General features: G+C 38.4%; 4 protein-coding genes and 1 non-coding gene across 5 annotated transcripts; 4 read left to right on the top strand and 1 right to left on the bottom strand.

Annotated features, from left to right (window-relative positions):
• Positions 1-657: 657 nt before the first annotated feature.
• ldlra (low density lipoprotein receptor a) lies at positions 658-10,063 on the top strand. Its single transcript, XM_041999608.1, has 18 exons — positions 658-889; positions 3,018-3,143; positions 3,262-3,384; positions 3,481-3,861; positions 3,956-4,078; positions 4,179-4,301; positions 4,426-4,545; positions 4,758-4,883; positions 5,757-5,928; positions 6,022-6,249; positions 6,336-6,454; positions 6,592-6,731; positions 6,836-6,977; positions 7,893-8,036; positions 8,165-8,446; positions 8,595-8,675; positions 8,783-8,946; positions 9,073-10,063. The coding sequence occupies exons 1-18, from the start codon at positions 805-807 to the stop codon at positions 9,127-9,129; spliced, it is 2,736 nt and encodes a 911-aa protein (XP_041855542.1). The 5' UTR covers positions 658-804; the 3' UTR covers positions 9,130-10,063.
• Positions 10,064-17,048: 6,985 nt separating this feature from the next.
• On the top strand, positions 17,049-28,702 carry kri1 (KRI1 homolog). The gene is made up of 18 exons (XM_041972709.1): positions 17,049-17,243; positions 17,379-17,455; positions 17,548-17,650; positions 17,726-17,828; positions 18,516-18,573; positions 19,517-19,566; positions 19,641-19,734; positions 19,816-19,893; positions 19,976-20,085; positions 20,186-20,414; positions 20,510-20,680; positions 21,020-21,095; positions 25,471-25,589; positions 25,674-25,836; positions 25,924-26,054; positions 27,776-27,840; positions 27,918-28,013; positions 28,102-28,702. Exons 1-18 carry the CDS (start codon positions 17,159-17,161, stop codon positions 28,589-28,591), a joined length of 2,298 nt encoding a protein of 765 aa, XP_041828643.1. The 5' UTR covers positions 17,049-17,158; the 3' UTR covers positions 28,592-28,702.
• LOC121634800 lies at positions 27,596-27,694 on the top strand. Its single transcript, XR_006009299.1, has one exon. It is a non-coding gene; the product is annotated as a Z30 small nucleolar RNA (small nucleolar RNA).
• Positions 28,703-29,738: 1,036 nt separating the features above from the next.
• spc24 (SPC24 component of NDC80 kinetochore complex) lies at positions 29,739-33,515 on the top strand. The gene is made up of 6 exons (XM_041970296.1): positions 29,739-29,822; positions 30,258-30,432; positions 30,592-30,736; positions 30,835-30,939; positions 31,303-31,379; positions 33,050-33,515. Exons 2-6 carry the CDS (start codon positions 30,267-30,269, stop codon positions 33,154-33,156), a joined length of 600 nt encoding a protein of 199 aa, XP_041826230.1. The 5' UTR covers positions 29,739-29,822; positions 30,258-30,266; the 3' UTR covers positions 33,157-33,515.
• A 1,689-nt stretch (positions 33,516-35,204) lies between these two features.
• s1pr5a (sphingosine-1-phosphate receptor 5a) lies at positions 35,205-38,464 on the bottom strand. Its single transcript, XM_041976388.1, has 2 exons — positions 38,328-38,464; positions 35,205-37,609 (listed from the first exon to the last, which is right to left on the bottom strand). Exon 2 carries the CDS (start codon positions 37,370-37,372, stop codon positions 36,176-36,178), a length of 1,197 nt encoding a protein of 398 aa, XP_041832322.1. The 5' UTR covers positions 37,373-37,609; positions 38,328-38,464; the 3' UTR covers positions 35,205-36,175.
• Between the last annotated feature and the right edge of the window lie 32,567 nt (positions 38,465-71,031).

The raw sequence follows: 71,031 nt of genomic DNA, 5'->3' as shown, positions 1-71,031 counted from the left end.
TAATTTACTGGAAAGACTCAATCCTTTGAGAAAAAAGTTATGTTGGAAATAATAAACAAACAAATAAATAAACAAATAGATAGGAATATTAAAACAAAATATGATAGCTGATGGTAAAATAAATAAATTAAAATGTTAAAAAGAAATAACATTTCTATTGTATTAAAAATCTTTTAAGTCAATATTTGACTTGTTTTTGAGAAAAACTTTTCCAGTTTGGTTAATCTATTGTTATAAGTTTGTATATTTCTCATAGATATTTTAATAGACCTCTGTTTGGACTGGAGGGACAATAACTGGTTAGTTTTGGTCCTCCACATCTCACAGATAAAAGCTGTAATGTAAATGTAAATCAGGACTCTCATTCATTCAGACCAAATTCCTGCCTCCACCCCTGATTGCATTTCTTTGGCCCAGAGAGTTCACCTCCAAGCCTGAAACTGATTTACCAAAACATTTCATGTTAGGGTGTGTGCCGCTCCCTTAAGGGTTAAACTCATAGTAAAAATCATCTCCACAGAGCCCCGCCTCATGATTGTTGAGGGTGTGCACCTCAGGAATCACACCATCCCCAGACCCCGCCTTCCCCTCCTCGGGGCCCCCCGCAGCCCCACCCACTCCTGGACCACATTGAAATGGGTCTGATGTTGTCAAACACCACATTGTGCGGAGCTGCTTCATCAGATCCTCCAGCAGGAGCATCTTTAGTGCAAGAGCAGCAACTATTAGGCTAATCTAAGTGGTGAAGTCCCGGTCCAGACAGCGGTGTGAGAACTGATCAGGGACCTGCAGGCTCCAGGGAAGATGCATCTTCCAACGCGACCCAGAAACATGAGAATGCTGCGCTACGCCTCCGTGTATCTTCTCCTCTGCCTCCTTCATCAGACAAGTAAGTTAAAGAAAAACGTTTTATTAGAACAGTATGGTAATACACACTTCTTTATCCAATTATTTATTAGGCTTGGCATTTAAAGTTTCTTTGTATTAAAGTTTTTTTTTCTCAGGAGAATTAAAAAGTCAATTTCATATCAAGTTATAATCTATTCTTTTCTCTCTTTTAAAGTCGCGCTTTACTTTTTTTGGCTTTCATCTACCGGGCCTGACTCGTATCAGCCAATCAGCTTTGAGCACAGTTGATGCCGCCATGTAAAACAGGGTCAAGCAGGGTTTCTGAAAAAACCGGTTCTGAAAGCTCCAGCTATTTGAGGGGGGGAAAGGCGCTCTAAACCATAGGAACAAAAGTAATTTTTTAATGATTGATTTTTTAAAACAAGTTTTGCAGGTGCAAAAATTCTTCCAAGATGATGCAATGCCCATTATGCTTACAGGAGGCTGAGAGTGTGGGGAGGAATGAAAGCCCCCCCAATTTTGCCTCCAATGTTTTATTCATCACTTTTTTTTCCCTTTTGTTTGTCCTTTAGTTTACTGGTAAAGTCATTGTCAAACCTGTTCTTCACTAGCTGGTTGTTGGAAATGTTGTGTGTGTGTGTGTGTGGTGAAACAAGTTGGAACCTGTTGACACTTTTATACACATTTCAACCACAGTCTCAAAGATGTCACTTGGAGTCGTTACACCCCAACATAATGTCAAATGATCATTTCTCACTTAGATTTACTCAGAGAATCCTTCTATGTGTCACCCTAAGGAGGAATTTATTTTTTATGTCCTTATTTGTTGATCAGATAAACACATCAGAATGGCACATTTGTTATTTTCCCAGCGCTGATTTGCACTCAATCAATAATGCTGCCATTCAGTCCAGTTTGTCTTTCAAGATCTGAACTTTAAGCCCATTAAGTAAATAACCAGCATGAACTTGGGTTTGGCAACATGTCACTGGTTTCAGGGAAAGGGACAGTATGGAATAAAATACTCTCAGTATTTATACCAAATACTATTATTTACACAGTTTAGACATTTTGTTATGATCAAGTTTGTCAGTATCAAGCCGACTGTTATCTTTATTATAAGGATAATAATGTGCATGCCATGTGGAGTCATAAAGAAATAAATAGGTTCCTGTTTCGCAATAATGCAATAATAAAATACTATAAAACAACCTGCAGAAGCTTAAGAAAATTTAACTACTGTTAAAGCATTAACTATGATTGATGGCACCAGATGTTTGACTTCACTAAGAGGCCATTATGGTTTACTACAGTATGACGTGAGATGTGTAAGAATGCATAATTTATGATTAGTCTTTCATCCATCCATTCTCATGCGGCAAAAGCCCATGAAAAGCTAAATACTTATACATAAATATTTGATTTTAAAATGACCAAAAAGGCACAAAAAAGTCTCATTTCACTTGTAAAGATGCTGTATGTGGAGCTGATGCTGATATTACAGTTAAACACGCCCCTGTTCAGGTGGCGGTTCAGGGTTTGAAGCCTCTTGTGTCAATGAGAGCCCTCCGGTACCTTTTCATGAAGCACTGCTTCTTTTATGTACAGTCTAATTGATTCTTCCAGTTCAGTGGCCTCATTAGAGCCATTAAAAATGAGGTTTTGGGCGGCTGATTTTGTGTTTGCAAAACTTTTGCTGGCAGTGCCAAAAGTGCTGGAAAACTAGATTTTTATTGTGGTTATGAACGTAACACATCAACAGTTGTTGGAGAAAACCTGAGTATCGCAGGCTGGGCTACGTACAAGGGGAACAATACTATATATCTCTATCTGAGTTGTTGTTTAACCATTTATCTTCCCTTATCAGACAACATGGAGGTGTGTGTTTGTTCATATTATCTTGCTACAGTATACCTCCAACCCGCCTATGGAAATATACTGTAAATATCGTCAAGTTTACTTTACATTAAGTCAATGCCCATCTGTCATATGTCTAACCAAACATGGGATGGGAACCTTTTCCCAAACACTGAAGCATGAATCAACTGAGAATAGTTTTGTTTTTTTAGTATACCTGTGTTTTGTGATGTATAATCAACTACTATTGAATTGCAGTGTGTCTAATAATGTAAGTGCCCTAATAACTACAGCTTTACTGTCTGTTACAGATGCACTGATAACATGTGCAACCCACCAGTTCCAGTGTGGGAATGGAAAATGCATCACACTGAGATGGGTGTGTGATGGCACAGACGACTGTGGAGATGGCACAGATGAACTTCCCGGTACCTGCTGTGAGTATCGTGATGTATAAAAATCATAGTTTTAATTAATGTACAGTACATAAGTAGTAGTAAATATACTATCAATGACTATTTTATGTTTTTTTTTATTTATTTTTTTTATTTGCAGTGGCCAGAACGTGTAAACCGACAGAGTTCAGCTGCGCAGGCCGACTTAACCAGTGTATACCCAACACTTGGCGCTGTGATGGAAAAGCTGACTGTGAGAATGGAGCTGATGAGGAGACCTGTGGTAAGCATGTCATTTTAATCTCTCTAGACTTTTTTCTTTTCTCTCCTTGTTCTTATGTTTTCATCTGATCATCCTGCCTTATCTCCTGTCTACTAGCTGCAAAGCAGTGCACAGACTCTGAGTTTCGCTGCAGGAACGGCCAGTGTGTTTCATCCTCTTTCGTGTGTGACGATGAAGCGGACTGTGACGACGGCAGCGACGAGGTCTCCTGCCCACCCATCACCTGCAGCGCTGCATCTTTCCAGTGCAACAACACTGTTTGTGTTCCTCGCCTGTGGGCCTGCGATGGCGATCTTGATTGTCTCGATGGCTCAGACGAGTGGCCTGAGAGCTGTGGCTCGAAGAGCCCCGCCTCTCCTCCGGTTCACCAGTGCAGCTCCCTGGAGTTCCACTGTGGAAGCGGAGAGTGCATCCATGGTAGCTGGAAGTGTGATGGAGACCCTGATTGCCTTGATCAATCTGATGAAGCTGGCTGTTGTAAGCAGGACATTAAACAGTTCTTTAGCTTTTTTTTAATTCCATAATTCTTAGGTTCAAGTATTCATTTTGTAAACTCTCTTCATCCCTCTAGCTCGTTCCACCTGCCGTCCTGATGAGTTTGAATGTGGTGATGGCACCTGTATTCATGGCAGTCGCCAGTGCAACCATCAGTACGACTGCAGAGACATGAGTGATGAATCTGGCTGTGTCAATGGTACAAGTCTTCCCTTTTACACCTCATGCCCAAATACGCTGCAGAACCTGTAACCTGTTTTTGTATTATCCAATATTTTATTTTTATCTGTCATCCACAGCAACTCACTGCGAGGGCCCAAATAGGTTTAAGTGCCGCAGTGGGGAGTGTATAAGCATGGAAAAAGTGTGTGATAGGAGGCGTGATTGCAGGGATTGGTCGGATGAGCCTCTTCGGCACTGTGGTGTGTATGAAGGCCTGTCATTCATAACTGTTTAATTACTACTTTGTGTTGCTAATTAGGTCTCTGCAGCTTCAGAGTTCTGAATATATCCTCTGTAAAAGACATTTTCCTCTTCTCTCTGCAGGCTCCAATGAGTGCCTGTACAATAAAGGTGGCTGCTCACACATATGTAAGGACCTGAAGATTGGTTATGAGTGTTTGTGTCCAACTGGATTCAGGCTAATCGATGATAAACGCTGTGAAGGTAAGCCATGCAGCTATAAATCACCCATTTGTTTTAATTTGATGTCTTTTTATCAAAACTTTATTTAGATTAACAAATGATGCTAATAGTTTGTTTACTGTGATGCAAACTCGTTCCTGTCACTGGCTGCACTTTAACATAAAGCAGGAACTTCTATAGATACAGCATTCTTTCTTATTTTATAACCCCTTTGTTTTTTCTCTCTGAATCAGATATTGATGAATGTGCCAACCCAGATACCTGCAGTCAAATCTGTATTAATCAGATAGGCAGCTACAAATGTGAGTGTGAGGAGGGTTACCAGGTTGATCCAGCAACCAAGGCTTGCAAGGCCATCGGTAAGTCAGAGTTATTTTGCTTAATTTATGTTTTTGAAGGATAATTATAATTTTCCTGCCTTATCTGTAAAGGTGAACAGTTTAGCTTCTGTTTAAGTTTTTAAGTCTTTGTTAAAGTGGGACTGAAATGGGATGCTTCGTGCTTTTTCCTCTTTTTTAAGGGAGAAACGTAAACTGATCATATCAATAATTACATTTCTTTATGATAAAAAAGAAGGAACAAAATGCAGAATAGCCATACTATCAATCAAAAATCCATCCATTATTATTGAGCACCTCTGAAAGTCTAAGCTAATTAGCTTAGCTAACCAAAATTAGCTTATGACATTACCTTCATGAGCTAAATTTGATGCGCTCAATTCAGTAGGGACTGAAATTAGATGCTTCTTGCTTCTTTATCTTTTTTGGAGGGATGGGAGGTTGTTAATATTTTTTAAAAAGAATAAAGAAATGGATGAAAAAAATGCGGAATAGTCACAATATTACTCATAAAATCAGTCAAACTAAAGTCCTCTGAAAGTGGAAGCTGATTAGCTTAGCTATCTAAAATTAGCTAACCAAAATTAGCTCAAGAACATCATGTCTTGAGCTAATTTTCATTGTCTAATTTTCACTACCTACTAATTTAAAAGCACTTTTCACAGACCTTTCACTGTGTTTACCCCCTTTTGGATAAAACAAAGCATAAAGTTAACTTTTTGTCTTTTTTGGGGATAATTGTGGGGATAATACATTATCAAATTGAACTTAGGTGACACTCGTAACGCATATATTTTCCCATAACAATGTCTCTAACATGAGCTTGACTGTTATAAATGACACAACTTTGAGACTTCTAATAAGACAACTATTTTTCAACCATGATTTTGTTAGGTACAATTGCCTACCTTTTCTTCACCAACCGCCACGAAGTCAGAAAGATGACTTTGGACAAAAGTGAATACACAAGAGTAATCCCTCGTCTAAAGAACGTGGTGGCCCTCGACATGAACATGGCCGCCAAAGAGATCTACTGGTCTGACATTTCCCAGAAGAAAATATACAGGTGAACAACACCCAAATCAGAATTAAGGTGTTCTTTTTTGTTCTTATTGTTTCCCGTACTCCTGTTTAACACCTGTTTTGACTTTCAATCCAGAACTTCGATGGACTCGGCTGATGACAGCTCTCATCACCACATAGTGATCGGTAATGACGTTGATGCTCCTGAAGGAATTGCCTTCGACTGGATCCATGGCAATCTCTACTGGACTGACAGCATTCGCAGCACTATCTCTGTGGTAACCTCTGATGGCAGCCGACGTAAAACTCTCTTCCATCAAGATTTATTAAAACCCCGAGCAATTGTGGTCGACCCTCACAGCAAGTAAGCCGTTAATAATTTTTTTTCTTTATGTGAGTACTGCGTATGTGAGTTGATGTGTTTTCATTTACAATTTTTTCACTTTGTAGCTTCATCTACTGGACTGACTGGGGGAATCCGGCTAAGATTGAAAAAGCAGGTCTTAATGGAGGAGACCGAACTGCTCTGGTCACTGACAACATTGTGTGGCCTAATGGCATCACACTTGGTAAAGTAAAGCATTTGTGTCTCTTTGGTTTCAAGCTGTTTATTTATTCATATGTACATAATTACTAGTGGTGAATCTGGTCTGACCTGTTGCCCTCCCCCCTTTACTCTCCAAATCCCTACTTGCTTCCTTCCCAGACCTGCTGAACCAGCGGCTCTACTGGGTGGACTCTAAACTGCATACTCTCTCCAGTATCGATGTCCAGGGCGGTAGTCGTCGCACTCTCATCATTGATGAGCACAAATTGGCTCACCCACTGGGTCTCACTGTTTTTGAGGTATATAGCCCAAACTTTTCAAATAAAACACCCCATAAACTCTTTGCTGCATATGAAACTCGAGGTATTTCTGAAATCATTAAGCTCTGTTTATGTTTCTCTAGGAAAGAGTGTTCTGGACAGATGTCAGTAACAATGCCATCCTCAGTGCAAGCAGGCTAACTGGTGATGACATTGCACCGGTGGCAGAGCACCTATCATCACCAGAGGACATCATTCTCTACCACAACCTTAAGCAACCTGCTGGTAAGAGTCACACCACTACAACACGTGGTTAGAGTTATTTTCCATTTTCTAATTACTGTTTGCAAGCATTGTCAGAACAGGAGTGAAGAAGCTCAATTACTATTAAATAATATCATTATGAGCAGTTTTTATGCAAATTGCTTGATTTTAAACATCCACTGAGCCCATGTTTGTTTGTTTTTTCTGAGGAGTTGTTGTATATGTGCTCATAATGGTGTTTCTATAACCATATACTGTATCAGCTGCTCTATTCAGAGCACAAAAACAATTAGTAAAAAATGTCAATGCGCAACCATGAGCTTTGAAGTAGTAGAATTGCATTTAGAAAATACACTTAACACATGCTTCAAATTATTTGGGCCTATTTTGATATATTATCATTTAGCATGTAGTATAAACAAATACAACGCACGTGAGTAAACAGAATGCCGAAAAAAAAAAAACACACAAACAAAAAAATATAACCATCTGGACTCATGTCAGACACAACTTGTGATGGAGCTGAGTGAACCAAAATTCACACTAAAACTTGATAAGGTTGACTTAACCTGTCATGTTTGCAAAGCTTAAGCCACCAACTGGTTGGCTAAAGTTTGCACAAAAATGAAAAACAGATCAACCTGAGGTAAACTTGGCTGTTATTTTCTTATTTTTTTCTTATAATTAGTGAACTTGACAAAAACTGGTGGATTTTGTTAACATTGTTTGAGACACACTTGCAGTTTCCCCAATGTTTTGAGTCTGGCTAAGATAAATAGCCCCTAAATTAGTCTGTAAGCTTATATTTATTATCCCAATAGTGACGTGTACATGTTTTTTTCCAGCTCTTCATGAGAAAAAAACTATGGTCATTAATGATGGATCCCCAAACTGTAAAACAGCTAAGCTAAAACTGTATTTCCTTTTCTATTGCAGGAAGGGACTGGTGTCGGGTTGCTAACAGCAGCTGCGAATTCATGTGTCTTGGTGCTCCTCAAGTGGGCAGCCATCCCCCCAAATATACCTGCGTCTGTCCAGATAACATGATGCTAGCCAGGGATATGAGATCATGTGTACCAGGTGAGTAAACCATTTAAAAAAATCACTATAATGTAAAAAGAAAGTTACAAACTATTACTGAAATAGTTAGTTAAATAGCTAAAGCAGTAGCTTCACTGATTGTCCTTCTCTGTTTCGTCAATTCACAGTTGTGCCAACAACTCCAGCTCCTGCACAGACTCAAGCTCCAACCACCAGTCCTCCTCGTCTGCCACCAGTGCCACTCAGAACCACACCAAAGACCACAATGAAGCCTCAGGTCCGCACCACCACCAAGCCTATTATAATCACCAGCACCGTCACCAAGCCAGTACAACGGTCCACCAAACCTCCAATCAGGACCACCACACCTTTACCAAAGATGGCGTCACCTCAGCCAGAGATGCCTAAAATCCTTCACACCACTGCCGAGGCTCCGGTCACCTCTCCAGGCACGTTACCAACGTGGTCACTTAGCATGTTTTTGATCGTTTCTGTTGTGCTGATTGCAATTTGCTCTCAGCAACGTGACTGACCGCCCTTGTGCTAGTCCGCTTTATGTATCATTAACTTACACTGTTGTGTTAACCTTTCCCTCAGATGCTCCACATCAAGTTGATGCTGCTGTACCCAATACTGGCACCACCCCTGGAGTAGCTCTTTACTTTGTCCTACCTTTGGGTGAGTTGCTGTATCAGCTGCTGCCACTTAAATTCCAAATATTTGTTTAAAAAATAACAGCAGGTCATAATGTTTCATCTCACTCTGATTCTGTTTTTATTGAACAGCTATCATTTGTCTGGTGGCTGTTGGTGGATTGCTGCTATGGAGAAACTACAGGCGGAAGAACACCAACACGATTCACTTTGATAACCCTGTTTATCAGAAAACCACCGAGGACCAGGTGCACATTTGGAGAAGCCATAGCCCTGATGGTTACACCTACCCAAAGGTAAATATGAGAACCTGCTTCTATAGATTTAGTGTTACTTTATATATGAATGTGTTTTTTGTAATTAGCTCATATAGCCTTCAGTATTTTTGTGTCTTACAATCTTTTTATTGTCTATCCTACCAGAAACAAATCGTCCGTTTGGATGAAGAGGCAGACAATCCAGCCTTTAGTGAAAACTGAGGAATGTCGGGCAAAGTGGAGATAGGAGCCTACATTCAAAGTCCTCTAGCATTTTTACCTCAAGCAGTACAAAGATATGGATGTCCCAACCTTTAACCACTGTATCCTCACAGACAAACAAGTGCTCTACAATGGAAAAAAGAGCACAAACAGACTTTTTTCATTTCCAAAGCTAACAAATCCTTTAGTTAAAGGATTTTTCAGGTGGTTCAACTTTTGATTTTGATGGTACAACTGGAGAAACGTGTCATTGTTTAAGCTACATTTTGTCTTGCTTTCTGATGTAACAATACATTCATTGCAACTTCTGAATGGTCAAATTTGTGTCAGGCAAACTTCTGACATTTTGTAAATATCCTTTCAGGAGAAAGTGGTAAACTGTCAATGGAGCATTATTATCTTGCACTATTTATGCTTGAAAATAAGTAAGATAAACTTTAATTATCCAGCAAGGGGGTTTGTTACTTTAACTGCAGCTGTCAACTCTTTGTAGAGTTTTGTTAAGCAAATCAGCTGACTGTAGAATTACAGTAATTGATCCAACCAAAATGTCAAATTTTACCTTAACGTTCACCGTACCATAAGTCATGCATGAGGCGGTTTAATCACTGTGACCTCATTCTGTCCCATAATAATACGTAGTTTTACACCAGCTACTGTTTCAGTCCAAAAGGATTCAACCTTGCTGCTGCAGTTAACCTTAAAAAACAAACAACAAATAAACACAGCGTATGACTTATTTCCTGTTATTATACTTTGTGTGTAGTTTCTCTTGAGGGTTTCCGGATACTCCTCTAGTTCCAGATTGGTGATTTGTGATCAGCTTTCTGTGAACTGGACACCATCTTTAAATTTTCCACAGCCGCTTTTTAGGGGCACCACATTCCTGGAAGGCCAAAAACCTTCGATGCAGCCATGTGTGACCAGTAGGGCCGAGTCTAAAACCCTATATCGCAGCACGTGTATATTTATGTGTTCCCTTTGGAGTTTCTTAAAGAAAAACAACATGAGTCCTGTTGAGATTTTTGGCTGTTTGAAATGATTAATTTGTATTGAAGTGAAATCTGTGCCTTTTGAGGAAATATTTGGTTTATTTGTTCATCTTGGGTGCTGTTGGATATAAACATGAATGTGTGAACCTGTTAGCAGTGAGCTGTTTTAGGAATATGGCAGTGCTGCATGCAGATGACAAACAAAGACTTCATTGTGGTATCTGTTAATGACTTGTGAGGAAGAGGAGCAGATACATCACCACTATTGAAGTCAGTTTTCTATTTACTTAGTGACTGCATGTTAAGTATGTAAATATAATGTTCATAAATGTACATATTTGTTCTTAAATGTTTTTAGTAATGATGTCTTAGCCTTTAAACAAGTGCTGTACATAAATAAATACCTCTATTTATTACAGAATCAATCCTGTTATGTTTTTTTAAGCTTGTGTACCCACTTTTTTCAGCCAACATTGAGCATACGAATTTTTAAATCTTCTATAAAGTTTGTTTATCATTGGCTAGAACAGGTTGTGTGGAAACAAAGAAAAAGATATACATCATTAATCTGACTAAAACCAAACCTTTAAGATACATGTCAACATGTAAACTTGACAAACTAAATTGATTCTTTTCAAAGTAGAACCAAAAGTGTAGTTCATTTAAGCTCAGAAGTCAGAATTTCTGAGTTTCCAAAAGGAAAAATAAATTGCAAAGCCCTCCTAAGTTGGATTTCAGACTAAAAGTCAAGGTTTCTTCACCAGCCCCGACCTCCACATCTAACATGGCTGCCCTGCTCAAAAGTTACTTTAACACATCATTTATTTACACATCTACTGATTAGTCCATTGAATCAGTCACATATTATCATCCAGACTCTTAACAGTGAACAGTGGAGACATCTCTACTGTTTTTTTTTATTTAGTTATGTTTTGTTCCTTTGCACAAAGTGAATTGGGTGTTGCTATTAGCTTGTACTGCTAATAATAGCTAGCTCAGGCAATCGACAGCACTGAGTAAATCCTACTGTTTTGTTATAGTTCTCTCTCTCTCTCTCTCTCTCTCTCTCTCTCTCAAACCACACTCCGGTGTGACTTTATTCCTGAGTTTTGGACTCAGCATGACGCATCCAGATAATGTTTTTGGAGTTGAATTTCTCCAACATGGATACCTTTAATTGGACTCAAACTAGCTGAACAGCACTTCACATCCTCCACAGTTCCTGTCTTAGACTTTGACCCAGAAGTAACAACAGAAGTTAAAACTCAAAGAAAAAGATGCCTGTGATATTGTATACTAGGTAACACACATATTCAAGTGCTTATTGCATACTGTGTCCATCACTAGCATGTAGTGTGTCTTATAAGGGGTTCATTTATGGCATCATAGAGCTGTCACCCAAACCTAAAAAAATATTGGGAACAAAACACGTTATAACAAGATATGTTTTATTGTGTGAACATGAAACACAAAGTACTGTATGCAGATGTTGTTGTGACCTAGAAATATTGGAGCCAAATACATTTTATGGAGATTATTATTGTCAAGCAGAAACCATGGTACATCACCTGCCTGCATGCAGAGATGGTGCGTGCAGTTGTCTGGGTGTGTGTGTTGCTTTTGGTTAACATATACCACACTTATGGTATAGATGTCTTCTGAAAACTAAAATTAAAATCACATTGGCTATATGCACTGCTGGGACTGGGAGTGCTATGTTGCAGACACGAAGCAACCTGTCTGGTTTAAGTGTGCAATGTCAACAACAGTGTCCTCCGGGCTTCGCCATTGTCCAATCTCACCTTGTCGCAGCCTTGTATGAAGTACAACTTAACCCCATTTTGTAAAATAAATCTTTCTCTGACCACAAAATGTCTCACGATTTAACATGATACGCTTCACATTTTTACAACAAAATCACGTTATAACATTATGAGGTCCCAGTTTTTTATTTTTATTTGAGTGAGCTCTACACTTTAATACATTTTACAGAATGCTGTAGCATTTTTAGCTAGTGTCTGGTTTAAAAATCTGAAAACATACTGCACATTAATATTTGGCAAACTCAGTATGTATTACTAATATTATACGCTGCACCTGGACCAATGGTGCATTCCATTTGGGCTCAGAAGTCAGAATTTCTATGTTTCCAAATGGAAAAATTAACTGGAACGCTCTCCCTAAGTTGGATGTCCGTTTCTGAAAGTTAGAGGAACTGCAGCTCCAACCTCAAAATACAACATGGCAGCCTTGCATATAGGAAGTGGTGACAGCTGCAGTATGAACTCTTAATTTACACATCTGTTTGTTTCTATCTCATCAAATCAGGCAGTCACATGGTATTGTGCTAATTTTTATCCATGAGCACATCCCAACGGTGTTTGTGCAAAATACACCATAGTGTGTTGCTCAGCGTGTACATTCTAGCTAGCTCAGTCAATGAGTACAACAATGAGCAAATCCTATTGTTCTTTTGTTTATCTTCAAACTAGATTATGGTCAACATTAGGGTGACTGTATCCCTAACTCCAAGTTCTTCTTCTAGAGTAAATGGACTCAGCATAACACACCCAGACAATTTCTTCTGCATGTATATCTTCAGTTGGATTCAGACTGAGCACTGCACACTGCACAGTTCCTGTCTCAGGCTTTGACCCAGATTAAGAGCAGAAAAGAAGAAAATGCTGGTGTTTCTTAAACCTGTTGTACCAGTATATACTGCATACTAAGTTTGCTGCTAGTATGTAGTATTTAACTTATATTGATTCATTTTGTAGCATGCTATTGCATGTTTAGTCAGTTTCCAGTTTAGGGAAAGCTAATACTGTTGACAACAATCTGACTAAATTAGTACAGCTTTTATAGTAAACTTTAGAAAAATCAAAAAAATAACCATAAGCACAGCGTGTATCAGATTTGAATGAAAAAAGATAACATACAGCATGCATGATTTAAATTTTGAACTTTAGTTTTCAGTTGTTTAGGACAATAATGTAACTCCATGTATACAAAACACTTTATCAACAAGTTAAAAGAGGGCATGTCACTAAGATCATATAGAGTCAGACATACAATACTTCAAACAATAACTCAGTCCCCCTCCTTTCCTTACTGGGACAAGGACAGAAGTCCAGTTTAATGGCCTAGTTGAGCCACAACTGAGCATGTAAATTTGCTAAGTGTGCATGTATGTGCAAATATTGATGGCCCCCATTTTTTTTAAGGTAAACTAAATGTCATAATAGTTCCAGTACCAAGTCATTGAGCAATTTTATTTACAGAACAGGCCTTTATTTTTATTATATATATATATATATATATATATATATATATATATATATATATATATATATATATTAATCCCTTGTTTCTTTTATAAATAAAACCAGGGCAGAAATAAAAAGTATACCAACTTCTTTGGGCACTACACCACCTGACAGACCATGTTGATGTATGTTTTCAGTGCTATTATGCCATTGAACTTTCACTGTTTAGATAAGGTCGAGCTTGAAAGCCATAGCTAAAGTAGAAAACAATTTCAACACCAGATCCATTAGCTTGGAACCTCAGCGGCTTCTTTTTTTTTTACTTTTGTCTAAGGTTTTCAGCTTCTTTGCTCACATGTGACCTAATTTTCATGCACTCAGACTTTTAAAAAATAAAAACTCATTTGATCTCTGCTTTTCCACCACAGCGCTACAGAATTCAAGTCAAGTAACAGTGATTTATTTTCAGAAACCTTCCTTCTTCCTTTCCTCCCACACAAAGCAAAGCCATACAACGTACGTCTCACATTTCACCATGTTGTTATCGTGGCCATATGGTTTTTGTGTTCAGTCAAAGCTGGTAACATGAGGTGGGTTTGTTTTTTCTGACTCTGCAGTTCTGCTATAGAAAACAACCCTTTTCCTAGAAAGTCAGGGGTTACAACGAAAACAGACACACATTTTTTTTTCACGTGTGAGGTCACAAGTAGGAAACAACAGTGGGTCAGTGGTAGTGTTTCATAGATCTTTATTTACGTTAATGAAGTCTTTACTACCCCTGCAGATTTGACATCACCCATTTATTTCTCATACAAAATATCTTTAAGCAGAACATTTATCTAAATAATTTTCCTTTTCTTTTCAGTCTGAAATATTAGAAAAGATTTAAGTTTTCAGCCCATATTAAATTAATCGTATTACTCTGATAATAAAGATTTTGTGGAAGATTTGATAGTAAAAAAAAAGAAAAATTCAGCTCTGTGGGCCTGCTCACGTGTTGTCAAACCCAGTAATACCGCATGCATATCAAGTGCAAAGTTCAAGGCTGAGGGAGAGAAGTGTTGAGCTGATAACCTGCGTGAAAAGATGCTGTGACACATATATAATATCGATGGTTAGTTAAAAGCTAAACTGTAAACTCTACAGAAAACATGTGAATTAATATAAAGCTCTCCTGATTTGACCCTGACAGTAGACGCGTTGTCTGATGATGCAAGTTCTCGGTACAGTTTGTTTCTGTTTGCACAAATGGCAAAAAATGGCTATTTTTCAAACATTGGTTTTAACTCAGTCCCTAAAGTCATTTATCATTTATTTCGCCACTAAAAGTTCAGTACAGACAGACCGTTCTAGTAATGTCAGAGTTGGATGTACTGATACTTCTGATGAGGGGCAGTTTTAAGTTTAGGTGGCATTTTCTTAGTATGTGACCCAATTTTATGTATGTAATTTGACTTAATTAGTCAATTTGATATGAAGGAATGTTACAGTTGCATAACAAATTATTATCTGTTATATACACATAAGTGTTTACATTCTGAGAAAGTTCCAGTAATTTTCAGCTGGAGCGACGTGACGTCACTGCTCACCCGATGCTTAATAAACAACAGCAGTGAGCTGGGTGGCCAGCAGCGGGAGCATCGCTGACCTTTGCTCAGACTGTGTTTTGTCCATTTTAAAGGCACACTCTGCTCAGTTTGACCAGCTGTTCCACAGTTTCACATTAATTCAACAAAGTTTTCTACAAAGAGCAAGAAGTGTGTGAAATTTAAATAGTACAAGTTTGAAAGGTTTGAAGCACTCTTCTGGCATTTTTTTTTTCCATTTTGTTGCCTTATAGTCTGAAATTAAAAGTAACTTTGGAGGGATTTCTATCATTGACTCAACACAATGTTCCTGCCATTTTAAAGAAGCAAATCGTACATGAACTAAAGACAGAAGAAGAAGAAGCAAAGCAAAGCTGAAACTGCATAAGTAACCCACTGATGCCTATTGTCCCAAAACTACAGCAAAAGTACAGTGAACCACTTCTGACCTTTGTTTATTTCTTTTTATGTTATTTATTAAATTAAATTTATTTATTTGCTTTTAGTCATTGTTATTTAGGTATTTATTTTTATAATATTTGTCTTAATTTGTTAATTGTTATTTTTCAAAATAGTATTTATTTATTTTATTTTTCAGATTTTTTTCCTGTATTTATTTTGATTTTATATAATTGAAAGTAAATTCAGGCATTAAGGGGTTAGGACTGCCACAACATAAAGATTTTCCTTAATTTTCCCAACCAAAACTGTTCCAGCTCCTTCAAGTTGGATGGATACTGCTGGTGTTTTTAAATAATCCCGTCAATGCTCAGTAAAACTGAGAGCTGGGCTTTAGTATCCCAAAACATTTAACTTTTTCCACTCAAGAATTTGCTTTGGTGTCATGGTTAGGATCGTTGACATGCTGAATGCTGATTTTCCTTTGTTGTGTACTATTTACCTGCAGTTTCTGCCAATGAAAACCATTCCCACATCATGATGCTGCCACCACCATGCTACACTATAACTTTCAGGGTTCATTTATTGTCATTTGTGGTATAAAAAACATAAAAGAATGTGTTTCTCTCCACTACACAGTGACATACAAACATACAGCCACTGGTGAGCTGAATGTAATTCTTTTCCATTTTTTATTGTTTAAATTGTTTGCATAAAGTTTCACACCTATATTTTCGTGTAGGTCTATTATAAATGCAAAATATTTCCATTTAAATTCCAAGTTGTAATAGAATCAAATATCAAAACCTTTGCAGCAGATGGCAGCTCCGTCTACATCTACTGAACTTTTCGTTGTAATTTGTGGATTATCTTTTAAGACTTGGCTCCATTAACGCTCAAATGTGATTGTGTTAACTTTGAAAATAGAAAATGATGTCAACATTTCAGTGATGTCTATAGCTTATGATTTTTCTATTTTATTTTTATATAATCAATATCCAACTGAAATTCTCATGTTATAATTTAACTCTAAACATTCATTAATGGCTTTTAATTTAGTTTTTTATGCAAATTTGGTCATTTTTAGATAGATAGAAGTTGCATTTTCCATTTTGTTCTTCTGCTTGGAGTTACAAAACATAGAAAGGCCTAAAGCTGTTGAGATTCATGTTTGAAAAGATCACTACATTTCCTAAATCATCACAAATACTATGACATTTATTGTTTAAATGTTTCTTTTAATTTTTTTGTTTGCTTTTTGTTTGTATGGAAAAAAAATATTCAGGATTTTTTTTAATTAAATGACTACATTCACTGTTATTTTACCGAATTCATTCTTTTTTTTTTCTTTTTTTTTATTTAGTAAGTCCGTCATTCATTCATTTATTCATTCATTCCTGGGATAGTGTGTTCTCTGATTTAACTCTTTTATGAGAAGGATGCTGTCTTCATCTCCAACGTTAACATCTTTCTGTTTGATTTTATGTGTTTCTTTTTTCCTACGACATACATAAACAAAATATAGTTTTTCAAACACCAAAACAATGAATTATAATTTCATATGCAGTCTTTTTTTACACTAAAACCAAAACTCCTAACGGCCTAAATTACCCTCGAAACAGGTGCTTTTGCGCCCCCTGCTGGACAACTTGCGCAATCGCCCAAGTCTTCACCGGAAACCACGTGGTTTAAATTTTCAACGTGCGTCTCTAACTGCTGGGATGTCTTCTCTTAATTAATGCACACCTGTTGTTGATTTTGTAGAGCACATCGTTATTAAAACAACATGTCTGGCAAATCTGAACTGAAAATTAACACGCAGTTTGCGCAAAAATACGAGAAGTACCGACAGAAGGAGGAGTTGCAAAGACGTAAGTGTGTCAATGCTAGCTAGCTAACTGTCGTGCTAACGGCTCAACGTGGGGAAAGTACAGCTAGCTCTAAGTTTACGTGTTCTCCAGTGCCGTGGTTTCAGTCAACGCGTTTTTTATTGTGTGTTTGTGCAGTGAAGGATCGATATGGAGACCGAGCCGAGGAGAGTGACTCTGAGACTTCAGAGTCCAGCTCTGATGAGAGTGAAGTGGTTGGTAGCATCCTTATGATCTTCTAAGCCAGTATGTTGCACCTTTTAACAGACTGACATTAATTTATTTTTGACTTATTTTACCCCCACAGGAGCTGGACCCTGATGTTGAGAGGGACTTTTACAGAACATTGTCTCTTTTGAAGAAAAAAGACCCGAAGATCTATGAAGAAAATGCTAAGTTCTACTCAGAAGGTGAGTAAATCCAGTCATTAACCCAGGTTTTTAAACTGTCTGTAATGTTGATTGACTGCAATGTTCTCATTTTAGATGCATCTGATGGTGATATTAAGCCTTCAACCTCAAAGAAAGACAAAGTTAAGCCCATGTATCTAAAGGACTATGAACGTAGAGTCATACTGGAAAAGGAAGGGTGAGCGACTGCATCCCATTTAAATGTCTATTATTTTAAAGTGTGGCAGTATAAATAAGACCTATTTAGCCATTTATTGTTGTGCAAAAACAGTTTAACAAACTTAAACTTTCATTTCTTAATTAAATTATCTGTTTTGATGAGCTCCTGAAGTCTACATTGTCAAACAATTCATTTTGAGAATCAATTTTAAAAGGCAGTTAAAATGTTTACCTAATATATGTTGAAAACAACTAAAAAGGGATTCTATGAATAAATTAATACATGAAAAACTGAGACGGACCATAGTTTTACTCACATAAATAATCCACACTCGATATTGAAAAGTCCTGTATTGCAAAGATGGAAAGTTTGAGTCTTGCAGTATCTTGCAAGTATGTGAATTTCTTCCAGTGAGGGGATAGCTGAGTATTTTCTGGATGGTCTCTAAGTCCTACTGTAGCACATGTTTTGTTGTATGTTGAAAAGTGTCAGGCCTTAACTATGTACAACAGATAAACAGGATCTGAAAGAGATGAGAAAACTCCAGCAAAGACCTGAAACAGGACCTGAGATGCATTTGTACCTACTGCAGATCCATCCACCCATTAAATTTTCATTTGTTTAGATTGACAGATGCTGATTTATAAGTTCATATGGATCAGAAAACAGGAGGATGAGCTAAAGTAGAAAGTTTTTATCTTGCAGTAAATATGAAGATGATGATGATGACAGTGATGATGAGGAAGCTGCCAAGAGGAAAGAGGTAAGAATGCTTACCAAAAATGTGTTAAAGGTGTCATCACCTGGTCTTTTCATCTATCCACTGTCTCCAAGTGTCTTTAAATATTTATTTTGAGAACTTATTTAAAAAAAAAAAAAAAATCAAACATTGAGCGTGTTCTGACCCTTTGCTCAAACCACAACTTTGTCTTGTGAGAGTTCATGCAAGCTTTAGACTGTTAATGAGGTGCACGCTGATTGGCTGCAGGGAGGCCAAAGTTGGAAGGGGGGCTGGCCCAGTGCATGCACAGTGCGTCCAACTCCAAAACGTCAACAGCTTAGTGACGGCGAGCGAACCTGACCGAGCAGCAGCTCACGAATTCAGCCATTTATGTTTGAACCAGAATCCGAGCCTGAGAGTGAAAACGCAGAGATGGTGAAAGAAGCACGTTTATTCTATTCTACAGTCATTTAGCAGACACTTTTATCCAAACGGCTTACATTTAGTAAGAACACAAGCAAGATTTTTTTTTTACACCAAAATGTTTACCAAAATTTACGTGGCAGAGCACTTCACCCCACTTACATAAAAAAAGAAAACACAGGGCTCATTTGTACGTTGCAGGAGTTTAAATTTTTAGGCTCATCCCTTAGCATTAGTGTTAGCAGCGTCAGCAGCAAAGCATGACTTTTATCTTATCATTCCACGTCTAACCATGAGTTTAGGCGTGGAAGAGGTGCTGGCTTATTCAGATAGTATCCTGTGATGATGAAATTCCAGGAGCAAAGAGTTTACCCATGTTGGTGGTTCTGCTGTGAACAAAGGGCCCAAACAGACGGAAAAACTCAAAAGTCTTCAAAAGAAAGGCTTTCAGAGAAGTTAACACCGATACAGATGTTTTAACTTGAAAAAGTGCAATGACTCCTTTAAATCAGGAACATTTTCTGTAAAACGCTACATGGACCTCTTATGTTTTCTCCTGTAGAGAGCAGCCTCTCCCAGTTACGTACAGGAGCAGAAGGAGCTGAAAGAGAGGTAAGATGAAACCTTCTGCAGACATACTGTGGACGTTTTTCAGACATTTTACAGAAATCCAAATCTCTTTGCAGCTTCCGGAAATTTGTTGAGGACAGTGATGAAGGCGATGAAGATGATGAAGCATCAAAGCTGTTGACCCGGAGGATCAAAACGCAAGAAGAGAAGGTCCGGATATTACACCAGCTCATTTTAAAATAAAGATGATCAAAAGCTTCCCAGTTTGAGATGAAATGGTCTGTGTTGTAGGACAAAGAGGAGGCAGACTATATGGACTGGCTGAAAGGCCAGGCTGAGCTCGAGGGTCCGGAGGAGGTGAAGGACATGGTGAGTGTGTTCAGCCTGGGAGAGAAATGGAGTGAAGATCAGTGTTTAATGTCTCTGCTAATGAGCCTGATTGTGTCTACAGAAATACTTGAGAGACTACTGGAATGACCCCAAGCTGGATGAGAAGGAGCGTTTCCTCAGAGATTACGTGCTGAACAAGGGTTACCTTGACGAAGAGGATGACGACGAACGGTGTGTAGCTGATGAGATTGGCTTTTTATTCCATGTAAAGTGATAGAAGTATGGAGTTTCTTTTGCAGTCTGCTTTTACAACGACTCTGGTCACATCCAGGATCCCAACCTACGACGAGGTGGTCCAGGATGATGTGGAGGATTCAGAGGAGGAAGGGGAGACTTTCTTGGAGCGTCAGGAAGACTTTGAGAGAAGCTACAACTTCCGCTTTGAGGAGCCGGACGCTGAGAAGATTAAGACCTACCCCCGGAATATCGCCACATCCGTACGCTCCAAGGATGATCGCAGGAAACTCAAAAGGGAGGAAGTGAAAGAAAGGAAGGAAAAAGTGTGTATCGTAGAAAAACAAAGTCATTTAAACTTTCTTTGCTTTTTTTTGGATTAAATGTTCCTTCACTGATTGGCTGATGTCAACGATTTCAGGAGAAAGAGCAGAAGCGAGAGCAGCTGAAGCAGCTGAAGAACCTGAAGAGAAACGAAATCATGGAGAAGCTGAAGAAGCTCCAGGAGCTGACCGGCAATGAGCAGCTGGCTTTCAGTCAGGCTGACCTGGAGGGAGAATTTGATCCAAATCAGCATGACAAGCTCATGCAGGTCAGTGTACACACACACTCATCCAAGATGAAACGGGGTCCAACTAGTTCAAGTTTAAAATAAAACTCTTGAGCACATTTTGAGTGTAGCTCCAGCTGATTCCAGTATGGAGTTAGAAAACTGCAGCTGGAGGCGCATCTGAATGCGGATACGATTCCTGACCAGGATGCTCTGCTTCAAGCATCACATTGGGTCAACTCTGCAGCAACAAGCCGAGTCCCCCGTTACCTACCTCACAGAGCTGTGCTGTTTGGCTACTTCTTAGTGTAAAGCTTTATTTAATTATACCAAAAGCAAATCTTTTGATATGATTCACCTAATTTGACATTTGTTTTGCAGAAATTCTTTGGAGATGAATACTACGGAGAAGAGGAAGAAGAGAAGCCTCAGTTTGAGGACGATGATGAAATGGAGGGTAAGTCTGCGTGTTTTGTCTGCAGTAGTAATTCAGCTGTCTGAGGCCCAGTTAGCATGCGTCCTGGGTGGTCTGATCACAAGTGGACAGTTCCAGGTACAGATGAGAATCAGCTGTTAAATGAAGAGAAGAAATAAATAAGCAGCATTATGCCTTCATGTTTTCTGTCATGTCAGCTGTAAGGCTGCTGTACTCTTTCACATGTCCTTAATTAAGTCCATTACAGCGTCTGTTTGGTAAAATTAGCTGCTAGTTATTTGGAGAAACTGCAACCCACCAGGTTTTGCTTCTTTACATAATGAATGCATGAAGAGGGTTCATGTAGGAGTTGATAAAAGGATAAAGAGGGATGCAGCGCAACAGGAAAAGATGTTGCTATTGTGGATGATAAAAACTTTCTAAACAATATCCTCCAACAAGTTGGGTGGAAAACTCTTGGTTATTTCCATGTGCACACCCTCACCCCCCATTTTGCAGCATCAGGCGTGAACATTCATACTCTGTGCTTTCCGCTGCCAGTCAGATCATCCTAGAGGAGGGAATCTCCAGACACCTCATGAATCCATTGCATTATGATTAAGAGAGCTGTGATTAATCTCCTTTGTTTCTACTATTGACAACTTATAAGTCATTTCTAAAATAAAGCAAAATATTTGAACCAGTCTATAATTAAACTTAACTGATCACATCTCCATCTGCTTTAACGCAGTGTTTCCCAATCCAGGTCCTCGGGATGTTTTAGATGTAACCCTACTTTAACACCTTTTTTTTTTTTTTTCACAAATGTGTTTATTTGGTTTTACATATTTTCAAACATACAGCAATAACAACAGCAACATAAAAGACAGAAGAAACAAAAATCAGGTCAAGAAAAACATGAAAAACACATCCCCCTCCCACCCTGGAACCCACTGCTCACTCCATGAGTATATATATACAGAAGGACAATCGAATAAATAATACAATTTACATGTCACCGTTCTTTATAAGGTGCAAGAAGGGCAACCACATTTCTTTAAAGACCTCAAGTTTCCCCTTAGCTATGTATGTCAGTTTCTCTAGTGCCAGGTTGCTGGACATCAGTTTAATCCACTGGTTTATCTTTGGTCTGTCCATTTCCTTCCAATTCAAAGCGATTACATGTTTTGCCTGTAACAGACAAAAGCTAACAAGCTTTCTTTTCTTTGCAGACCCTTTAAAGCCATTAGGGAAAATGTGGAGCAAACAGAGTTTACCATCAACTGGTATATCGCATTCAATCAAACGAGAAATAAATATTGTAACCTCCTTCCAAAAAATTTGAAGTTCTGTACATTGCCACATACAGTGAAGAAGAGTACCCTTTTCAGCCCCACATCTAACACATTCATCAGGGATATTTGGGTTGAAGTGGTTAAGTTTAACAGGAGTAATATAAGTTCTGAATAACCATTTATACTGTAGCAATCTAAACCTGGTGTTAATAGTTTGCGTTTGCGCCAATAGGCATGAGTTATTCCACTCATCTTCTGAAATTTCTATTTGCAGATCGGTTTTCCATGCTTGTAAATAGGAAAGACTACTTTCTTTTGATGCTAGAAGTAAAAGATTATAAAATTTGGAAAGTAGGCCTCTACTCTTATGATGATGAACGGCTATGGTTTCTATACTAGAGAGTGGGGGTTTTGCAGTAGATTTTAATAGAGTAGTAATAAAACTTCTGACCTGTAAATACTTAAAAAAGTGCTTTCTAGGCAAGCCATGTTTATTTACTAATTGTTCAAATGACATCAACACCCCGTCATTATATAGATCCCCGATTGTATTCAAACCTTTATTCAGCCATAATTTAAATCCCATGTCTGCTCTTCCCGGTTTAAATCTATAATTTCCCCAAATAGGTGACAAACATGAGAGCTCAGATACCTCATTTAAGACAGTATGTGATTGGTGCCAAACTGAAATTGTATTTTTGAGAAAAGGATTGTTTGTGTCTTTTAGCAATTGTTTAATTTCAGCTGAGTAGAGATAAGATGTTAAAGGTAGCTTTAGCTCATTGTTCTCAATATGTATCCATGACGGGATATCAACGGTGGAGAAATAACAAATAGCAGTACAGAGTTGAGCTGCCCAATAGTACAGCTTGATATTAGACAATCTAAGCCCACCTCGGTCATATGGCAGATACAGAAGAGAAAGGCGCAATCTAGGGCGTTTATCATTCCATATGAATTTGGTAAACATTTTATTTAAAGATGAAAAGAAGGAGGCTGGAAGGTGTAAAGGGATAGACTGAAAAAGGTACAGGAACTTTGGAAGAATGGACATTTTAATTATGTTAATGCGACCTATCATTGAAATTGGCATCCCACCCCATCCATCTAGAGAATCCAACACCTTTTCTACCAAAGGGTCATAATTAATAGAGATTATTTTCTTTATATCCGGATGTATTTTAATTCCCAGGTAAGTAAAGCCATCATACGTACATGTAAACTGTGTTTGGATTGAAGGGTTATCTCTATTCAGTAATAACAGAGAGCTCTTTTTTTGGTTAACTTTGTACCCTGAGAATTCACCAAACGCCTTCAGAATTTGACCAACAGCCTCTATAGATTTCTCTAGATTAGTTAAAAACAAAACAACGTCATCTGCAAAAAGAGATAGGCGGTGTTCTATACTTCCAATTTTAATACCGGAAATTTCAGGGGATTTGCGTATTGCCATAGCAAGGGGCTCAATAGCGAACAGGAAGAGAAGGGGGGATAATGGGCATCCTTGTCGAGTTGATCTACAGAGGTTGATAGGTCTTGACAACTGGCTATTTGTTACTACTTGGGCTATGGGTTCTGTATATAGTAACTGAATCCAATTCAGATATTTCTCTCCCAGGCCAAATCTTTTAAGGGTCTCAAAGAGATAACTCCATTCGATCCTGTCAAACGCCTTTTCGGCGTCCAATGATAGAAAAGCATGATCCATGGCAAATTCTTTTTCGAATAGTATGTTCAGTAATCGTCGAGTATTATGAAAGGCTTGACGGCCAAGAACAAATCCGTTCTGGTCATTTGAAATTAAATTAGGAATATGTGATTCAATCCTTAGCGCTAGAGCTTTACACAGTATTTTAGTGTCACACGACATTAAAGAAATGGGACGGTATGAGCCCATTTCAGTTGGGGCTTTACCTGGTTTTAACAGAAGAGATATGGCTGCCAATCTCAAAGATGGGGGTAAGATTCCCTTTTCATAGGACTCATTATACATATCAAGCAGATGGGGCAGTAGTTTATCTGAAAATCTCTTGTAAAGTTCAACTGGCAGGCCATCAGGGCCCGGGGCTTTACCAGTATTCATATGGCCGAGTGCCTCTTTAAGTTCTTGAATGCTCAATTTTTCATCTAAATTATTTCTAGTTCCCTCCGACAAAGTTGGAAATTGGAGTTGGTCCAGAAATTGATTCTGTTTAATTGTGTCATCTGGATACTGGGATTTATATAAATTTTCATAATATTCTGCAAAAGCATTATTTATCATTTTTGAATCCACTATATTCTCTCCATTGTCAAGTATGATTGAATTAATGGCCCTGTTTGTTTGTATTTTCTTAAGCCTCCAAGCTAAGAGTTTCCCTGCCCTCTCACCCTGGTCATAGTAAGACTGTTTCAGCCATAGTAGACTAGTTGCTATCTTGTTGGTAGTGAGTTCATTATATTCAGATTTTAGTAAAAGAAGTCTCCTATATTTTCCAGTGTCATCGCAATGATACAACTGGTCTTGTAGTTCTTTGATTTGTTTTTCCATGTCTTTCAATTTGTTCATGTGTATTTTAGATTTATGCCTAGTGTAGCTCAATATTTCCCCCCTTATGTAAGCCTTAAATGCTTCCCATTTTATTGATGCACTAGTCTGATTTGTGTTAAAGTGAAAATATTCAGTTATTTTTTCTTCAAGAAATTCCTCAAATCCTACTTTAACACCTTAAATAAATGGCTCGTTAACAGGCTGCAAATAACTGGATGAAGAAGTTCATTAATTTGAATCCGGTGTGTTGAAGCAGGAACACGTCTAAGACATGCAGGGCAGGGAGACCCAAGGACCTGGATTGGGAAACACTGCGTTAACGTTTAAATCCACATTTTCCAACATATTTCCCAGCATTGAAAAGAACAAGAAAAGGAAAGTGTGTCTGCACCAGCATGTTTGTAGAAAATACACTAACATTATTCATACGTGCAGCGCTGAATCAATATGCCACTTTTCAGCGTGTTAAACTACTAAGCTTTGATTTGGACTCCTGTGTTACATTTTTTCCCCAGTTTTAGCCCATTAAGGGAATGAAAAGTCTAGTTTTCTGCATGATTGGAAGCTGCAAGGTTGTCTTTGTTTACTACAGAACACTGGAACTGGGACACGTGGACAGGAGAGGAGAAAAAGGAGCACTATGATGAAGAGGAGTATGATGGAGAGGACTACGATGCCTCGGGACCCTACTGTGAGGATGAAGACTTTATTGTGAGTCAAATTGTGCTAATCAAAAGCAAAGTTTCATCCTCGTAGCAGTTTTGTGTTTTGATCTCTGTTGCTGTGTCTCTATAGATGGATGCAGACTACAACCCCAGCCAGCACGCTGCCTCCAAGAAGAAAAAGAAAAAAGAGAGGAAGAAGATGAAGAAGGAGGATCTGCCACAAATGGGCAAAAAGAGAAAGAAGTCTTACTTTGCGGAGGTCATCACCAGCGACAAGCCCGTGTTTGATCCCCGTAAGTGTGAGGAAACCAGTGGAGCAAGTCTGTCCTCATGCAGTCATGTCTTGTGGTTTTTATCTAACAGAAAGCTGTTTGTTTCAGAGGAGAAAAGCTTCGAGCAGTACTTGGATGAGTACTACAAGTTAGACTACGAGGATATCATTGACGACCTGCCGTGCAGGTTTCGCTACAGGCAGGTTCTGCCCAACGACTTCGGTCTGAGCACAGATGAGGTGAGAACCAGAAAGTGTTTTGCTCCAAGAATCTTCATAGTTGATGATCTGGGACAGGAAATAGAAACTGGAGAAATAAAAGAACACATAGTTGATGTGTTGTTGTAAGGCTGTACAATTTAAATCTCAATGGCTATTTTGGTTTCTCACAATTAATCATGTTTGAGTTTAAAATGCATTTTCTGCCATTTGGAGCGTAAAGCGGAGAGAAAGCAAGCCTCCCTGCAGCACTGTACAACCCAGAAGCTGTGCTGAACTTTCTCCGAAAAGATGAGGAGGGAAATGTTTTTTAACTTTAATGTCCTGTTCCAATGATGTGGCTTTAATTGGCTTTAGATTTCAGAAGCGGCTCCTGTTTTTTTTGTGTTCATAAGAGAGAATTTGATGGGACAACACATACACAGGCGGAGGACTCAACGCTACAGCTGTCATTTCTCAACAGGCAAATATGAGCAATGCAGTTTTTCCGATTTAAAAACAAATCTAAAACATGAAGATATTTCCAGAAACTAAACAGACTGACAAAGCTGACCTGCTTTAAGCTCAAAGACTTGTAAGTGGAGACTGGCTCTAATCAAACTTAATAAGAGACAGAAACTGAGACGACTATTGTGGGGTTTTGTGTCTTCCAGACAGCTTGGCTCAGAAATACTTCCGAACCATAGATTCATTGATGTTGAATTTTTTTACAGCTGCTCTATTCGATGTACAACCACGTAACTGATAGCCTGTAGTTTGAATTGTGCCTCATAAGCATGTCTCTTCACTGGTGCCATTTTCAGGGGTCCTTAGACAAACAAATGTTTTGCAGCAAGCCTACTTTTAATATACCGGTACCTGCCGGGGGCATGGCGGAGGTAAGCGTACGTGCTGAGGCGTACACATAAGGTGCACTGGGTCATTAGGCGCATGGCCGATTTTTTTGAGGAAAATTTAAGGCTTTTAGGTGCGCCTTATAGTGCAGAAAATACGGTGTGCAACATAGCAGAGATGAACTATGAAAACAAAACGAAGGTAGCGCCCACATTAGGTAAAGGAAACTCATCATGGGCTGAATACAGCAAAGAAGTTTAAAAACTGTCACATTGACAGGTTTCTTCTTAAGCTCTTAAAATGAGTGTAAACTCCCCCAGAGAGATCACGTTTAATTTCAGATAAGTTTGCAAGATATTCCAGGTGGAAGGAGGACATTTAAAAGCTTTTATTTATTTTTAATAACCAAATTTCTGTTCTCACTCTTGGAACCACCATCTGTGGACCAGGAAGAGAACAAAGGCCATAAAGTGCCTGACAGATCTAGCATTTCTTCACTAACAGAGCCTGTTGCAGCCTTCAAATTCTCAAAATGCCAATCATCTCTGTCTCACACACATCACATCATCAAAATCTAAAGGCTTGCTGTGCCAAGTTGCTGATCTCTGAACAGTCGCTGTGCTGGAACGGATTTAACATGCAGTCCATTGTAAGCCAGTTTAAAAAAAAAAAAGAAAAAAAAAGAGCAATTGATTTAATGCTTATTGGTTGCATCAAGCTAAATAATGCTGCAATGATGAGCCTTGAGGTGACTGATCTGGTATTGCTTCCCTCCGGGGAGAGCTCTGACCAGGGAATGATCTCACATTAATCTTCTCTCTGAGCAGACTTCAAGGTCATTTTAACGAAGCTGCAGACATGATCCAAAAAATGTGAGCAGATCTCATGAAAGATGCTTCTTTTCTCAGATTTTAAAAGCTGACGAGAAGGAGCTGAACCGCTGGTGCTCTCTGAGGAAGACGTGCATGTTCAGGTACTGGCTCTGAAGTAGCTGAAATGTTAACATCTCCACATCTTGGGACGTTCACTACAGCTAGCTTTCCTTTTTAGATCTGAGAAAGAGGAGATAAGTGATTTGAAGAACTATAAAATGAAGGCACAGAATGAAAGGAAGAAGAAGGAGATCTTTAACTCTGTGTATTCGGAGTGAGTATAGCGGCCTGCATATGATCCTGATGTACTCTGTCCATCAATCAGTACTGCTGCAGCGTAACAATATTAACTTTTTCTACAGAGAAGATACAGAGGCAGAGGCTAAGACCAAGGTGGGGAAGAAGAGAAGAGATCGTCTGAAGAATGCAGAAAGGCAAGGCAGTGGACCTGAAGATGCCAGTGCTGTTCCCGTTGGGAAGGATTCCTTTTCCCAAGTTCTTCAGGAGGCAGCAGCCAGCGCAGATGAGGGGGAGGAAGAGGAGATCCTAATACCCAAGAAAAAGAAGATGAAACGGGAAGAAGAATCCCAGGGGGCTTCAGACGAGGCGACGGCCAATCCTGATGAAGCTACAAACAGGACTGAAAAGCCAAAATGGGCCAAGAAGAAGCACAAGCGTTCAGGTGGCCGCCTCATGTCAGGAGCCATGGGGGTGAAAATAGGCGGGCGGGAGTTCAGCAGACAGAGACTGAAGGCTTACGGGCTGAACCCCAAAAGACTGTACTTCAGACAGCTCGGCAGGCAGAAACGGAAAGCACAGGAGAAGAAACTAAAGCAGAAAAACAACACATAACATGTTTTCACTGAGCTGATACATCATTGATATTGATTGGAAAATGATCTGGTTTTTACATGAAACTATCAGTTTCATGTTCTTGTAATAAACATTTGAATATAAAGAGAACTTTTAAATTGTGGCAAATGTTTAGCTTTGTCTAATTTTTATCAAATTTATTAGATTACAGTGTTAATATTGAAGCGATCAAAATATTGATCTTTTGATTCACTTTGTGGCATTTCTGATATATTTAACTATTATATTTATATATAACTAATGAAAAACCCAAATTCAATATACCAGCAAATTAGAATATTAGGACCATAACAAAAAAGGGGTTTCTAGAAAGAACATGGAAAAGTATGAACATGTTCAGGGATTTTCATTAGTTGTCATAATTATCAATATTAAAAGAAAACATTTGCAAATGTGTCAGTCTGTGAGGAATGAATGTCTACATTATTCAAGTTCCACTTTTTGAATGGAATTGCTGAAATAAACTTTTTATGATATTCTAATTTTATGATTGTGTGTGTATATGAAAGTTTACCTTCAGTAGAAATACTCATATTTAAAACAATTTACTTTTTTTTTGTTTTTATTTTTTGCAAGCTGGAAAAAAATGTGTTATTACAAATTATCCTTACAGTATACTACTTCACTGTCCTTTAGTAAGCGGCTCCATCATCAGTATTGAATACTGCTTAAAGTCCCAACAGTTACCATTACTTGACCCTAACGTTGTGTTGTATTAGACCCGTTTTTAACTTCAGGTAGTAAAAAAAAAGTTCCTTTTACTTTTCCTTTGTTTCTAGATTTCATATTCTCAGAAACAGCTATTAGAAATTATTAAAATTTTGGTAAATACTGACAAAGTGACATGGTACGGGTCAAAAACGACCAATTCTTGGAATACACTAAAGACGCGGGCAGCTGTATACACTACAAGGGTTAAACTACCAATGAAGAAATGTGAAAGAATAAAAAATGTGAAGAAGAAACTCCTCGTGTAACGGACATTTGCTGAGAGAATAAAGCAAAAGAGCTTTAAGAGACTGTTAAGCAGAAGAATTCTATTTCGATGTTTTTACCTGTCCATTTACTGTCCTACAAAAAAAATGTCAGCAGGTGGCGCTAGTGCGCTTTGAGTTGGTTACCAACCGCCGATAATCACCAGAAGAAGAAGAAAAGGAACATCCGCGCGCTGAAGGTCTGAATTTGAATCGCGGAAAAGAAGAAAAAGACGGTACGTTGTTGTTTTCTTTTTTTGCAATTTAAGTAATGCAGTTACATTTCTAATCCGAAAATCATGTCAGTGACTGCATAATGTCCATAATTTTAAATAGTTTGTGTAAGGATATTATTTATGGGTAAACAAAAACAGGGAGGCTGTCATGAACGTTAGCGTAATGTGTTGTTGTGGTCACGGTTTACACTTAGCAATAAAATAAGTGCTAGTTGAATACTTACTATTTACTAGTTGGATACTTGCAGTTTTACGTAAAGGCTGCATTTTGATATTTCCTACATCAGATATGCACCTTACAGACATTTCACTCATTAAGGCGTATTGTGACTCAGTAATACTACTGAAACAACCCAAGTAAATGTTTCTTAGTGAAGCTCGGCCGCAATTTTGATAGACTATGTTGTATTCTTTTGCATTTATTGTCTTTTCTAGCTGCCCACAATGGCCCAAGGCCACAAATTTGAGGATTTTGAGGAGACTGGGGAGGCCCTGGTGGCCTTCATCAACAGCAGCCAACCTGAGAAACTGAGACAAGTCAAAGTTGAACACCAGAACCTCTTTGATCAACATTTAGAAACAAGAAAAGTTGTGACACAGATTTTAAAAGGTAAGAAAACCAGACACTCATTTATATCTAGCGTCTTTGCTTATTTATTTAATAGCTGTCTGTGTTCTGTAATGTGCTGTGTCACATCCATAAATAGGCAGTACACATAAAGCTGTGTTGTTGTAATTTAACCTTGATTGAATTGTTCTTCTTCCCCAGATATGGCTCAGATTGAGGAGAGTGCTGGTCAGAGGCTGTTGGATATGCAGGAGGAGAAGAAACACAGGGATTTGGAGCTGGAGAACTTGGAGGAGCAGCTGAGGCAGTGCACAGCCAAGAGCCAGATCACTGACTCAGAAATCCAGTATCTTTTCCACATCTGATTATTATAACTTAAAAGGCGATGAAACAGGAATTCTTTTTTCCCCATATCTTTGTTAGAATCCTTAATTTCCCACCCAGGTTTCTGCAGAGAGAGCTGGAGATCCTAAAAAACTCTGAGCATGAGCTTGACACACTTCAGAATGAGGTGGATGAGGACACCACCGAGGTCATCCCGTCAGCAGTGTGAGTAACATAATCGGTGATCATTAGGCTGCTTTACTTACGACATTAAGCTGTATTACTTAAAATGTCTTTTATATCGGAGTTTGAGACATCCGGAGATGTTTGAATTCAGCATATAAAACTGCAGGTTGTGAACACCCTTCAACAATATTATTAGGAGTTGGTCAGTTTAGCCTTTTATACTAAAAATTAAAATAGTTTTTATGTAAAGCTCATTTTTTTATGTTATCATAAGTCAAACTCGCTATAAGAACAGATATTTTATTTTAATGGAACCTTCCTGGTCAAATAAAGTGCCAACACATGAGTAAATTAATACATTTTTTCTGATGCATTTTTCCTGATATAATTGTGTCTTTACAGATATGTGGCTCAGGTGTACTACCTAGTAACAAAGGTCAAGTGGGAATATGACACACAGCCCAACATTTTAAAAGGAGGTATGGCAACGTTTGAAGCTTTTTATTGTGGTTGCTCTATATGATGCCACAAGCACCATCAGGTTTGGAAGTGGAGAAGAAAATGCAGTTGAAGGCACCAAAAAAAATCAGCAGTTGTTTGCAAGTGTTTTGTGTTTAAGGCAAATAATCAACATTAACTTATAGACACCTGAAAGCTGCTGTACAGATCACATGGACGGAGAGGAGGAGACAACTGAGATGTATTGAAGTATCTGGGGGAAAAAATACATGTTTACACAATTTATGTTGTTCACTCACTTTATTCAGTCCCCTTTGCTCGGGTTGGTCCCCTGTTTACCAACAGAACTCTTGGTGTCATCAATCCAACAAGGTGTAGGAAACCTTCCTCAGAGATTTTCTCCATGTTGACATGACAGCATCACACAGCTGCTGCACGTCCATGATGAGTATCTCCCGTTCCTCCACATCCCAAAGCTGCTCCACTGAATTGAGATCTGGTGACTGTGGAGGTCGTTGGAGTCCAGTGAACTAATTGTCATGTCCTAGAAAGTAGTTGGAGATGATTTGAGCTTTGTGACATGGTGCATTTTCCTGCTGGAAGTAGCATCAGAAGATGCTACACTGTGGCCATAAAGGGGTCAGCAACAATAGTCAGGCTGTGTGATGTTGGTACTGAAGGGCTCAAAATGTGCCAAGAAGACATCCCCCACGCCATTACACCACCAGCAGCAACCTTTAAACTCTAATCCAAGGCAGGATGGATGCATGTTTTCATGATGTTGTCACCAAATTCTGATCCTACCATCTGAATATGGAGCTGAAAAGGAGACTCATCAGACCAGACAACGTTTCTCCATCTTCTATTGTCTAGTATTGGTGCGTCTGTGTAAATTGTAGCCTCAGTTTGCTGTTCTTAGCGGACAGGAGTGACACCATCAGATGCTATTCTGCATACCGCGGTTGGAACCAGCACTTATTTGACTTCCTGTTGCCTTTCTATCGTCTCCAACCAGTCTGCCCATTTTCATCTAACATCTGTAAGACATTCTGGTCCAGACTGCTGCTGCTTACTGGATATTTTCTCAGTTTCAGACCATTCTCTGTAAATCCTAGAGATGGTTGTGTGTGAAAATCCCAGTAGATCAGCAGTCTTTTTTAAATGCTCAGACCAACGACCATTCCACCTTCAGTCACTGAAATCCTTTCTTCCTCAGTCTGATGCTCAGTTTGAACTTCAGCAAGTCGTCTTCACCACGTCGACATGACTAAATGTGTTGAGTTTCTTCCGTGTGATTGTGTAATTAACTATGTGGTAACAAACAAACTTTTAAAGAGGCCAGTGAGTGTATATTAAAACTTTCTTTAATGTAAAGCTGCTCTCAATGCAGGTATTTGTAGGCTTTATTAAATTCAGCAACTACAGCATTTTAGTAAAAAGACTGTTGAGCATCTTAAAATGGCAAACAATCATCTTGATCAATCAGCCTTATAACTATTTATAATTAATTTGTTTCGGCAAGTTGTTATGTAGCACATGTCATACATGAGGCAACTCAATGTGCTGTCAGTATCTATATTTATAATTTGATGTTGAATATTGTGGCATTTTAAGGGCATTTTACTAACACTTCTTGAGCCTGACTGCATCAACATGGCCTCTGATTACCTTTATCTGTCGTTATTTACAGTACACTACGGTGCTGACCTGGCAACCCCCATCAACATTGACACCTCCACAGCCTCTCGGAGTGACATAAGCGACCAGCTGTGGGGCTTCGTCAGCACCGAATGGTAGATAAATGGATGTGTTGTCGGAGACGTGTACATTATCTTTATTTGTTTGGTTTGTGGATGTTTTTGTCTTCTGTCATATGAAACATTTTATATTGACATTAAAAATGTTTGTCAAAACTTAAGTTTAGTGCTTATTCTCGTAAGGATTTTGTAAAGATATATCTGTCAACTAACAGGGTCAAAGTCAAAAACCTTAATTGTTGTATAACAATTATACAGCAAAGTTGGAGCAGCAACTCTCAACAATATACTTTGAAAAAAACAATAGGAGAATAATTGTAAAAAAAAAAAAAAATAAATGCAACATGCAGCGCTGAAATGTAAACATTTCCACACTAGTATGAAAAAGAATGCCCTTAAGTGGAGAGCTAAAAGATGCTGTTTCAGTTTGACAAACAACAGTGTAATTAAATGTAACGTATGACAACATTTATTTAGGCATTAAATCAGACAAGAATAAAAGGAATTGTAAAAGTTTTTGTGTATTATAAATTTTAAACCCTGAGAAATAAACTGGGTCCTGTCTGGTTGTTGTCATGAGTCAGTTGGCCACTAGGTGTCACTGTGGAGCTATTTAATGCAGGCGCTTTATGTAGCTTAACATCAGATTTGGTATTATGCTACATGTGTTTATAATAACCTTTATACATCTATTTCATATAGCTCATATATATACCTCACAACTGGGTTAAGTACAGAGAAAGAATTTCCCAGCAATAAATAAATAAATAAATATATATATATGTGTGTGTTTGTATAATTCTTTTTTTTTTCTCTGCATCATAAAGTTGAGAGTTGGGGGGTGCTTGTGTGAGCAAAAATCAGTCAGGATGGCACTTTAGGTTTTTTATTCTTTATTTATTCTTTGTTCTGTCAAGGATTGAGCTCAGATCTGTTTTCAAGGACACCAGGAGTCATACGCTAAACAGATTATTCTGATACTGTATTCTGATTATAAACAAGTCTGAACACTAAACATTTCCTATACATGATTGTAATAATTGAATTGACTCTGGCATTTAAAGTAATATCCTCATAGTTAGAAGCTATCAGTATCAGCTCTCCAAAGATCCTGGTAAATATTTTCAGCCATTTATCTGTAGTTATTCTTTCTCATTGTCTCTTCTGTTAACTACCTTTTGATTAGCAGTTAACTTAAAACTGTTAGTGGAAATCAAAGTTTAAATTTAATGAACTGGGTCAGGAATTTTTTGTTCCTTATATCTTTAAAAAATCAACTTATAATATCTGAACACGAGTAATGAAACTAAAATTTGTCGCAGCACCGTTGAAGCCTGATTGTTGTGAATCTATAGTGTTAGTTTTAAGTTGCTACCAACATAGCTCTGTGGGTTTCATATGTGTTCCACTGGAGGCTCTTACTAAAGGTTTACTTGAAAATGAAATTTATGTCTAGTTGCATCAGCTCGTAAGTGATTCAGAGCGGGCAGAATGACAGGCAGGGTTGGTGAGGTTCACCCGTGCATGCTTCAATACGCGGTTTTCTTTACGGTAAAAGAAGCAGGATGAGCAGGCTTGTTTCTGCAGCTTCATCAATGCCTCAGCCTCGAGTGGTTTTTATACGTGGTTTGCATAAAGGTGGGGTTTTTGTCACTTTAGTTTTATTTTCAGCTTTCTCTTTGATCTTTCTGCATGTGTTAGAGTAGGCATCTGCCCTATTTTATTGCTGTAAATAATTTTCTGTCATTTAAATACTGAGCACAAGTGAATACACGACCTAAACTGGAGTTCACAGGATGACAAAACAAACAAAAACAAAAAACTCTTGCATACATGTTATTAATCCTATTTACAATCCTAGATCTATCTGTTTTGTTTGCGTTGTGTATTTTGATTTTATTAGGCTGCATTATGTACAATAAACTATAAAAAAAGGAAGTACTTTGTATTTCCTAATTTGGTTTTATAGAAACCAAACCAGATGAACAATTACTGTAAGACGTGAAACTTTCAGACTTGAAGTACTGAAAAATTCTTTTAGTTTTTTTGGGGAAAAATAAACAAAAAATACACAAACATGATGTAAAAATCATTCACATATATTTAATCAGTGCACATATAAAACATAACTTAAGTGAAGAGTTTACAAAAGACAAAGCACAGCTTAGACAAGTTAGACATATTTACAAAGTAAATATAAGTATATATTTTTTATATCTTTACACTTTTTGTACAATATTACATTAGAAATGTACAAATCTCCCAGCCTGCTCACCATTTTCATGCTCACAAGAAGTCTTTTGTATCATTTGACAGAATAAAGATGACAAACTGTATCTGTCTTACTGCCGAAACTGCCAAACCGAGAAGGCGCTGTCAGCTTTTATGGCTTTAAGGCTTTTATTGTGTGTTGCTACATATGTTAAAGGGGACCTCCAAAGCTGCAAACCACCCAGCTCAGCCCTACATCTGACGTCTTCATGGAGTCTCCAGGCCACCAAGCCCTCTGATGTCGCATCATCAGTGCTGACCAGAACACACATGGCAGAAATTACATGGTTTTTGGGGCGTGGATGCTTCGTGTTTGCAACAACTTGTCATTAGATGCTACAAAGGCAGCGGGAGATAACGGGGTAAATCTTATGCCTGGGCTTTCCCCGCTCTGAACCAGCTGCGCAAAGTCTTTGATTTCTCTTTATGTGCAAACATGGATAAGATGAAATGTCCTTTTAATACTGGCCCTGATTAGGAGTCATGAAATACAAAAGTAATGCTGCTTTTTTTTGTGAAACTTCAAGTTACAATTATGACATGGATATTGATGTTTATCTAAAATGTGTTTAGTAACTTAAGAAATTAATGCTTAACCAAAACATCTTTCTCCTTAAACATTGTGCTAACCATTTGAACCGATAAATGAAACTATTTCAAAGTGCAAAACATTTAGCTTCTTCCCATGCTTGCTTAATTTTGAGTGTAGAGATAAAAGATCCTTGGCCATATAAAAAGTTTAATTTTGAGTCCAAGTGTCTGCTCTCAGATCAGACTGAGCCACCGTGTCATGTCTTAGACACCCTGGGATAAATAACTTTAATGGACGAGGGTGTAAAGTTACCAGAAGACACTGTTGTCTCCAGTCCCTCCAGTCTGTGAGAGGCTCCGTCCGTCTTACTGGTGCTGCAATCTAAGAAGGGCATCCCAAACTTTTTCACTTGTCCATCTTTGGTTACGAGGCAGTGGTGGCAAAGCAGCCTGAGGATGGCCTTCCTCATGTCCTTGCTGGTCAGCGTGTAGATGATGGGGTTCAGGAGAGAGTTGAACATGGCGATGCCCAGGAAGTAGTCTGCCTTAAAGAGCACCTCACACTTTTTGGTTTGGCAGAAGAAATCCAGCAGGAGGAGGATGAAAAGGGGCAGCCAGCACGCGATGAAGACTCCCAGGACGATGGTGACCGTTTTAAGCAGTGCCATGTACTTCTGGGATTTGCGGTACAGACCTTTCCGCTGTGGGACCAAAGCCAGGCGCTGGGTGTTGACCTTGACGATGCGGAAGATGCGGACGTACAGCACCACGATGGACATGAGGATGGCGCTGAAGATGGTGATGCAGAAAAGGATGTAGCTTTTGGCGTAAAGGGGCAGGACGGTGGAGCACTGGTCCAACTGCCCCATGCAGTTCCAACCCAGGACAGGCAGGACGCCCAGGAACACAGACAGCACCCAGCTGGCTCCAATCAGAGCAAACATTCGCCCCTGTTTGTCCCCCTGGTACGGCTTCATCCTCACCATGGTGACATGGCGCTCTATGGCGATGGCCAGCAGACTGATGACGGAGGCAGCCAGCATGATGAACACACCGCCCTCCCTCAGGAAATACAACACAGGGGTCATGCTTAACGTGTTGGCACCAGACGTCATGATGTTCACCATGTAGGTGAAACCTGCCAGCAGGTCTGAGAGAGTCAAATTGCCCAATAAATAGTACATGGGCATATGGAATTTCTTATTCTTCCAGATTGCCAGAAGCACCACAGCATTTTCTACAACAATAAGCAGGCAGACCAGCAGGAAAGCTATGGCTTCAGGTTTGAGTCCATCCGTGTACTTGTTCTTATTCAGCTTCCCCGTGTAGTTGTAGTGCTCTATGATAACTGCATTGCTCCGGTACTCACTAAACATATGCAGCATTCCTGCAGACATGGGAGCGGCAGGTGGAGCTACAGAAGGATAAACAGCAAGGAAAGATTCAGTGGTCATTCTTGGGATCCCAAGAAGTAGATTATATCTCTTTAGATCCACAGAGAAGATGTCAAATAGTCCTGAGGTTGTGCATTCTTTCGTCTCTTGGCACGTATGTACACAGGGCAGGATTTTCCCCTCCTTTTGATGCTTTCAGAAAGGATTTCCTGTGGTTTGAGAGTTTTCCTCTAAAAATCAAAAATTCTTTTTGTGTTTGATGCTTGGCATGCACACTAGGAGGCGATAAGAGCCAGCCTGCAAAATAAAAAAATAAAAAAGGCAAAGAGGGGAGAAAGAAAATTTATGATTATGATGATTAGAAATAACCGCAAAATTGTTTAATTAATGACACTGAAAGATTGTAAAGTGAAAACACAATTTTATTATATATATATATATATATATGTATATGTATATGTATATCTCTCTCTCTTTCTATATATATATATATATATATATATACACACACACACATACATATATGTATATGTATCTCTCACTCTCTCTCTCTTTCTATATATATATATATATATATATATATATATATATATATATATATATATATATATATATTATTTTAGCCTCGGCGACTAATTTTCTTACTTGTTTAAAGCTGAAAACACAAGATATAAAATGCTAAACTGATTCCAAACATACGTAATGGACATTTTGTAGTCAGACCTTTACGCCAAATAGGCGCTCACATGCGTAATTGCGCATCAATTAACCAAAGCAATCAGAAATAATTTCAATTGTTTTTTATGGTTAGTTTATTTTAAAGGCATATCCACTTTTAAGTGTTAATAATAATTGAATCTATCAAATATCGAGTACAGTATGAAGTTAAGCGGGTATACTGAGGTGAAGATGAGAAACGACCTGTTGCCTTCATAAAGTTATTACCAAACAGATTCGACGCATCTTTATGTGCAAAAACGTTTTCTAAAATCATCAAAAAGTAGTTTTCACGCACCTGAGAAAAACTCCACGGCGCCTGTCCAGAAGAACTTCGGTTGCCACAGAAGTGATCCCGCGGCCAGAGGAGAGGACGCAGCACCACGCCGCACGCGAGTGTGATGTGGGAACGGAGGAGGGCAGGACAGAACATGCAGTGGGTTGGTCTACACGGTGCGTGCCCTTCAACGACTTTCCTCCCTCCTTCTCGTGACCCCTTCAGTTATTTTTTCCCTTGTGATCTCCCTTCAGGATAACTTAGTGCTCGACGACAGATTAACAGTTTCTGTTAAGAGTGAGAAAGTGAAATTTACACAATATTTATTCTCGGACGGCTACAGGTTACAAAGCCAAGTGCGTTTCTCCCCCTGCTTAATTCAACATGCTGCTGAAGTGTAATTATGTCTGTATGCTGCTTTTCAGGTTTTTCTTACTCTTCCCTTGGCTAATAAAAGGAGTGCCTCCAAAACAACATAAAAAAAAAGCTACAAGATAATTTTTCAGTTAAAAAAAAATCCTCATTTGTGAAAACTGCAGGAGCAGCCGGGTCTGTTTTGGAGTTCAAAACACCACATTTCAGAAAATAACTCACAGTGATAGACTTAATCTGTAATTATCCTTTAGCTCGCATCAAACTCACTTCATTTTTGCAAACAGGCCCTTTTATAGCACTTGGTTTCAAAGAAAGCCTCCACAAATTATTGAAAACATCTGCATGTCCCTGCTTCACATAATTATGTCTGATTTTAAGATCAGTTATATACAAAAAACACAAAGTAATTATTATGGGCTGAAGAGGATTTAAAATGTTCAAATTAGTAATATCTTGCTTTGAATTTGTGTTGAATATGTGCTGTGAGAACTACTAAAGAAATTAGGATGGTGATGGTTTTCTAGACTATTCACCCTCTCATTCAGTTCAATGTCACAACAGACAGTAGAGGTGTAACAATACATTAATCTGTTGTGAAATGTTGATTTAATGAGCATTGATCGAAATCAAAAACATCAATACAATAATAATTTAAAATACTTACTTTTGGAAGAACATGTGGAAAAGTTTACAATTGCTTTGTTCTAACAACTAAAATGTCTACTTTTGTAGATTTACACCATATACTGCTTTAATAACAGTATTTCATGTGAGTGCATCTAACAATGGTTTACCTCTTTGGTCTTCATACAATAAAGATACTTGTTGATTTTACTTTTATACCCAATACTGGCACCCTCACCTGTCATTTAATTAATAGAGGCTACTAAATTGAGCTACATGAATACATCAATTCAGGGATCAATAATTCAATAACATGTAACAATTGAAACTAGTTATAATTATATAAATATATAATTATACAAGAATATTAGTATTTTCTTCTAAATTAAATAAAATTAAATCATTCTACAATAATGTGTTTAGTGTGGTGTGTAACTATTACTAGCTGTAATAGCTTCAATATTATAACTAAGTTGAACAAATATTTAGTTTGAGGCTCTAAATAGTCAGTTTTTACACCATTTCCTCCTTTACAAACAGAAATGTATTCTGTTTTCTTTTATAAGGTGTGAACATTTTGAAGTTTGTTATGTTTGTTTTTCATTTAAATGTCTGCTTGAGCTCAGGAATACACTTATAGTTCAATATTTCTTTTTTGCTTTTTTAGATTTTCTATGAAAGGAAGTGATTATGTTTGGTCAGCATGTGGTATTGTCTCAAAACGATCCCTGGCTCCTGAATCAAGTCAGATAAAATAAAATGATATATCATATTGTGATCAAACTTGCATTTCCAGAAATTATTTGAAAACTACTAATGATATGAATCATTTCAGATGATGGACATTTCAGGTTTTCTTGTGCATTGCTTCTCTTCAGTTTCTGTCTAAATTTACTACAAATTTCAAACAAATATAGAATGAGTTTGTCTCTATTTTCCTTTTTCATTTTATGGGTATGAGTTTAAAATGTGCTTGAATAAACTTTGATAAACACCAAATTCCGAAATACTCAATCTAGAGGAAAAAAAAAAACCTCCAGCCTGACACCCTGACAATAGGCAACTTTCCATAGAGTCATGAAGAATAAACGCTGTTAATGATTCCAGTGTGCTTACTCAGTTTTGTTAACTCACTATTTGCTATTTGCAAGCATTTCCGGGCTTTGTCAGTAAACACTGATCTTCTTTCTCTGCTGTTAACACTAAATGACGTTGCAGCAGAACAAGGCGGCCCTTGCGTAAGATGAGGGTGGATGAGTAAAGAACTGGACAGGGCCTTCTTTAAACAGGAAGCGGTCTCATTGTGCCTAGAAAGGAGAGGGATATCCTTGAGAAAAAACACAGATGAGGTCACCCTTCGGATCTGACTCGGTGTGTCAGATCTGTGACGTGCGGCTCACACTTGGTGCACATATTTGGCAGCCTATTCATTTCCATGCCTGGTTAATGAGATATGTTTCCGAACACTGTTTTATTAAGTTTCTGTTTCTGGTTTTGTGGCCCGTAGGTGTCCAGATTTGGACCTTTTTAAGTAGTCATTTGTGTCATACCTTTAATAGCTCTTCTCACCACGCCTGCTTGTCTTGGATCAGTGTTTTGACTGTTTCAAATTATTTCCAGTTGGACTCTGCTTAGTTGTAGACAAGCAGTACCCCCCTTCCCTTAATGCTTCCCATAGCCTTCCAATCTGATAACCAGGTTGGGATGCACCTCTTTTCTTGAGACCTGTTTCATTTAACCACCCACAGTGACACTGTGACAACCTCTCAGCGTGCTGTCTCTGATTAGTTAACACACAAAGACATGACAGCAGGACTCCCAGCTCTGTCCTCTTTCTTTTCCCACAGTGGGGAGCTGCCCCATCGCTGCTCCTTCCCTCAGGCCACAAGCAAACTTTTAGTACAGAGTGACCAGTCCGGACCCACCCAGTCATCTCACAGCCAGAGGGGCCTGTCTGTTTTCAGTATGTTCTGTCCCGCTTGCCGGGCTCTGGGTGATTTTTTCCTGTGATGTAAGTGGGCTTGTAGAAAGGAAGTCAGTCAGTCAGTCTTGCTGTTGTCATTAAAGCCCACTTTGTTTGTTTCTGCATTACTCGAGAAAATGTACCACTTGTTTTGTTTTGTTTTGTTTTGTTTTGTTTTGTTTTTTTCACTCTACATTTTCCATTACACAGTTCACACCATAATTTAACACCTCATTGCAAGCATTGCAGCACACAATTACTGCATCCCTCTGCTTTAATGTTCTGAGCTGTGTGCTGCAGAATTGCACCTCAACATTTCTCTCACCTCACCTCACCTCACGATACTGACAACAAACACAGCCAAAATGTGCAACACCAGTCTGCAAATACAATGAAAAGAATTCACATCTCTTTAAATGAAATGGCTGGTGTTCACTTTTTGAGCTGAATGTGGAGTCATGGCCAAGAATTTACACTGAAGGCATGTTTACAGTAAATGCGAAGCTACAGCTGGCACTGTGTACTTCAAGTAGAAGAATCTAATTGAATTTAAATGTTTCTTGGTACAAACAAAGTAATGTCCTTCTGGCTTCTGTTTGGATCCATATAAAACAAAAACTTACTGTCTTTTGTTTGTTAGTGAGACGGGATCCATTCTGATTTATTAAAAAATGCCTCAGAACTATATAAAGTCAAATGTACTATGCAGCTCTTTGCTCCTGGATATTTATGGGAATCCCAGAAATAGTTCGCTTTTGTCAAAGTCCTGCTTCACTGTTTCATGTGCAGCTGTGCTGGGCTGTGACCTCTCTTTGAGCTCCTAATAAGGGGAAATGGAAAGAACACATGTAAATGTTGGACATGGTTCTTTTCCATTGCTTCCATGTTTGAATGTCAGGCAAACGAACTCACTGTCTGCAGCCTGTTGCTTATTCAGACTAGGAGCAGACTGAAACTTTAAGCTCAAGCATTGGCACATCAAAAGTTGTAATTGAATGTTTTTCGCATCATCAAACAGATACAGATCTTAAAAAGTGGCCTTCAAATGTTGCAAACAGTGTAATTTACATACAGTGTGCTTTGTGGAATGTGTAAATTCTTTCACCAGAGCAGACGTCTAACAGTGTTTCTGATCTAAGGCCTGTGGTTTTTTTCTTTTTGCAAAATGTCACCTTTTTTTATTTCTAAGAAGAAATTTGTCCAAGGCATCAAGGGGTGAAAAAAAAGCTTTGTTGGATATAGTTGTTTCAGTCAGTGGGGAGTTTCTGCCACAAATAAACACAGGAAGAAACGGCCATTTGGGACCGTTTTGATTAGACATAAACTGAGCATATGTGAATGTAAGTTATGTCTATATGGAAACATAAACATCCTCATTTCCTATCCTATTTAAGCCTTCAACACTTTTTATACTCAAGGAGGCTTCTACTCCAGTTAAGTTTCCATTCTGCAGATAAATGACTGTTTAGGCATTTTCTGCTTATTCGTGACTTTGTTTCTGCTCACTTGCAGCTGTGTTTATTAAAATCCACAGTAACGTCAGTCAAATTTCAATCTCATGAGCTTTTTAGAGCTGGTTTATAGACCAATCATTATGCTTTCATGGCTTTTAGCTTTATGTTTATTATTAAAGGAAGATGGCTCATGCAGAAGAAACCAAACACCTTATTCGCACATAAACTCTGAATTAAGATTCGATCTCTCATAGAGTGTGGTGTTGCTCTTTCAGACATGCCCTACTGGAAACATTTATCTCACAGTGGGTGCTACATGAAGTCAAAAGAACACCATGTCCACAATGTCTGCTTATTTTTTTTTATTCCAAGTCATCCAACTTGTCTGTCATCATTTTTGTGCACTTTCTTAAATTCCAGCAGCAAATTCTTCACTTCATGGCTTCATAATCTGATCTCTCCCCCATGTGTCATGGCAGCAGTTAACTTCTTATAGTGCTCGCTGGCTTCCATAGCTATACTTGCAAAATTCTGTTAGACATTTTCTCTGAACTCAGACAGATCATCCCTCATTTGGGCTGTGAGTGGATTGCTGTCTGCTTTCATTTGCATCTGCAGAAACTACATTTGTTTGCTTATGCTGTAGAGGCTACTTTGAAAGCTAGCCATGATAGCTTCAAGGGCTAAAGTGCACTCCTTCACTGTGTTTTCCTTCCTTTCCTTAGATGTTTGGGTTTCTTTTCTTTTTCATTAAGCCCCAGCTCATGTTCCAAGGTCTTGCACTTTTTTCTGCTTGAGTTTTCTCATCTTTGGAAGGAGTTTATTCCTGTGTGTCATGTTGGTGTGAGGGATGTTGCTCAACCAGAGTTGCAGTTAATATTTCCAGTCTGTTTGATGATGAATCTGCCCACACAATGTCCCAAAAAGCTTTAGTGCTTGTGTAAAAACATCTAAAGCGATGTTTGTGTATTAATGGAGCACTCTGCACAAGCTGACTGCTAATCAAAATTGGATTTTAACTGTGTATTTATATAATAAATCATCTCTGTTGTCTGTGTAATTATTTACTTTCATGTTACCTGTTACTGGAGGATAACTACTAGAGAGCAGAACCACCACTACACTCCAAACCGACTCAAGCTGTGCCAGGAAGCCATCATTCATGTACAAATACATAATTCAAAGACATTATATTTCCAGCATTGGTAATGATTGTAAAACTCCACCTTCCAAAGCTCATTAAATAAAGTGAACTATGCCTTATGTGTTTGATACATGCAAAAAAAATTAGAGATGAAGTTAAAAAGTTTTGGTTTAATGTGTTTTACATGCTGAGAGGAAAGGCCTCTTATGAAACAAGCTGAAATTGGGCATCAGGCACGGTTGGAGAGCCAATGAATATTTGTCTGGTATATTGATGTGTGCACCCTGTCACTATTGTTAAACTCCATCTAGTTCCTGTCCTGTCTTTTGACGGGAGCTCTTGCTTAGTCTGTTTGGCTGAATGGAGGAAATGAGTGCAGGAGAAGCTAAAGGCTAACTTTACATCTCTTATTTGTAATTAATGTTCAAACAGTATATACACTTCAAACTAAATGAGACTTAATGAAACATCCTTTTCTTAGGTCAAAAGTGGTTAAAAAAAAAAAAAACTATACTGATCAATCTCAGCCACCAAAAGAAAAACACTTTTTAAAAATCATAAAAGCTTTTAGGTGGGCGTGTCTGAACCAGCACCATGCACTTATATACATATTTAAGAAAATTCCCAGCAATTCCTAGCCACAAGTTTATGTTTACTTCTTTTTTAAAATCTTTGCTGTCTTATAATTTCCCTGACCGTTAACATATATTCCACCTCCTGTACAGCAAGCTATGTCCTCTGGTGCAGACACAGATTGGACATGACTGGACAACTTTTAGTCTTTTTGTATTGTTTTGTTTGTTCAGATGCTGGCGATGCAAGAAGACCGAGGAAGCTTCACATCAGCACTGATTCTTCACATTGCTTTACTGTATTTAAGAGTCTAATGCACAACTAGAAAACACAGGAAAAAAAACTACCCTTACTCAAAAAATCGTTTTCTGGTTTTTATACTAAAATATGCTAAACTAATTAACTTTTAACTGTAGCTTCACACTTGTAATAAAGATTATATGTGAACAACATCAGTCTTTAGAATATAACTCATCACATTGTTGCCCTAAAGTTGATTCTTATACCTTCCTATGTTTTTCCATACATACTCTCAAATAAGCAAGCTAAAATGACTTAAACACAATATTTCTTAGTGTTGGTAGTTATGTGGTTTTCTGTTCTTCGACACACTAAAGATGCTTTGTTTCTTCTCATCTTCCATTTTCAGACATTTCTCTCTGCGTCTCCACATTCCCACATTTCAACATTTAACCTATCACCCTTTACCCATTGGCAGTCCTGCATTCTCTGATAAACCTCGAAAAGTCACGAGGTCACCTCTTGATAAAGAGGCATTCTTCCCTAACAGGGTTTCTCTTCAAGAGTAATACTTTCTATTGTTTAGACCTTCGAAGTTATAACACGAGCCTGACAAAACTATAAACATATTCAACGGTCAGCCTGAAAACTCCTCCTTATTCCTTAAACTTTGACATATTAAAGTTTTCCACAATGACTTAATCCTCCACTCAGACTCATTTATATTCCTCTACCAATAATAGACTGGTCACTGTCTGGCTTGCTCATGCTTCAATACATATGTAATTTTTCCACATTAGCTGTAGAGGGGGTGAGATGTGAAAAGGGGGCAGTTTGGTGAAAGCTTGTTTTGTTCATACAGCAGTAGTTTGGGATGAGTTCATCTTGGAGGACAGTGTGGAATAAAATGCAGAAGAGTGTTCCCACATCGGGAAAAAGGGAGAATAGAGTATGTGTGGGTGGAGGAGGGGTGTACTGTATGAACTGTATGGTGGGGTGAGTCATGAGAGTTAGTAACCAGTCTGAGAGATTTATTCAAACTTCTTCATTAGTAGAGAGTCAACAACCAACCAGGCTCAAGGTCAAGGGGTCAGATTCTCATAACAGCTCCCTCCATTTCCACAGAAGAGGGGGCGAAAAAGTCATAAGGAGCTCCTCTTGTGTCACGATGATGCCAACTTTCCTCTCTGGCACAGATCTTTTCTTTGTGTGGCTTTCAGGTTCCTCTTTGCAGAAGTAAAAAGATCAAACATGCTATGGTTTGTGGTGTTTATTGGAACACCAAAACCACATCTGCTGGGTTTTATTTACTGCTTTTCCAAGAACAAAGCATTTAATTACTTCCACCAGGGTGTCGGTGAATGAAAGCCTGCATTGCTCTTTATAAATGAGGCCAGACAGACAAAAAAAAACTTTAGGGGTATTTTAGTAATGCCACATTCAAGCTAGTATCCTGGAGGTGTCGCAGATATCAGTATCAGCCAGACAGAGTGCATACAAGGAGACTGTGGTAGAATTAGCAAATGATGTAAAAGTAACTTGAAGGTACTTAGCTTGATGTTTAAAAACACCCCATTACAGCACTCCATTGTCTATTCAATACCTCCTACCGTTTAGCATATACTGGCCGTTTGCCACGCACATACCTATTCACCCAGCCATTGTATCAGTGTTTCACCTCCAATGAAAATAAAGCTGTAAACTTCCCAAGAGGCCAACTTCCCACAAGGAAGCATTTTCTATTACAAATGCAACAAAATGCAGGGAGACCGATAAGGTTAAAGGCATGGCCACATTGGCTAAGTTGCTCTTATTCATGCCTTCATTTCTTTCTGACTCAATCATTGTTTTCCAGCTCTTGAATTTCGATGCTTTAAATGATTTGCTTTGGAAGATTAACAAGCCGCTGTTAGTATATGGAATATGGAGTTAGAAAAGAAAGCGCTCCGCAAACAGTAAGCATTCATTTATCTAACCAAAACTGGACTTTTAAAATGCATATAAACATATTAGTCCAAATAAAGTTGTGAAAACTTAAAGCTCTGAAAGCTTATTACATCCAGATAACGTGGTTGGAGGAGAAATTTCTCCTCTTTGTAAATGCATAACGAGACAGGAATGGGCTGAGATTATTTTGCAGGTGTGAATATAGTCTTGTTAATAAAGCTGAATTCAAAACAAAGTTTCTTTCATTTATTCTTTCTTTTGTCAGACAGCTAAACGCATCAGAAATTTTCATGCAACCAGCTCCAAATGTTCAACAACAGTAACTCAGATGAGTTTTACATTTTTGCTCTCGTACCTTGAACTATTTCTTTATTTATTTTTATTTTTTAGCATGACATTTGTGTATATTAATGTTCTTTTTTGCCTCCCGCTCCTGCCCTGCCCCACAAGTATGTTTTCTGGTACTTGCCAGGCCATCATAGTAAATAAGAATAAGTTTTAAATGTTTTACCTGGTAAAATAAAAGTTAAATATATTACTCTCCCCTGTCCTGTTCACAATCTACACATCAGACTTCCAGTATGAGTCTGAGCTCTGCCACATGCAGAAGTACTCGGACGACACTGCCATAGTTGGATGTATTAAGGATGGACAGGAGGAGGAGTACAGGAGTTTGGTGGAAGACTTTGTTGGCTGGTGCAGGGCGAACCACCTGAAGCTGAACACTTCCAAAACCAAGGAGCTGGTGGTGGACTTCAGGAGGAACAGATCAGACCTGAGGCCCATCTCCATAGAGGGTGTGGAGGTGGAGTCGGTCAGTTCATATAAGTACCTGGGACTGCAGCTGGATGACAGACTGGACTGGTCAGAGACCATCAACGCCATCCACAAGAAAGGACAGAGCCATCTGTACTTTCTAAGGAGGCTGAGGTCCTTCAACATCTGCAAGAAACTGCTGCTGATGTTCTACCAGACTGTGGTGGCCAGTGTCCTTTTCTATGCTGTGGTGTGCTGGGGAGGCAGCATAAAGAAAAGGGACGCAGCACGGCTGGACAGAGTGATCCGAAGGGCAGGATCTGTGGTGGGCACAGAGCTGGACTCTTTGGTCTCAATGGCAGAAAAGAGGACCTTGGACAAGATCCTGACCATCCTGGACTCCTCCTCTCACCCTCTGCACAGAACTCTGAGCAGGCAGAGGAGTGTGTTCAGCCCCAGACTACTGTCCCTGACCTGCTCCACCAACAGACTCAGAAACTCTTTCGTACCCCGGGCCATCTGGCTGTACAACATCTCGCTGAGGGCGCAGGGGTCACAACCACAACCATAGTCTGAGTAGTTTTTATGGACATGTGCCTTTTTCTTATTTGTAAGCACATTTGCTTTCATCTCATTCTGTAAACACTGTTTCAGCAGTTTTTGCACATCCTGCACTTTTTCACTCATGCACCTTGTTTGACTACCACCGTCAACATATGTACATACTTGATCACCTGTACAGTATATATGTACATAGACCATAATAATGGTCTTCTTTATCTACCGTTGCCTCTATTTAATTTTAAATTAGTCTAGGTATGCTTAAGTACTAACCCCTAATGTACCCCTAAAGTACTAACCTTTGATGTATGTATATGCTACTGGATGCTTGAATTTCCCTCGGGATCAATAAAGTATCTATCTATCTATCTATCTATCTATCTATCTATCTATCTATCTATCTATCTATCTATCTATCTATCTATCTATCTATCTGTCTATCTATCTATCTATCTATCTATCTATCTATCTATCTATCTATCTATCTATCTATCTATCTATCTATCTATCTATCTATCTATCTATCTAAATGTAAATCAAATGAAAATGTGCCAAAATCCCCTGCAATATCAGTTAGTATTCACCCCTATTCTGTGTTTCTTGTTAGATGATTGCACCCTCCCATAATAATAAAGGGAAAAAAACACATATTGGTCATTTTTATACTTAATTTATTTTATACTGTCAGGGATCTCTGTAGGTTGTTAAAGGTCAACCAGTGCGGTTTTGTTGGTCTCTCTAACATTTAAAGCACACCCAAGCTGATCCCACAAGTGTTCAATTGGGTTGAGGTCTGGACTCATAGCAGGTAATTTCATCATCTCCAGACTTTGGAAGTACTCTGGGATAATCCTGGCTCTGTGGGAGAGTGCTGTCATTGAGCACAGAGTCCCTGATTCTGGACATACGGGGTCACCACTGAATCCAGAATCTCATTCTGATTTGCTGTCTATCAATCAGGCACCACTCATACACCTGTGACTGTACACACACCTCAAAACAAGAGTCATTTTTGTATTTACTCTTGTTTTGGGATTCAAGTGCTGCCATGAGAATATTATAAGGCATTTTGACACATTTATGGGGTCACTACCCTCATGTTTAGCTGTGTGGTTTATTCCACCGAAGCACAATCCTTACATGTTATACCTGGTTGTAAAGGTAACTAATCAGGCTTTCCAATGATGTAACACCAATTATTATTATTAAACACAAATTCCCTTACTTGTTTGTTAAGTTTATATAGTTTAATTAAGGATTCCTCAGAGATATACATCACTTAAGTGAATACAGATACTAACTGCTTTTTGACATCTGTTTACTGATGTTACAATAAAAGCTAATAAAGTTATTCTTTATCACTTTGTATATGACAGAATTATTAGTCTTCCCTATTACAGTCCGTGTAAATAAACCATTTTTACTACACAGCAGTCCTTTGAAAAATATTTGACTTGTTAAACATAACAAAGAAGATATCTGTACAGCATGACAGCTAACTTCTTCCCCTAGTCTGTGTCTGTGTGCTTGTTCTTTTTTTTCCCTTCACATTTCCTTTGAAAATATAATCTGTGCATTGTGGTTCCAAAAAAAAAGCCAAGCAGAAACCCTTCATTACGAGCTTTCTCTCTCTCAATGTGGTGTAGGCCCATGAAGGGGGAACCAGCAGGCTGTTTGGCTCAGCCAGACCATCACAGAGGCCAGGGTGGGTATGTTTCACTGATCCTGTACTTAACTGAAACCAAAAGTATTGTTATTCTCTCTCTGGTTTCACGAAATAAAAATAAAAAAGGAAGAAAGGGAATGCTGGGCCGTCGGGAGGCACTTTGTGTAGATTTTGAATTTCTTTGTGCTTTGGTGTTACTTTGAATGTATAAGTTGTTTTTCATAAGTCTAATAATTGTTTGTTGGGGTCTGGCATTGCACTCACATTTTAGATCAAAGGTCATTTCTGGGACTACTTGTGTTTCTTCATGGATGCTTCCTTCTTGTGGTTCATGCAAGAAATGTGTGTAAAATTTTTTATTCTCAGTACATTACCCTTTTCTGCACAACCAGTATAACAGGTCCAGCTCTTTCAGCGCCGATAACCTCGTTAATACTGAACTGCTGAACATTTTGTAAGCTCTTGTGTTTTTATTGGCTGACACTTGACCAACCTCTGGAAGCTATTAAAAACAGCTTAGCCTGGCTCACACACACCCATGCACACATAATTATAAAGTGTGTCAGCTCACACGATCACTCTATACATGTAACGAAACGCGACTATGAGCCACAGCCCAACTGTTGAAGGTGTGTGCGGGCGATTCGTACGTCAGTGTGATCTGTTGTAACAACATCTGTACTTTCACTTCACTTTCATCTGCAGCGCCCTAAATCTGAATCACACTCCCCCACACTTCATAGATCATAAATCATAGATCATAGACAAATAAATTCATAGATTAATGAATGACAGATGAATAGTAAAACTTCCAGTTAACATGTCACTCCAAAATGTCTCTGTGGTGTTTATTTAATCTGAACTCAAGTCCTATGAATGCAATGTGAATCAAATTAAATCCTAATTCTAAAATATTGTGTTAAATGTAAATAAAAAACTGAATGTAATGCTTTAGAAAATTGAATAAACCAATATCTTATACATACACACATTAAAATATATCTAACAAATCTTGAAAGTGAGACATTTTACAATTTAATGAGAAATATCAGAACATCTTTAACTGAACAGAATCAAAATATCCCAGAAAGTAGTAGTAGTCTTCTTCTTTCAACAGGTCTGTAAACACCTTGGAAATGATGGGACCTGTTATCGGACCTTTGGGAGAGGAACGTTGTCCCATGCTTGTCAGATAAAGAATTCTAGCTGCTCATCAGTCTGGGTTTTTTTTTCTTGTATTTCGTGTTTAATGATGGACGAAATGTTATGAGTTGGTCTAAAGTGCCACGATAGCACTTGGAATCTTCTCTGAAGTCATGCTGTTGTATTAAATGCAGAATGTAGTTTAGCATTGTCTTGCTTAAATAATCAATGCCCTTTATTAAAAGCCTTCATCTGGGTGGGGCCATATTTTGCTCTAACACTTGTACATATCTTTTAGAGCTGATGATGGCTTTCCAGATGTGCAAGTTGTTAATTCCATAAGCCTTCATGTCCCCCCAATACCATCATAAATATAGACTTTAGAACTGCCCACTGATAATAAGTTTGATAATACCTCTTAGAGGACATAACGTCCATAATTTCCTAAATTAATTTTATATTTGGTTTTCCACTTTGCTGGGAGACATTTTGTTTAAGCTTTGGCCTCGAGACGATGGTGAGGTTACTTGATAATGTTCACAAATGGCTTTCACTTTGTATGACAGAGCTCTAACCTGCAGTTGTGGATAAAACAGCAAACTGGTGGTGGATTCTTGGAGTATTTCTAAGGCAGAATGAGAGTGTATAGCAGTGCCTGAGGATTATAGACATCCAGTATTGATCTGTTTGGTCTGTACTTATACAACATTTATTTTGTACTTTGAGGTGTGCATGGAAATGTTCCAAACTTCTGTTTTCGTTTGATGATATAATATACTGTATATGTTGTAGTATTTAAAGCAACATATTACAGATTGTACAATATCTGCCTATTTTTACTTTTTAAAGACTCTGCCTCTCTGTGGTGCTCTTTTTGTCATACCCAATCATATTACTTTATCATACTAAACAAGCAATTCATCCTGGAAGAACCCACTCTGGAAAAGTGATGTTGCTTACTTCCCTAAAGCCAGAAGTGCACATGCTTTTACATAAGTGTTTGTGTGTATACGATGGCTGCATTATTTCCCCTTGTTCTGTTTGGAGAGTCTGTTTTGCACAAAATTCATGCTACTCACATTTGCAGGATTTAATATGCTGAACCAAGAGGGGCTGGGATTTCTACACGGTCTGTGATAATGCCGCTTCTTCTGTCCTGATCTTAATGTAAACAAAATACTTTCCATCTTGATTTTTACCCAAGAATGTAAAATTGTTGCCAAACAGAAAACTGTATATTAAATACAGAGAAAATATTTATTTTTTTCCTGCCACAGAGCTTCGCTTTCAAAGTCATGCAATTCAATAGGACGTCTGTTTCATGTGTCTAAGATCTTTTGTGTGTTTAGTGGTGGGAGTGGTTGTTAGCAGCCACTAATCCAGGAAAAGGCTATATTTTTTTTTTTACTGCAAGCAATGATGTTTTCTTAACCTTAACTCATTTTAGATACCCAACCTTAATAAAGCAGTTAATAATGTGTAAAACGATCGACAAAATATGGAGTGAAAAAGCAAAAATATGGTGACTTAATGCAAAAGTGACAGTTTCTTCATTTTTATGCCAAGTAAACATGAAGTGACAGTCTGTTCCTGACTATCTGATGAAATGCTGTGATACTGTGTTCCTCACGTCCACTTACAGTTACCTCGATGTGTACAAGCACAAAAAAAAAACAAAAAAACAGCGAAAATGTTCAGTGTGGACACAAATCACAACATTAAAACTCTTCTTGATTGTTTTATGTTTAGCTGTGAGACGAGCTCAATAATTTACACCCTCCTGTATCAAACAAAATACACAGGAAAAGTATGTAACCAACAAACAGGTTGCCAGTCCCTTACACTCTAATCCTGGATTAGTTGAGTTTACTTGAAATTTGTGTGGAAACCTGTTTCCTTAAACCAGTTTAGGTTATGTCCACACGGCGCCAAAGCTGGTTCAGGTGTGAAAACAGTGGCGAAAACTAGGAGAAAGGATTCACCAGCCCCACAAAACCATTAGTAGTAGTAGTAGTAGTAGTACATACTACAACACTGGCGCTGTGATGATAAAGAGTAACAGACGTAGCCATGCGCAGATAAAGGTTCATTGTGTGTTGTAGGAAGTTGACATTGGAAGAAGAGAAGAGAAGATGAGGATTCAGTGCGAGGCAAACGAGGAACATTTGTTTGGACTGATGAAGAAATCGAGCTTCTTCTTCGAGTAACGCTGGACTACAAAACAAAAAAAATTTGAGGAAGGCGTGGATTGGGAATCAACGCGTTCTTCATATTGAAGTCGTATCCTCCAGTTGTGCTGCCATGCTGTCCTCACGGAACACAGAGGTTTCAGACCTGTCCACCTTGGTACCTGGTTTCAGACATGATCGGTTTCACGAATCAGAATCAGAATCAGAGTACTTTATTAATCCCGGAGGAAAATATGTGCACACAGTCGCTCCATACCAAATAAAGAAAGGATAAGATAAAGACAGATAACACAAAAAGAAAATGATGAGAAAAATAACAAATTAGTTGAAATAATCTATATAAACAGATACATAATAAATCCTGCCAGTGAGTACTATGTACAGTATTGTTCAGTAATGTCTTTATTATGGACAACATTCCCCTCTCGAAACCACTGTCAGAGAGTCCAGCTCCATCCCCACCACATTACTGGCTTTGTGGATCACTTTGTTCAGTTTGTTTGTGTCTGCAACCCTCAGCCTGCTGCCCCAGCATGCAACAGCACAGAGGATAGCACTGACCACCACAGACTAATAAAACACTCTGAGCAGTGTTTGGCAGATGTTAAACGACCAAAGCCACCTCAAAAAAATAGAGACAGCTCTGGACCTTCTTGTAAAGTGCAGTAGTGTTCTTAACCCAGTCCAGTTTACTGTCAATATGCACTCCAAGGTATTTGTAATCCTTCACCACATCCACATTGACACCCTGTATTGAAACAGGCGTCGCTGGTGTTTTGGATCTCCTAAAATCAGTTCCTTAGTCTTTGTCACATTAAGCTGCAGGTGATTCTGCTCACACCATGTGACAAAGAAGTCCACAGCAGCTTGATATTCCACCTCAACTCCTCTACTGATACATCCAACTACAGCAGAGTCATCAGAAAACTTCTGAAGGTGGGAGGTCTCAGTAGCTGCAGTCAGATGTGTAGAGGGTGAACAGAAAGGGGGAGAGGACCGTCCCTTGTGGTGCTCCAGTGTTGCTGACCACCGTGTCAAACACACAGTGCTGCGGTCAGGTAGTCCACAATCCAGGACACAAGAGAATCAGCCACCTAGTCCCTGGTTTCGGGAGGATGAAAGGGTGGATTGCTAAAATACTTTTGCAGTTTTACTGCAAATTGGCTCCGTGGAAACGGCACCTTAGTTTTCACAAATGCCGACACAGCTAAAAAAAATCCATGTTCACGCTGTCTCCAGCCTGTTTTTTTATTTTAGTTCAGGATTTTTCTGTCCCAGGACTACCGTCATTCCCTTGTCTTGTATATCCTCTTCCATGCTGAGTGTTGTGTTTTCTGGTCGTTGCCAGTAATTCAGTTGACACAAAAAGTTTTATTTTCCAATTATCCAAGTTAAAATGTCTCAAAATTTCTCTTGTTTAGTTTTCTTTTATCTTCTTGTTTTGTATTATTTAGGAATAATAAAATGTTTAAAAAGAAAAAAACCATCATCCCATGTCACCTTTGTTGATCTCTACCTGTAAATCCCCTGTTGTTAGGAAACCAGTTCTCAGCTAAACAGACAGGAAAACATGTTCTGGTCTCTTTATTGACCTCATATCAGCAATAATCCACCTTTCACCATATTTCAGTGTATAGACAACATGTGACTGCTCTCCAGTTGCTGGTCATCCTTGTGTTTACAACTAGTTATCGAGGCAGCTGCACCATCACAGAGACCTCTGTGGTCTGAGATTAGTTTTAGCAGAAATCCTGCCCACACCAAGTTCCTGCTGCAACACGAAAACAATTTCAAGTCCATCAAGTACTTCAAGGTTGGCTACAAATCCTCATGTGTGTTGAAAATTAATCAAGTTTGTAAAAGTTTGACAAACTAAAACCATTTTAGTTAATTGTACTCAATCCCTCAAAAAAGAAAAAACAAACAAAAAAAAAAACGTTTTTTTGAGGCAACAAGTTTGCACATTTTTAAGTGATGCCAATTAGTTCAATTTTATAGTGCATTACTGTAAAAGATAACTGCTTTAGCTCAGGATATGAATATTCCTTTGGAATGAGCTGTAACTCCAAACCTTTATCCAAAAACTGTACAAAATGTGGATCCCTACAAAGGCCAACTTCGATAAAGTGCAGCAGAAAATAATTAGAGAAGTTTTAGTTCAGACAGTTTAAAATTGAAATTTTCCTCATGAGGGTTGTGGGAAGATGTTAATTTGCATATATATATATATGTATATATATATATATATGCAAGTTTGCCTCAGTGATAAATAAAACAAGAAATTTATACTTATACTTGGTCTTGGGCCCTCTTATTTATCCGACTTGCTTTTAAATTATGAACCCTCGCGGACCCTGAGGTCCTCTGGTACTGGCCTTTTAGTTGTTCCAAAGGTGAGGACCAAGATATATGGCGAGGCCTCTTTCCATTGTTACGGCCCTCGTTTGTGGAACAGTCTGCCGGAGGGCCTCAGGGCTGCAGAGAATGTTGATGTTTTTAAAAAGAGGCTTAAGACCTACCTTTTTAACTTGGCTTTTAACTAAATTTATTTGATCTTAATTTATTTTAGATTATTTTATTTTCATGTTATTTTATTTTCATTTTATTCAACTGTACTATTTATTTATTTACTTATTTATTTATTCATTCATTCATTTACTTATTTATTTATTCATTCTTAAGCTGTTCTTATTGTTTCTTAAGGTTGTTTTATTTTAATTTTAACTCCAGTGTTTTCCTCGTGGGGATCCTCCATGTCGGGGGGTTTTGCCTGCTTAGTCTGGGGACTGATGTCGTGGTGATTGCACCTATTGGGGTGGCTGGGGCCCTGCACTGCAGCCTTTTGGCTGTGGTGTGGGCCCCTGTCTGTTCCGATGGGGGTGGTTGCTGCTGTTTGACATGGGTGGACTGGCTCCTGGTGTGGATGGATCCCCATGACACTGATATTGTTTCCTCACAGCAGCATCAGGCCAGATGCTTATCACTTTTAGTATTTTTAATAACATTCAGTTCGAGACAGAAATAAGAGAATCATGTTTTTATAGAATGGGGAGGGAAGGCTAGTTGGTGTGTGTGTGTGTGTGTGTGTGTGTGTGTGTGCGTGTGTGTGCGTGCAGCTGTGTGAAATATTTTGGTGAGTGTTTCTACTGTTTTGTATTCTTACTTTGTTTTGTTTTTAAATCATGTAAAGCACTTTGTGTTGCCTGTGGCATGAAAGGTGCTTTATAAATAAAGTTGATTTGATTTGATTTGATTTGATTTATATTTTTTTATAGAATATTTAAATAATACCAAGATGACAACACATTATTTAATATATTATTATTATTTAAAATTTAATATTTTTATATAACAGATAAAAAATTTAAAGTTGAATAAGATTAAAATTAAAGAAAAAAATAACTACAATGAACAATTATTTTATTATATTATTTACTTCACTGTTAATTGTATTTTCTGTGTTGCTTTGTGTTGCTACAGCACTTTGTTGCAACTGTGGTTGTTTTAAAGGACTTTTTAAATAAAGTTGAGTTGAGTTAATGTCTGTAGAAACAAAATATTGTATGTAAAACAATGTGGTTCTGTTTTATTAATAATTCACGCATCTGAGTGTTAATTTGCCATCCAGCTGTCTCCATATTATAAATTTGTACTGGCTCTTTTTAATATGTCTTTTTAAATCTTTCTTTTTTTTTTGCAATCAGTGCTCCGTTAGAGGAAGTGGATATGGTAGCAGGAAAACAAAGTTTTCTTTATCCTTCAGAGGAAGAAAGATGCCATATCTTACTTCTCCTTAATTAAGATACAATATCATTTCCTACACATTGTCTGATTTCTGGCCCGTCATTCTCTGGGGATTTATGGTTTCAAGCAGAAGGTTGTGTATGCAGCAGAAACACAAAACAGTTGTGAGACCCCAGTTGCTCTCAGTGATATATGCTCTGTGATTCTGGGCAGTGTAACGGTGACAAGGCCCAGCACATGGCAACCAAGAGACCCTCTGACACCCCAGCTGGTTTATGTAGTGGCTGTGATGTGAGGTATTTCACTGTAAAACCAAACCAGAACACACTGAGCGTATTCTCTCCAGTCTTAATGTGCGACCCTCGAGGCTCAGTAACCTCGCATGAGAACGTTTGCAGCTTTATGCATCCCAGAGAGGCAAAATTGTCCACAACTGACTTCATCTGGATGTTTTGGCAAAAAGGAGCCACAGTTTCCAGCAGCAATATTGTGTTATATATGTCTTGGAAAGCTGACAACGCTTTGAATGGTCTGTAATGTTTATTGTGATGAGCGGCCCAATGAGAGGAAAGAGCTGTGTCAAAAGCTGGAAAAGGTCATTTAACTGAACACATGGTATCTGTTATTATTATCATCAGCCTTTAAGCTTCGGTATGCTTTAATCTAATCTTTGGAAAGAGCTCCAAAGTCCTAGTCTTGTATCAATTCAAGCCAATTATCTCCCAATTCCTTTCCCACTATCCTTCCTGTGAGTCACATGTTCATGCTTGATTCTTTCACCAGTTGAGGGCAGATGCTGCAGCTTTGTCGCCAAACACAGATCATCATGGTGCTCAAGTTGAAAGATGTTTAAAGATCAGATGGGATGGGTTTGTTTAAACACAGGTTTTTTACAGGGAACTCAATCGAGCTTAGTAGGGCTGTGGAACCAGGTTTAAGTTCTGTTTGGATAGCAGCGGTTTTAACGCAACAATCCTGCCTCCAGCCTGTTCGGTCAATCAGAGCCCTGCTGCTGAGCGTATGTGTGTGTTATGTTAGGATTTATGTTTTCTGGTTGACTTCACAATGAGCAGAAACGTCTGCACGGCACATGTAGTTTTTACTGTAGAGGACAAGGCAGAACATTCTGAGGTGTAACAGGAAATCAGAGTCTGCAGGTCATTTCTCATGAGTCTCCCAAGGCTCTGTCCCACACATATTCTGCACCCCGGCCAGCTATTAAAATTTTATCCACTCATGTTACTTGCTCCAAAGACTCGTGTAGTATGTGCAGTAGGAAATTAACAGCTTTGTAATAATGTTGCACTCTGTAGTCTGTCAAAGGTGTTAAATCCTTAAATCAGTGTGACTGAATAACAGAGGATACTGTAGGTGAGCTGGTGTTTAGTCTTTTAACACAGGTTCTTTTCATATTAGGCCAGTCTGAGTGTATCTACTACTAAAATCCTTGGCTGTTAACAGGATAGTTTTGTGAGTAAAAATAACAGAAATATATTCCAAGACTTTATTTAGTTAATGGCAGCAGGATATATTCCACCGTGCCACTGATGCCATTGTGTGAATGATGAGAAGAATCCAGCTGTTTTAACTCCGCTTAAAAAAAAGGAGGCAAATTTCCCCACAGACATCTTTCAAACTTAATGAAAGTTAATGTTATCTTGATTATTTGATACAAACAACAAATAAGTCATAAGTTAAGGTTATATTAGGTTGTATGACAGAATTCTTACTTGAATCTGTTATTATAGATGGGCTACAAGCCAATGGAGACTTAATGAAGTTGTACCCATTTATATAGTTCCCTATAATTCTCTGCTTCATAATTTTACAGCGTAAGTAAACCAGCTACAGGCTGGTTGTGGCTTTACTTGGAATACTTCATGGTAAATGACAGGTGTTTAGTTATAGGCTAAAGCACATAGACATCAGTGAAGGAACTCCCAGATTTCATGAACTATATATAAAAAAAATACTTCATTTTATGAGTTGAAGACATCTCAACTCATAATTTGTTTCACATATTTGTTCACATCAGTATTGTCCAGACATGAAAGCAGTTTGCACTTTGGTGCAATCATCAGTGTCACATAAATCTACTTTAACCACATTGTACAAGAAATCCATGACTTAAATTCATCAACAAATAAGTAAAATATGACCATTAACATCCATTGCATATTGCATTATCGTCCTGGTCTGCACCAAAAAAATGTCTTTTAAGTCTGTTCAGTATTATGTGAAAGTCAGGTAAAAACTTCAGGTGACATTTGTTCATATTTTTTATATTTATTTGAAATTTTAAGCCTCTCCACCCATTTAAGCATCTCCTCCTCTTTCTGAAATACCATTATTAATGATTAAAACAATTTATTTATGTCTTAAACTTTTATTTTGAGCTACTCTAAAATAATGTGCTAGTTTTTCCTGAAGTTCTGACTAAAGACATAAACACAGTGAGCACTGCAACTGCAACTTTATTTATTACACACTTAAAAATAACAAGGGGTAGCTGTAACCAAGTGCCACAATGTGTACATATCATCCTATCTAGAATAAATAGCCCTGGTCTCTGGTGTTAGCTAGCACGTCTAGCACTTGCCAGAAGCACAGAGTGAGTGACAGCAGAGTCAGCCAATCAAGTTAGGGGAATCAAAAGCGCAGAGCCAATCATATCAGTTGAAATTAATTATATGGCAGGACTCAGCATGTCGTCGATTGATGGAAAGCATCTGTCAGCTGTATGTGATTCTCCATTTAAGTTGAACACCCAAGCAGAACAGATGTAACAGACACAGCCACTTCTCATAACTGAAGTCAGTTTGGTAAGAGCCTTAAATTAAATTTGAGTCCCACAAGTGCACAACCATCACGAAGTGACTGGCTGTAAAGCTACTATAGCCCCCCCCAAAAGAACTGTCACCCCTTAATATACATTGCTCCTCCTCTTCTGTTACCAAAAGCCATAAACCCTGTAGGTACTATGCTCGGAAGAGACAAGTTAACTCTCTTTTTTCAAACTTGCAAACATTAAGGTTTTCAAGTGGTGGCCGGGGTATTTCCTGAGGAAACCGTAGAGAAAGAGCCTGAGGGCTGCTGTTTTGTTATTTGTGGTTATACACAATAAACACTTCTTGTCTGTGTGATTCTTTAAATGGAAGTAAGTATAGAAACACAAATTCCCATCATAGGGTCATAAGAAAAAATCTTTATATGCCACTTTTATTGTCTTTTAGTTATTTTATGTTCTTCTACACTTTGCCTCTGAATGAATAAAGAAATGTATCGCCATAGTGCCATGCATCCTTCAGCCATACATATTTTAATGCTTTCAGCTGGCTCATTTTAAAAACAAATCAATGATATCAACTGGTTTTGCTTCGCTCCTCTCTTCCATCACTGTCTGGAACAGCAGTCTGGTCCTTAAATGAGACACGATGGGTCTCATTTTGAAGTAAGGCCTAAATGAGGGTCTCAAATAGAAGACTTTAATGGCACCTCCTTTAAAACAAACACACAAACACAAACAAAGGTTTCCACACACACAAAAACAGTGTACTCTTGAATTTGTGTACATACTGTTAAGCACCAGACATACTCCACTAGCTGCCCCTGAGTCACAAACAGCAGTCAGAGTGAACACAGACAATAGCACAGTGACTATTGAACTGAAATGTAAAGTGGCAGGCACACCTGTCACTTGAAAAGGCAAAGAGCAATGTGAACCAGGTCACTGACAGAAAACAAAAGAGGTTTTGTTATCTTTTTTTTTTTTTACTTCTAGCTTATCTTTGTGCTGGTAAAGAGAGAGAGTATTTCCACGAAGCCTGAAATATTTACACCATGTAGCAGTTGTGGTTAGCCATGCTGCAGACCAGACAAAGCTCTGGTTTTACCACAACTTTTTAAGGTATTATCGGCACAGACTTTGTAGATATTGTTCATTGCAGATTCTTTTTTTTTACTGATTACAGGTTTACAGATTCAAAATTAATTTTTACATAGATTTCTGCAGCTGTTCATTTGTATGTTGCAGGTTTTATTTCCAGCATTATCTTTCAACCTACAGGACAAAATTAAAACGAATAACCTTCTGTATCCTCTGTCATTAATGTTTACAGTGTAAAATGTTTCGTATGTGAGATGGTATCAGTGTATGAGTATATTTAACAAATTGTGCAGTGCAAGCCAGCAGCTCAGTTTATGTATGCTGACAAAGGGCTCCTGGGGTTTTCTGGGTGGAGCCAGTGTTTTGTGCAGCATAAAACTTTTAGCCACACACATGAACTCACTTGTGATTAGAAAAAAAAAGTGTGAAAATGTTTTTCCTGTAGAAAAACACATAAGGGGAAGGACCATACCAGTCTTTAGTCCACCACGTTTTTTATTTATTTATTTATTTTTTTTAGCTTTTTTAGCTTTTGTATGTCTTATAAGCCCTAAATATTCCTTTTGAGCTCAGATAAACCCATGTGAACACTCTACTGTGACAATATCTCAAGAGCAAAATAAATAAAAAAGTCCTTAAAATCCTAGCTTATACTATGTTTAGCTATATTTTTACAGTAAAAAACTTTTCCAGGAATTAGTGTTCCTTTTATTATGTTTTGAGAGTCTTCCTTTCGTTGGCCAGCTCACTTTTTACAGCCAGCCTGATCTTGTGGCAGAGCACACGATTCCCCAACTGGTATAATAATCTGGCTGCCATTCAAGAGTCTGGTTCTGCTGCAGGTTTCTTCCTGTTAAAATGAGCTTTTTCTCTCAACTCTCACCCTGTGCATGCTCGGGAGAATAAATCAAAGAGAAGAGCTGATGCCTGCTGGTTTCTTTTTATGAATTAGCTTTATATGAACACAGTTCTAAATTACGTCAATTTACCATTTACCAATCCTTCACATTTTTATGTTATTTTTCATTTTTAGTTTAGTTTACCAGCCATTGCAGAGGTTTTGATTGAGGCTACATAATTAAACAATGGTAACATCTTAGTGTATTTTAGCCCAAACCATGACTATATTCTGATCCTGCACGCTTGGTTTTGATTTCTAACTCTAACCCGATGATGTTACTGCTTAAAGTCAACCAGGAAGTAAAATATTTTTAGGTAAGGTTTATATGTAATTAAAGCAACCAGTAAAATGGCATCCATGAAGGTGATGGCGGTATTGCAGAAAGAGTGTATGTCAACCCAACCATGATAACTAGCCATGTAGGAAGGAAGAGACAAAAGTGTTCAAGTAACAGTACTGCCGTCATTGACTAAAAAATAACTCAGAGGTGAGAAAACAGATGTTCCTCTCACGACTCTCATGTGGAAACAGTTGTATGATTCTATAATAATATAAGGCCATGCAGATTGTGTGGTTGTAAATGAGTGTTTGTGAACAATTGTATTATTTGTATTTGTAAATCAAGCCGCGTCACCCTGTCAAAAACAAATCTGCCTTAGAAATTTAAGTTTAGAAAATAATATGCATGGTTATGAAAAAGATTTATATTTATAAAAGATATTTAGAAATTATTTTGCAAACATCTGATTACAAGAAGGGAAAAGCTGATACAAGACTGATGTTGCAGATGCACCTCTGCTTAGCCTCACAAAATCTTTATGACTTTATATTGAGTCCCTATAATTCTTTTATCCCTATTTCTGCTTGTAAGGGCAATAATTCACAGAACATCATTACTGGTCATTTTTAAGGGTTTGAACAAACAACCGATTGGGTCAGTTTGGTTGGAGCGCTTGTTGAGTTGAACATTTCTAATGAGTCAACTGTTACCAGCAATTAATGCTTCGTGTCATTCTTGATCTGCATCTTAACACACAAAATCTGAGCACTTTAAGTTTGCCTGCAGGAGTTACTGGAACTGCTCATAAGATCCAACTTTTAAACTTCAATATTCATCCGCTGGGAAAACACCACTCATGATTGGGGCTGTAGCTGAGGAAATTGAGTAAGTCTCTGCCAGATACTTGTCCTTGAGTAAGACACTCAACCCCACAATGCTGTAGTTGTGTCCCTCCACTGATAAGGTAGAAGCATTACATAGGCTAGAAAATAACAGTGAAGCCTTGCAGGTTGAATGTGAGTAAGAATTTGACTTGTAGCATAACCTTCCCCACACTTGCCTTTATCTAGTCTGTACACTGTTAGACCTCAGCGGAAATGCAAAAGACCCTGAGCTAAAATAATCTTTTAGCGGTTGCAGACTATTTAACTTCTAAGTGCTGCAAGTCAAAATTTTCCTTTGACTATTATCAGCTTGACCAGAACGTAAAGACTCATATCTTTGCTGACCTGTGAATCTTCATATCCAGGGTCAACACACAAGTGGTGTTATCAAGTCAAAGTTTCCTGTTGTTTTCTTCCTTTTGATGTATTTCCTTCATGCCCATCATGTTTGGTCTTCTTACCATGAAAACCCATTTCCTGCAGAACAACAGTAGCTGTGTTGCATGTTCTAAATGGAGCTGTTTTGTCTCTTGACTCCATCCTTGATATTGTTTGGCACAAACTTTTCTCACAGTATCTGAAGTATTACTTGAGTTAGATTAAATATACCAGCTTCCATTTATAGCCATAACATGGCTGATCTTCTAGTAAAAGATTATTTTTCAAGCAGACTACTGCCTTTTCTACCTCCAAATCAAACCAGAGTTGAGTTGTTTTGTCTCTATTCTCAACACAGGTGGACAGACCCAGAGCCCTTGTAGCTCTTACTTTATGTTTATCAAATGCTAACTGGGGCCTGACTCCAACCAATTTCCTAACAATTAGGATAACGTGGCAGAAATGTCATCCTCATGAATGTTATTACAGTTTGCTGACATAAAAACTTTGCTGCGTTATTTTATTAACCTTTATTTATACAGGTAGTCCTATTGAGACATACAGTCTCATTTACAAGAGAGAGCTGTTTACCTAACCTAGCATGCATGTCTTCAGATGGTGGGAGGAAGCCAGAATAGCTGGAGAGAAACAGGTTTGAACCTTTCTGAGGCTCAAACCTGTGCCCATCTTGCGATGAGATTGCAGTGCTAACCACTACCCAACCAAGCTCTCTGGTAGCCACCCATACGTGTGCTCTATCTTCAGGAAAAAAAACAAAACATAACTCAGCAAAAGACCAACAACAGAATAAAAGAACCAAAAGGAACTTTTTCTAAATTCTGAACACTGCCCCCTAGTGGCAGTGGAAAGTGAAAACAGGTAGTCAAGTATATTACCGACTGATTTTCACAGGATCAAATATTTGACCGGCCTTAAATCCCACATTGAATAGCCTACTTTTAGGTAAGTGAACTTAACGAAAGGATCTCTTTTACTGTAAATTAAAAATGACACAAATGAGAACCAAATCCTGCAGTTCCTTGAATGGCCCCTTGAGGCTGTTTATACACGTAAATCAATCTGCAGAATTAAACATGTTTATAGCCTTGCAAAAAAATGTATTTGACTGCTATTGCTTAAATAGGGGTTTATGACAATCATCAAAATGGCTCAGCGATAGTTTAGGTAATCACAAACAAAGTGTAAAATTTGTATTTAATAAATATGTACCAGAGTTTATTTAATTGGTATCAATTTAAGACGTCTAAGTATTTATTCCTAGGCCCAAAAAAGTGTTGTTTTGTCTATTTTGTCATGTTTTTATAACATTTTGCCTTTTAAAAAGGTACCAAAACTAGCAAACCAGCTTAAAGGTGTCTAGTTCAATGTTTTTAGAACAAAAACACCCTCATTTTATGAAAATCATCATCTGAGAAAAGTCAGTTCCTTTAAAGTTTATGAGTCCTGTGATTTCTTGTGTTGTAATCACAAGCTGGTAAATTCCATCCAGAGTTCAGTCTTTACAGACGGACACAGCTTGAGAGGACTGTGCCCTGCACTCTGTGTTTTTTCAGGCTGTCAAAAAAAACTATTTAAAGGCTCCCACACACTGTGCTGTTCAGGCTGTCTGTAGACATCTCAAACACAACATGCTTTTTTTTTCTTTTTTTTTCTTTTCTGTTCTGTTTTTTTTCTTCTGTTTTTCTTGCTGTTGACGGACTACAGCCATAACCTCTCAACTCCCCCCAAATTACATTTTAGGAGTTATGGGAGTTCATGTGAGTTTTCACAACAAAACATCATTTTTTTAATGCTTAAAAAACTGCTGGTATTTTCCTCTCATCACGTGCTTTGTCATTTTTACAACAGAAGCCTTCAAGTCTGTTTTCATTGTTTGGGAGAATTCCTCTGCCGAGGCTACGGGTGAGGTTTTCCTGCCTTCCTCCTGAAGAATTGACGATGTGAATAGCGTCACTCTGTCATCACAGCGTTCTGTTTTGTGGGTGTGTCTGTTTTAATTTCCCATTACATCATTGTTTCTTTTCTATTTTTGCTTTTTAACATTGTTGTTCCTAATCTTGATGACAAATTACATTTCTAAAAGGAATCTGGCTGCGATCCAAAACTTATAATAGGATGCAAATGATTTATCTAAATGTATGGCTGCAAGGAACTTGATTAAAATGAACCATTAAATGATGTGAAGGCCTTTTGTGTTAATTTAGTGGCTTCCTTTTTCTGCCTCTTAAGCACATCTGTGAGTACAGTTTTCCCCAGTCTATTCTTGTATTCTGGTTAACCTTTGATTGGTTTGCCTTTATATATAAGTATGTTTGCATTCGTCTTTTGCATGTATTGGTTCCTCTTTTATTTACATTTCCTATGTTTAAGCAGACTGGGAGGTGACAAAGATCATTACCTGAAGACCAGACTTTTCCTTTCCGGTTTGCTGCACCGGTTGGTTTCAGTAGGAACGGCAGCAGACAGTAATGGGTGGTCAACCACATTTGGGTTCTTACTTTGCAGAAGATTACAGTAAAGTAGTTGAACTAGGAATTACACACCCTGCACAACATTACTCAGTAATAACCCCTCCTCCTCTCCTTCAGCTGTCTGGAGCCAGTCCAACTCATTATTTCCAAAAATGCTACTTGCTTTGGGATTTTAAACATTGCCTACTGGGATTTTTTACTAATTCAGATAAAAGATTGGGGTGAAAATGAAAGGAAATGACACATGTTTGGTTATGCATTTTCACAGGAAATCATTATTTACTGGTTTCATTCTTCCTGTCAGAGGCCTGAATGCCGTGGGTGCCTCATGACCCACAAGATTTCAGTGCTGATACATTTGATCCTGAAAATCCCCCTCATGATGGAAGCTGGCTTAGATCAGTTCCTTCTGTGTCTCTCTATCCTTGTGCATCATGTTAATTCAAGCACCTTGAATGGTTTACCCTCGTAACAGAGAGCGAGCACCTGCCAAATCCCTTTAAATAATGTTAAAAGTCCCCATTTGTTGTTTTGTCCTGTTTCACTTGAAAAGCAATTAACACTGCATTGTTTCAACAAGTGATACCACTGACATGCCTTGTGTGTCTAGACAGAGAGATAGAGCTATCTAAATTACTGCCTGGTTTCTTGCAGAGGAGAGAAGGATTCCTGAGCCCATTGTTTGCGGGCCAGTCCGAGGCCTTGATCTGGGCTTCGGGAGCAGATAAAATGCCTACAGAAGGATATGTGTTTGCTCATTATTGAAAGCAGTTCAGGAAACACATGGATTCTCTGACCATTGATGAGCTCCTTTTGTTTCCTCTGATTGCGCAGGAAACGGGGCAGGTACATACTGTAAGCTCCACACATTCAAAATTTATTGGATCCAGGCGGCGTTTTGTCTCACAGAGTTTTGGCGTACACAAAGAATCCTCATAGCATAAACAGCTTGAAGAATTTGCAGACGGAGGTCAATGAGAAGCAATGAAAGTCCGCAGAAAGCTTGTAAACAGCCAGTAAACCTGTTTATTTTCAGGTCAAACAACAAGCAAGAGTGCGACTGGGAAAATGAATTTGCTAACTCATGCTTGTGATGCAGTTCTGCTTTTTCAAATCAACTTTGAAACAGCCTCATCCTCATCACCACAAAGACTGAGTGCAGTACAGAACCACATTATCTGGCTTTGGCCCCATTTTTTTATATTTATATTTCCAAAGAACCAAGCTTTTTTTTTAAGCTTTTAAAGTGGTGTTGAGAAATAATTCTCCAGGCTCTCCGAGACTCTGGACATTTGCTTCTTTTTCACTCATTTACAGTTTACTACTTGTACATGATTGTTTTTAGAGGAATGTTTTTGCTTAGTCAGCGTCTTAACACTAACTTATGATTTTTTCAAGAGTCTACATGTAACAGACAACTTAGCAAAAAAAAAAGCAAAAACATTTTGAAAGTAACTTTGGGCACATTGAGACAACAATGAGAAATTTAAAGCGAGGTCAAGCGAGGAAAGAAGAGAAACTACGAATTTTCTTGTAAGAATGGACAAAATATTCAGACCAGTTTTGGACAGAAAAGGCTCCTGTAGTCTGTAGAACATGCATCTGTCCCTCCATCTACTGTTCAGAAATAGTCTCCATGGACATGTGGCTGTCAGGAAGGCATTCCTAAGAAAAGGAAGCAGGGGGTAAAAAGCTGAGGTTTGCCACATGACACAAGAACTGGACTGAAAATCAGTGATAAATCCTCACAGAGGCCAGAGGCCTCAATATTAATGAAGCATTGTGGGATTATTTGGGTAGAGAATGGAACAAAAAGCAGCCAACAGCCAAAGAAGGGCTTTAGAAAGTCCTAGAAGAAGTCTGGAGAACTATTCCTGAAGATTACTTAAAGAAAATACAAGGAGATTTAAACTGAATCTGACTGTTAGTCACACCAAATATTCAATTCTCAAAACTTTTAAGCTCAGTTTTTTGCCTTAGATACTGCATTTCCATTTATGTCTGCCCACGTTTCAAGAGTTCACTGCAAACATTTCCCATTTTTCTGTCACCATATAAAGAAATGAGAGGAAGTTTACCCATTTTTCACACTACTAGATGTTATTACCAGTCAGAAAAGTGACAATTTGACAACAAACAAAAAGTGGGCAAATATAAAATAAACATGAAGGAAATACAAAATAAAAAAAAACTGGCATCTGTAGCCTAAAATGTAACACAGTCACACAATCTCCTGTGAGAGGTACTTGTTCATATCAACACTCTATATTCTGATTATTAAATATATTTGCAGAAGGAATGAATTTCCTCCACACTTTCATACAAGACTGGCAACACTCCTCAGAAACACAAAGATTGTTAGCCTTTGTACCCGTTGCCCTTCACTTCTCATGCACACATGCACACACTTTTTCTTATCATTACTTGTCATCACACACTCATATCCTCACATTGTCCCAGAGGAAAGCTGACCTCTGAGCTGTAGATATAAACTCAATCCAGCCCTCGTGTTCTGCTCCTCCCTCTAATGAAGCAGGGCCAAGAGGTGACAGGGCACAAACACTGCTCTCTGAAGCTAAAAGTCATGTCTTGGCCTGTAACAACTGGACTTTCCAAGTATCTAAAAGGGGAATCGTTTTCTCCTCCTCTAACGCTCTTTTCCTTTAGTTTTGGGATGCAGCTGTGGCCTTTGCATGTCTGTGGTGGGGTTGTTGGATCAGGGGCAGGCAAAGACAGGGGGGTGTTTGGATAGGCATAGGCCCAAGTCTGGAGTAAACACTCGTCAGCTCCACGGAGATAAAGCGAAAGAATAACGTCTGTCTTTTCTTCTCTCTCTGTCTGCTTTAATTGTTTGTTTTTTTTCCAGAAAATTAATATTGAAACTATACCAATGGTTTTCTTTTCGTCGCTTGACTTCTCTTTCTTTATGTTTCGTTCTCCAATGTTAAGAGTGCACACCATGCCCTGCAAACTCAGCTGAACCCTGTGGTAAGCTGTTGGTATCAGGTCAGCTGAAAGCGGTATAGCACAGGCATCTATTGCTGAGAGCTGCTAAATCAGGTCATTTCATGTTAACAACTGACACATCTTCGTCTGAAAGTGGTGCATATGTATGATATCATCTCAGGCATTAACAAGCCCTCCTTAACCCATAAGAGCCCGACATGACATATTTGTCACATACAGTTTCTGAGACATTTTGCTTCAATTTATGGTATAAACTTTGCTCAAAATCCTGTTGAACACAATCTGATACTTGTCTTCTGTCCCCTAATGGATACCCAGAAGCATAAAACCATATTATAATATTTTTAATGTATCGCATGGTAATAAATGGTCGATACCCCCCCACAAAAGTTCATTTTTGTTACATTTTGTTAAAAGGCCAAATAAAGACCTCATATTTAAAAAATTGGACTTTTCTTACCATTTTTTCATGGGTTCGGCCTTAATGGGTTAAGGATTGAGAAGTTGATGTTTTGGAGGTAGATACCACAAACATACCTAAAGCATTAACTCAAATATAGGTTTTTACTTTTAGGCTAAGTCAGACTTTTTTTTCTTCTGTATTGATGATTTTTAAGGGTTACAACAACTACTTTCTCTTTTTCTTATAACATTTACATTTTAAATTAATACATCTGAAATAAGTAGCTGTAAGGGTAGTGGATCCCAGATTACCAAGAATTAAATAGCCATTTTGAACTAGATTCAGGATTTCTTTGTTGAGGTAAGAGAAATCCTGGATGGACCTGAGTGGCAAATGACTGATAGACAGATATATCAGAATGAGATTCTGGAGCCAGTGGAGACCCTATAGAGAGTCTGGAGTCTGGGACCTAACTCCATCCTCCAGGATGACAGCACTCTCCCCCACAGAGCCACTATCATCACAGAGGACCTCCCATATTAGGGAGTGGAGAGGATGGGACGACCTGTTCTGAGTCCAGACCTCAAAACTTGGATGTGCTTTGCATGTTAAAGTGACCATCATAACCACGCTGGTTGACCTTAAACAACTCCCAGCTGAGTAATAAGACACCATGACCAGCATGACAAAGAGGTACCAAGCTGTTGTGACTATGTATGGAACTTCTACACTCTACTGAAGGATGTTGGCACATTTTTACCCACAAGTTTAGGTGTGTTGGTCATTCCACAGAAGCACAATGCTTACAAGTTATACATGGTTGTAAAGGTGACTAATCAGGCTTTCCAACAATGTATAATACATAATAATTGTTATCATTAAAGGGGAGAAATAATTCAACAAATGCTAATTTCCTTGTATTTTGCAATTAAAATCAAATCAAACTTAATTTATAAAGCACGTCATGTATAAGAACAGCACAAAGTGCTTTACATGATTAAATACTACAGGTTTTGCATTATAAAAATCCAAGCAATCACACACCCAAAGTTTATCACAAAACAGATTAAAGCACACACACACCTAATCTTACTCTCTAAAACATACATGCTAAACGGACATAGATTCCCATCCCCACAGCTCGACCCTCTACAATAAACTGTCTCTAACTAAAACATAACAGAATAAACAAACATGTCTTGGCACCAGAGGAGGAAACAATATCCTAGGGGTCCATCCACACCAAGAGACACCCCACCCATGGCCACAGAAGTTGTCACCATAGGAATCACTCAGATCAGGGCAGACCAAGCCCACATCACAACCATAAGGCTGCAGTGCAGGGCCTGACTAGCCCAACAAGTACAATCACCACGGCAACGACCACGCGATCACAGCAGGCATAGATGCGGATGCACTAAGAACACAGAAAAGTCAAGCTAAGGTAATAAAACATGTATCAAAACAAGAACTAAACAAAAGCAGAACTAAAAACCCACAGATCACAACACGCCTGGCAAAGAAGTTCACCAGTTGGAATTTCATCCATGGTGTTTGTGTCTGAAGTTTAAATATTCTCTTTGTGTCAATTATGCATTTTTCCTGATACTTGACTGTAGTGTTGACCGCTTTTTCTTACTGATACATTTCTGTACCAGATCATGAAGGTGCAGTTTTGGTATGAGGGTGAAGAATTGTTCTTTTGAAGTTACACGAGACAAGAAGGAGGTAAAAAATTTATACATTTTGTACCTATGGGAGCATCTGTACCTTTTGAAGACCATTTTGTACCTAGGTGTTTTTGTGTGTGTGCAGCATTTGAGGCTGGAACAAAGGTTTGTATCCCAAAAAGACAACATCCTGATGCTTACTGTTAGAAAAATGTAGAAATATTTCAGGGGAACTCGGAAAGTCTTGCCATAATTCATCAGAGTTGGCTAAACTCAAACATTTTTGTCACTGTGGACGAAATAAAGTTCCAAGGCAATGGTATACTAAGCATGTTGGGTCTTTTTCATCGACGTTTGAGGCTGCTGTTGCTTAACAAGGTTGCTTTGCAGTGTTATCTCTGCAAGCTGTAAAACACAGAGAAAGGGTCTGTGGTTTCTGACATTCTTATGCTTCAGTGTACTGGCAAAGTGGTGGCAGACATTGC

This window comes from Melanotaenia boesemani, chromosome 2, assembly GCF_017639745.1.
Source record: "Melanotaenia boesemani isolate fMelBoe1 chromosome 2, fMelBoe1.pri, whole genome shotgun sequence".
In the NCBI taxonomy this organism is placed as follows: domain Eukaryota; kingdom Metazoa; phylum Chordata; class Actinopteri; order Atheriniformes; family Melanotaeniidae; genus Melanotaenia; species Melanotaenia boesemani.
This window is presented reverse-complemented; position numbering and strand designations above follow the sequence as displayed.

Coding starts and splice junctions, on each gene's coding strand:
- ldlra (XM_041999608.1), top strand. CDS start 805: ATGCATCTTCCAACGCGACCCAGAAACATGAGAATGCTGCGCTACGCC. Junction 4,546..4,757: donor CGATGATAAACGCTGTGAAG/GTAAGCCATGCA, acceptor TCTCTGAATCAG/ATATTGATGAATGTGCCAAC. Junction 8,037..8,164: donor TATGAGATCATGTGTACCAG/GTGAGTAAACCA, acceptor GTCAATTCACAG/TTGTGCCAACAACTCCAGCT.
- kri1 (XM_041972709.1), top strand. CDS start 17,159: ATGTCTGGCAAATCTGAACTGAAAATTAACACGCAGTTTGCGCAAAAA. Junction 19,567..19,640: donor CAGAAGGAGCTGAAAGAGAG/GTAAGATGAAAC, acceptor ATCTCTTTGCAG/CTTCCGGAAATTTGTTGAGG. Junction 28,014..28,101: donor TTTAACTCTGTGTATTCGGA/GTGAGTATAGCG, acceptor CTTTTTCTACAG/AGAAGATACAGAGGCAGAGG.
- spc24 (XM_041970296.1), top strand. CDS start 30,267: ATGGCCCAAGGCCACAAATTTGAGGATTTTGAGGAGACTGGGGAGGCC. Junction 30,433..30,591: donor TGTGACACAGATTTTAAAAG/GTAAGAAAACCA, acceptor CTTCTTCCCCAG/ATATGGCTCAGATTGAGGAG. Junction 30,737..30,834: donor ATCACTGACTCAGAAATCCA/GTATCTTTTCCA, acceptor TTTCCCACCCAG/GTTTCTGCAGAGAGAGCTGG.
- s1pr5a (XM_041976388.1), bottom strand. CDS start 37,372: ATGACCACTGAATCTTTCCTTGCTGTTTATCCTTCTGTAGCTCCACCT.